General features: G+C 43.5%; 1 protein-coding gene across 1 annotated transcript; it reads right to left on the reverse strand.

Moving 5' to 3' along the window:
- Positions 1–27,481: 27,481 nt before the first annotated feature.
- SLC35B1 (solute carrier family 35 member B1) lies at positions 27,482–52,653 on the reverse strand. The gene is made up of 9 exons (XM_063459266.1): positions 52,391–52,653; positions 49,062–49,165; positions 48,013–48,143; positions 45,947–45,977; positions 43,533–43,693; positions 42,557–42,683; positions 30,116–30,222; positions 28,725–28,878; positions 27,482–27,740 (listed from the first exon to the last, which is right to left on the reverse strand). Exons 1-9 carry the CDS (start codon positions 52,549–52,551, stop codon positions 27,685–27,687), a joined length of 1,032 nt encoding a protein of 343 aa, XP_063315336.1. The 5' UTR covers positions 52,552–52,653; the 3' UTR covers positions 27,482–27,684.
- Between the last annotated feature and the right edge of the window lie 19,436 nt (positions 52,654–72,089).

Genomic DNA, 72,089 nt, shown 5'->3' on the forward strand with positions numbered 1-72,089 from the left:
ACCTCACCTTTATTAAGATGAATGAGGGATGGATCCCAAAGGGACTGACAGTGGGCGATACATTCAACTAAAAAAGGCCTGATGAGATGAGCTGCCTTGGGCTAAAAATGGTTACCCTATGTAGGGGGAACAGTCCCTATTCTGCTCTGTGTCTGTGTGTATCAGGGTCACTGAGGACAGGTGTCAATCCACATCTGCCAAGTGACCCTATGTAGGGGGAACAGTCCCTATTCTGCTCTGTGTCAGTGTGTATCAGGGTTTCTGAGGACAGGTGTCAATCCATATCTGCCAAGTGACCCTATGTAGGGGGAACAGTCCCTATTCTGCTCTGTCAGTGTGTATCAGGGTCTCTGAGGACAGGTGTCAATCCATATCTGCCAAGTGACCCTATGTAGGAGGAACAGTCCCTATTCTGCTCTGTCAGTGTGTATCAGGGTCCCTGAGGACAGGTGTCAATCCATATCTGCCAAGTGACCCTATGTAGGGGGAACAGTCCCTATTCTGCTCTGTGTCAGTGTGTATCAGGGTCTCTGAGGACAGGTGTCAATCCATATGTCAAGGTGTCAATCCATATGTCAAGGTGTCAATCCATATGTCAAGGTGTCAATCCATATGTCAAGGTGTCAATATGTCAGGTGTCAATCCATATCCATTGTGATTTAGGAATGTTAGGTGATTTATGCCCTTTATGGATTAAAACCAGACTCTGCATCAACTGTGTAATTTTCCATGGGAGTTTTGCCATGGATCCCCCTCCGGCATGCCACAGTCCAGGTGTTAGTCCCCTTGAAACAACTTTTCCATCACTATTGTGGCCAGAAAGAGTCCCTGTGGGTTTTAAAATTTGCCTGCCCATTGAAGTCAATGGCGGTTCGCAAACGTTTGCGGAAGTTCGCGTTCGCGAACCGAAAATTTTGTGTTCGCTACATCACTAACAGTAGCTCATTAATTTATAGTATATGCCAGATAAGAATGGCAGTGGCACTCGAGTGATGGACTTAAATGGACTGATGGCAGGTTGGTGAAATTCTCATCGGTGGCCAAAACGTTACCTTGATGGCATGAAAAAATAAATAAAATGCCTGAAAGGACAAAACTCTAGTGCCTGTTAACCTGTTCACATTGCATACATTGACATCGTTGTTTAATAATACGTATATATAATACACATCTATAAAAAGCCATCTTATTGTACATCAGCTTTGTATACGCCTTGAGAATAGTTTTTTAACTGCTGGGATTGGGCCCAACTTTAGGTCCTCGTGTCAGTTTATTATGTCTTTATTGGTTGGAACAGGCTCATTTGTCAGGCCTTAGGCAACTGCCCGCAATTACGGCTTTACTATAGAAACACTGACTTCCCCGGTGCAACGGAGACCGATTTGAAATTTAGATATGTCTAAGATAATTAGTCTTTTTATTTTTATGGTTATAGGGATTTCGCATTATAATGTGGACCCAGTCCTATAGTTTTCTAAAACAGGCAAAAATGGCAAGTAATATGATAAAGATTACAAAGTACTTTCAAAAGAACTCCCGGTTCCTCTTTATTCAGGTTATAGACTCCCATTAGAGCCAAAACACAGCTGCCGTGGGCGTCTTGGGACCACGAATGCCATAGATAACATACGGACTCTTCAAGGGTAATTTATTAAGTTTTTTTTTTTACAAGTAACACAATATCTTATAACAAATAAACCCTATGTTAAAGCTTGGCATATCTTGAATCTAAATCACTATTTAAAAATAACCGTTACAGTTATACAATATTGTCTCTGAAATTATAGTGGGGAAAAGAATGAAGGTTGGGTACAGACGGTCAGAATGATCGAATGATGTCGAAGGTTTCAGACTTCTCTAGAACTTCGGAATCTCCCATTACAAAATAAGTGGTAGTGAACCCTACCATCTCAGAGCATCATGGGGTGTTCTCAAACATCCTGAATGCTAAATTAGTCATTCCTGTTCTGGTGGAAAGATAAAGAGTGAATGCACTTAGATATGGGTGGTATGACTTGAAACCGTCATTGTTAGCCAGCTTCTAGTTATGCTAATATAGGCATCTTTCGAATCTGTTTCCAAAAACTCCTTGTGTTCTATGGGAGACTGAGCATCCTGGGTAAATTGTCACTTACAGGTCCACTGTGTAGTTTAGAGAAGTCCACGACAGGCCCACTGACAGTAAGGTGCCTGACCATCACTAATAAGCAGAGACTTAAACCTACTTTTGGTCAAGTCACAGTAGCATGACATTTAGTGCTCTGTCTAGCATCAAAGAGATTATGGGGAAACACTGAACATTTGAGGAGGGGTATTGGGAAGATAAATGGTACTGGAGAATTAGAATTATGGAGAGTCACTAAATGGTATGAGAGGTATTAGGAAGAGACTCTAAAAAGGAAAGCAGTATAACTAAGGAGAGAATCTAAAAAGTTTGCGTAAAACTTAAAGGATACACTAAGTACCATAACAGCTTTGGAAGTTTACTATCTGCGTTGCCAATTAAGATCCATGTGAGTGCAGTATGTGCACTGGACAAGCACAATGTGGTCAGAACCTATCCCCTCCTCCCCTCAGCTCTGTTGAGAGCCTGATCTGTGGTATTGTGGGTTGTGGCCTCAGAAGATCGCAGCACACAAACCCGTTCACAAAACGTTAAACTGGGCTGTGAACAGGCACGGAATGTTGCTATCAGTTACTTGAGCAGCTCCAATCATCCTACGTGATAAATGGAACTGTAGGTTTAGACTACACTTCCATAAATATATGCTGCTGTTTCCAGTGTAGTAGGAGAACCAGAATGGACTAAAAATTGGCATTTTTATTTTTTGTTTTTAATTTTTTATTATGCATTATGTATTTAATACATTAGAAAAGGAGTATCAGAAAGAAGTCAGAGGGGCAGCAGTGATTATTACTGCTTGTTGAACGTGTTTCACACTGTATGTGTTCTACGTGGTGCATAGTACTCAAACACAGCTTAATAGACTGGACACGGGATGGATCCGGGTTTGGGAGATACAGGGGGAAGGTGTAGAGTCTAGGGCAGGGCTGCCCAACAAGTAGATCCCCAGATGTTGTAGAACTACAACTCCCATGATGCTTTGCATTCCTTTAGAATGCTTTTAGAATGACAAAGTATCATGGCAGTTGTAGTTCTACAACATCTGGGGATCTATCGGTTCGGCAGCCCTGGTCTAGGGAGAGCAGAGAACAGAATTGGTAGAGGAAAAGAACAGTAATGGGGTAAAGAGGGAAAGCACCCTAAAAATGGGGGACAGAGACTAGACTGCTGGAGGGAAAAATAGAAAAAATTGAGTAAATATAGAAACAAACTGGTAATATTGATAAACAAAGGTAAAAAAAAACAAATAGACACAGAAATGAGAATATAGATTATTGGACTGAAAATGTAAATAAGACTGGAGGATAGCAAAAAAAAAGAGAATATTAAAAAGTGGGATAATCAAACCTAGAACACTTGACTGCAGATGGATGGATGACGAGACGGGAGAGATGTCTAATTGCACAGAGGAAGGCATTTGATTAATCTTCTTGATGGCTAACTCTGACAGCGCAGATGCTTGTGAACTACGTGTCCCATTAGGCTCACAGGAACGGATCTAGAACCCAATGAAGGAGAGGGGGCTCTGCTAGTTTAAAATTGCTGTCTGTCATATAGATATACAGTAAAACGAGTCTGCAATGCACATTACCGCACGTTAAGATTTACTAAACGTTTGTTTGTAGCACACAGTCATAGCTTGGAAATGTTAGCCTTCATTTTGCAATTCAGATTTCAGTTTGCTAAAACACAGAGTTTAGTGATCAATTTCGGGGATGTTTTTATTGCTTTGGAGCTCATTAATGTCGTTTTATGTTCCATATGCACATTGCAATGTGTGTGTTTCTTTAAGGTAACCGGATGTTCAGGTATTGTTCTCCTGTATGTGTTCACGTAACTGTCACTTTAGAGGATTTTAATATTGTGTTTATTGTAGATAAATATGTATTCATGAGATGTGAAAAATAAAATTACTGGCAACCCGGTGCCTCCATCTTTGTTTCCTGTCAATCATTGTTATCTATTGACCCCTCCACCTGGCTAGCAGAGAAAGTAAACATAGAAGAGGAGAAATGAAACAATGTTCTTAATTTTTCTCTAATTAGGCACTAAGATCCTTTCATTATTATAATCATTTCAATACCTTGAATTGGTTAGAGTATGCAGTGTCTCATGGCGTTGTTTCTCCGGTCATTGTTAAACCATTTTCGAGCAGTTTAAAGGATCACTATAGGGTCAGGAACACAAACATATATTTCTGACCCTATAGTGTTAACACCACCATCTAGCCCCCCCCTGGGCCCCTCATGCCTCCATAAATAAAGCAAAATCTTACTGTATTCAAGCCTGAAGCTGTAACTCTGCATGCTGTTAGACTCAGCTCAGGAAAAACAAGCAATCTGCTGACATCATCAGAAGTGGTAGCCTGATCCAATCACAATGCTTCCCCATAGGATTGGCTGAGAATGACAAAGATGCAGATCAGGGGCAGAGCCAGCATGATTCAAACACAGCCCTGGCCAATCAGCATCTCCTCATAGAGATGAATTGAATCATTGAATCTCTATGAGGAAAGTTCAGTGTCTGCATGCAGAGGGAGGAGACACTGAATGTTTGGATGCATTTTAGGCAGCCATGACCCAGGAAGGATCTCTAACAGCCATCTGATGAGTGGCCAGTGAACTTATCACTAGGCTGTCATGAAGCCCATGGAACAGCAAGCTAAGTTGAATGGGCCTTGACATAGCTAGGAGGCAGGCCTATGGATGAGTGTGGCTTGATTGGTTAGGTTAGTTAGGGGGAGTGGCCTAGTTCCCATATAATAATTCGCCATTTTAAATTCAGGTTCCATTTTAATTTTAAAATCCCTTACCTGTTGGTAGCTGTTGCTGTCTTCCTGGTGGGGTTTTTTTCTTCTTTGTTTTTCAGATGGATTCCGTGGCTTAGAGTGATATGGCGGCGATCCTGGAAGGTGTAAAGGCAGCAGTTCGGCAGCACGGAGCGGCTTGGATGGAGCAGCAGCTGGGAGCAGCACTGAGCATGGCGGGTCCGTCGGTGGCGCCGGCGCGCAGGACAGCACGTCGGACCAGGCCTCCGCATTGTTTGAGCCCTGATGCCGGTGCTGGCGCGGTTAGGGGCCGCAGCCCGTCAGCAGGCATGACAGGGACCAGCTCAACGAGAAGTGGTGGCTGGGCTCGGATCCGCGGAGGTGGCGGCCCGGGGGCGGCCGCACACCATGGTCGTCAGTCAGTGTCTGAGGGTTCTGCGGTCTGGACAAGATGGCGCCGCGCAAGATGGCGCCGGCAAGGAGCTCAGTTTCACCGGAGGCAGCAGGCCCCTTAACTGCAGCGGGCACTGCTGGGAGCAAGGAGCAGCCAGCTGGGCGGAGCACACACGGTGAGTCGTCCACTGGGGCAGTTAGTGCAAAAAGGAGGAAAAAGCAGGGGTTGGTGAACGAGGCCCTCTTACCCCAGTCAGGTTCCGCTGAGGACTGGGCAGCCAGTATGGGCTTGGACAGCAGGGGACCCTTAGCACCTACAAGCTATTCCAGGGTAGGTAGGGAGGCGCCCAGAGCACTCAGCGGGGTACGGCAGGGTAGGGCCAGGCCGCAAGCATCCCTTTCCAAAGCGCAGCAGCCGCAGGTGACAGGCCAGAGCACAGATCGTAGGGCACTGGTGACAGGTGGCGGGGTCACAGCAGGCAGCAGCATGGCCCCCTCCCGGACTAGCGCAGTGACGGGGCGCTGTAGGCCAACAGACCAGCGGGTGGGCAGGGACTGCCGCACTCAGGATAGGGCAGCCAGCCCCCCAGGGTGGCGTAGAGCCAGTGAGGGGGATACGAGAGCTAGCCATCGCTCCAGGAGTAACCGGCGGAGCAGGCAGCGCAGTAGCAGTGGGGAGTCTGCGGAGGGGCGTTGCCGTGGCTCACCCGTTCGAGGATCAGTCTCGCAGGGGAGTGCCTCCAGGTCAGTGAGCGGGGGCTCCCCCGACAGGCGGGGCAGAAGATTTTCCGGGGATAGTTACGGCCGCAAGGGTCAGGATGCCAGGAGTCGCAGTCCACATAGAGGCTCAACGGGTGAGGTCAGGGAGGACTTGGGCTCTGATGACGGCCTCCCCAGTTTTGCTTCTTTTGTTCACAGGCCATTGGAGGTCGGGTCGGCGGGCTGCAGGAGGCCTCAGGACGGCAGGGATTTTCAAGCAGCCTCGCCAGGACCATCACACGGCGGAGTTCGGGATGCAGCCCCAGGATCGGCGACACCACGGGGTTTGGTCGGTGAGTTCCACAGTACACCACACTCGGGAGATTTGTTAGAGGGCTTAAAATCATTTCTTACATCGTGGAGTTCAGGTTTGGATAGGGGGGCTTCTTTTAGCAAGGCTTGGTTGCCGGGGTCGTCGGGTCTGGGGTCGGGAGAGAAACCAATCTCAGAATGGGCAGGGAGCAGTGCAGGGGAGGTTGTGGCGGCATCAGCGGGGTCGGTAGCCACAGAAGTGGTGGCTGAGAGGGACATGCTAGTGGGGGATATCCCAGATGCAGCACGGCAGAACGTGCATGTGTCGTTTGTGGGTCCGCTAGGGTGTCACCTCAAATTGGAGGTTAAAGAGAAATTGTGGAATGGGGAATTTGTGGAGATCTTCTCCCTTCTCCCATTAGAGGAATACCTAGACTTGAAGGAAGAGGATAAAACGGATTCCAAGAAGGAGGAGGAAGAAAAACGGCGGCGGTATAGAAAAATCCCTAAAACTTTCGGGAATTGGCTGCGAGCCTTTTGCATACTGGCGAGTGTCCTGGGGGAGAAGGCTCCTGAGAAATGCTCGCAGCTATTCTGTTACTTAGACGGTGCGTGGGAGTCTTACCGCACCTATGGGGGACTAGCCTGGTGGCGGTACGATGAACAGTTCCGTCAGAGGCTATCGGCTAATCCGGGAATGCGGTGGGATCAGATGGACCTGCCATTATGGATGAAGCTGATGATGGCGCAAAAGGAGCTCCCTTTCAGGGGGGGGCTGGCGTCGGTCCCTCTTCCACCTCGTCGGCTGCTCAAAGGAAGGGATTTTGCTGGCTCTATAATGAGAGCCAATGTAAGTGGGGCTCCGCATGCAGTTTTAGGCATGAATGCTCCGGATGCGGTGGGGGGCATGGTTACAACCGGTGTTTTAAGCGGGGTAAGCCCGCGGCAACAGGTAATGCCGGAGGTGCTTCAGCACCATCCGCTTCCTCTGGGGCGCTCACCAGTGAGGGTAGACGCGATGCTCCCTTGGCTAAACAGGTACGGTAATCGGGAGGATGCCCGATTATTGTTTGAGGGATTCACAAAGGGTTTTATCATACCTTTCCGGGAACGGGTGGTGGTTCCCCGTTTCCGTAACCTGCGCTCGGTGGGCGAACATCATGATGTAGTATGTGAGAAATTGCTTCATGAGGTTCGCCTGGGGCGGATGGCGGGCCCGTATGGGGAGCCACCGCTGCCGGATCTTAGGGTTTCTCCTTTAGGTGTAGTGCCCAAGAAGGAGGCGGGAAAATTTCGCCTTATCCACCACTTGTCGTACCCGAAAGGGTCATCAGTCAATGATGACATTGACGGGGCTCTTTGTTCTGTTTCCTACGCATCATTTGACCAAGCGGTCGAGCTGGTAAGGGAAGCAGGACGGGGAGCGTTGTTGGCAAAGGCGGATATAGAAGCGGCTTTTTGCCTTCTGCCCATCCACCCAAAGTGTCACCATTTATTAGGCTGTTATCTTGATGGAAAACTATTTTGTAGATCTGTGTTTGCCCATGGGATGCTCCATTTCATGTGCGTACTTTGAAAAATTTAGTACCTTCCTGGAATGGGTAGTGAGGGTGGAAGCGGGCACCAAGTTTGTGGTCCATTACCTGGACGATTTCTTGTGTGTCGGGCCGGCCGGCTCTGACGCTTGCCGCTTCGGGTTACGGTGTCTTGAATGGGTTAGTCATGTTTTTGGGGTACCTCTGGCTCGCGACAAGACCGTAGGGCCTATTACATGCCTTAGCTTTTTGGGTCTTGAAATAGATACGGTCGCTGGGGAATGCAGGTTACCACAGGATAAGTTGGAGTCCCTCCCTGATGCCATTTCGGAGTTGCGTAGGCGACACTACGGACTATACAGTCCTTATTGGGGCGGTTGAATTTTGCATGTCGCATTATTCTGGTGGGAAGGGTATTCAACCAGTTCCTAGCCAAAGCCACGGCGGGAGTGCAGTCACCTCATCACTTTATCAGGGTCACAGCCCTGATGAAGGAGGACTTGGGTGTGTGGGAGGCCTTCTTGAAGGATTTCAACGGGCGGGTCTTTTTTAGGGAAAAAAGTATTGAATCGCCCGAGTTGGAACTTTTTACCGATGCGTCAGGAAGCGTAGGTTTGGAGCTTACTTTGCGGGTCATTGGTGTGCGGAGAAGTGGCCCGAACGTTGGGCAGCCAGCCCACTTATTCGGAACTTGGCTTTTCTCGAGTTATTCCCATTAGTGGTAGCGCTCGCCTTGTGGGGCCAAGTCTTGCGCGATAGGAGAGTGGTCTTCTTTACGGACAATATGGCTGTTGTGGAGGCGGTGAATAATCTTTCGGCTTCATCGATCCCAGTGGTTCGACTCCTTCGTCGGTTTGTTTTGTATTGCATGCAGTTGAATATTGTTTTTCGTGCACGTCATGTTCCTGGATTCTTGAACGTAATTGCTGATTTGCTTTCTCGCTTTCAGTGGGAAAAATTTTGGTTGGAGGCTCCGAACGCACAAAGGGAGGGTCGGCCATGTCCGGATCACATGTGGCGGCTCGGGACCTCTTGCTTGGGAGACGGATCAGGGATTCATTGGCTCCGGGCACGTTGGCGGCGTATAGTAAAGTGTGGAAAAGGTGGGACGAAGCTTTAGGCTGTACGGGGGATCTGGTCTCCGCAGAGGTACGTCTCGATACTCTATTATGGTTGCTTTGCCGGCTATTCGCGGCTGGGGCTTCTCCGGCAATGGTCGGCCGGAACCTTGCAGCGTTGGCGTTCCTCTTCAAGCTCCATGGGTGGGAGGATTCGACAAAGTCCTTTATAGTGCGGCAGGCAGTGAAGGGTTATCGTAAGGGGAAGTTGGAACCTGACACTAGGAGACCGGTGTCTTTTGCCTTGCTTCAACAACTGTTGGGAGTCCTGCCAAGTTTATGTTTCTCCTCGTTCGAGGTCTTGTTATTTAAGGTTGCTTTTGTATGGGCCTTTTTCTGGGCTTTTCGGGTGAGTGAAATTGTAAGTGGCAGCAGAATTAGGCAAGGTGGTCTTCAGTTCGCGGACGTGGAATTGGGGGTAGAGCAGGTAGCTATTCGATTGCGGCGCTCGAAGACAGATGTCTTTGAGAGAGGTCGTACGATAAAACTATTTTCACTACCTCAGGTTGAGGCTTGCCCGGTGAGCAGTGCTCGTCGATATGTGGAGATCCGTCCAAAAGGGCAGGGTTCGTTTTTTCGGCATGCGGACGGTTCGGCGATGTCTAAATTTCAGTTCACTAGGGTCTTTAAGTTGGGCTTGGAACGCTTGGGCCTGGATCCCACGCAATTTGGCACCCACTCATTTAGGATCGGGGCTGCCACGGAGGCGGCGAGGTTGAGATGGGAATCGCTCAGGTTCCGCTCGTATGTCCGATCTGATCTTTTAATGTAAAGCAAGTTTGATGTTATGGGGTACAATTACGATGGCCCTGTGGTTATAAGTTATTTCTTTCATTTTCAGGTGGAGTCGCATGGATAGTAGGCCATTCCTATGTCTACTGGGCGGAACGGAGAGCTGCAGTTCGGAGACAAGGCACGCAGCTTGGCTTTCTGACAGATGTCTTACAATTGTTGTGGTTTGGTTTTCGGGGTTTTGGTTGGAGAGATATGTGTTTGGAATTATTTCGGAAGATCGGTCAGGGGGAGGTTCCCGAATTCATATTGTTCCACGCAGGGGGGAATGATTTTGGTCTGGTGCCACAAAGGGAATTAGTTCTTGGTATAAAGAGGGACGTGGATAAGTTGAGGTCCTTACTTCCCGGGGTGGTTATTGTATGGTCGGAAAAGGTACCGCGTTTCCATTGGCGTCATGCGCGGGATTTCGCAGCTATGGCAAGATGTAGGCGCAAGTTTAATAAGTTGTTGGCGATTTTTATTAAAAGGGCTGGTGGGGTAGTAGTTAGACATAGGGAGCTGGAGGATATGTTGCCAGGATATTTCAGGCGTGATGGCGTGCATCTCTCAGAGGTGGGTTTAGATTTTCTCAACTTGGGCTTCCAGGACGGTTTGAGACAGGCGTTGTTTATTCGGGGTGGGGGCGCCCAGGAGGCTTGAGGTGGTCAATCTCTGTGCTGTGGCGGGGGATGGATTAGGTTAATTGGGGGGTAGGTCGGTTTTTGGTAAGTGGGATAGGTCAGGAGGAATACTTACCTTTGGATTTGGTGGTAGGTTCGAGCTTGTCGGTAGCTCCGAACCTGGGGGTGTAGGGGTGTCTCGGTATGCCCCAACACTGGAAATGGATGCCCTTGGTGGCTGGGATAATGGTGTAGGGGTGTCTTGGTATGCCCATACAGTGGAAAGGGATGCCCTTGGTGGCTGTGATAATGGCGTAGGGGTGTCTTGGTATGCCCCTACAATTGGAAATGGATGCCCTGGGTGGCTATGTTAATGTTTATGTTATTTATACTATGTTACATTGTTATATGGATGTATTCTGTAAAATGTTTGAGGTCATTGTCTGGGTATTTAGTTATGTTAATTGGGGGGAGGTCTTTTGAAGCGTTGTTGACAATGATCTTTTAAATTTATATTTTATTATTTATATATTTAATAAAGCCGTGGAATATTTTGCCAATAATTCATGTGTCTGTGATTCTTGAAGGTTCTAATTGGTTTATAACAGGAATAGGCCAAAAAGACGATAATGCGCATGTCATGAAGCCCATGGAACAGCAAGCTAAGTGGAATGGGCCTTGACATAGCTAGGAGGCAGGCCTATGGATGAGTGTGGCTTGATTGGTTAGGTTAGTTAGGGGGAGTGGCCTAGTTCCCATATAATAATTCGCCATTTTAAATTCAGGTTCCATTTTAATTTTAAAATCCCTTACCTGTTGGTAGCTGTCCCACGCACCCTCCCTAATTTTAGTTTGGTTATGGCTAAGGGGTATGACTCTCCCGTTTTGTCACGGCGGCAGGGGATGGATTAGGTTAATTGGGGGGTAGGTCGGTTTTTGGTAAGTGGGATAGGTCAGGAGGAATACTTACCTTTGGATTTGGTGGTAGGTTCGAGCTCATCAGTAGCCCCGAACCTGGGGGTGTAGTGGTGTCTCGGTATGCCCCTACACTGGAAATGGATGCCCTTGGTGGCTGGGATAATGGTGTAGGGGTGTCTTGGTATGCCCCTACAGTGGAAAGGGATGCCCTTGGTGGCTGTGATAATGGTGTAGGGGTGTCTTGGTATGCCCCTACAATTGGAAATGGATGCCCTGGGTGGCTATGTTAATGTTTATGTTATTTATACTATGTTACATTGTTATATGGATGTATTCTGTAAAATGTTTGAGGTCATTGTCTGGGTATTTAGTTATGTTAATTGGGGGGGAGGTCTTTTGAAGCGTTGTTGACAATGACCTTTTAAATTTATATTTTATTATTTATATATTTAACCCCTTAAGGACAGGACTGTTTTTGCGATGTTGTACATTTGCGACCAGGCATCTTTTTACACTTTTGTGGTGTTTGTGTTTAGCTGTAATTTTCCGCTCTCTCCTTTACTGTTCCCATACAAATTATATATTGTTTTTTTCAGGACAAAAGGGGCTTTCTTTACATACCATTATTTATATAATCTCATGTAATTTAATTTAAAAAAAATGAAAAAATATGATGAAAAATTGAAAAAAATAAGTTTTTTGACTTTTATTTGAAAAATCTTTTACTCATCTACAAAAGCGAATGAAAAAAACTGCTAAATAGATTCAAAATTTTGTCCTGAGTTTAAAAATACCCAGTGTTTACATGCTTTTTGCTATTTTTTTGCATGTTATAGGGCTATAAGTACAAGTAGGATATTGCGGTTTCAAAACATACATTTTTAAAATATATCAATAGTGACATTGTAACACTATTATCTGTCATAAATCGCTGAATAACACCCCACATGTACATATTTTTTTTAAAGTAGACAGCCCAGGGTATTCAATATGGGGTATGTCCAGACTTTTTTAGTAGCCACTTAGTCGCAAACACTGGCCAAAGTTAGCGTTCATATTTGTTTGTGTGTGAAAAAAGTAAAAAACTAAATTGAACGCTAATTTTGGCCAGTGTTTGTGACTAAGTGGTTACTAAAAACAGACTGGACATACCCCATTTGCAATACCTTGGGTTGTCTTCTTTTGCAAATGGTATGCCATCATGGGGGTAATTCTCATTCCTGGGCTACCATACGCTCTCAAAGGCAACTTAACCAACCTGGCCATTTTCAATGTAAAAATATTTGACCCATATATTTGACCCTGTAACTTTCAAAAACGCTATAAAACCTGTACATGGGGGGTACTGTTATACTCAGGAGACTTTACTGAACACAAATATTAGTGTTTCAAAACTGGAAAATGTATCACAACAATTATATCATCAGTAAAAGTGCTGTTTGTGTGTGAAAAATGCAAAAAAAGTCACTTTCACTGACAATATCATCGCTGTGATATGTTTTACTGTTTTGAATCACTAATATTTGTGTTCAGCGAAGTCTCCCGAGTAAAACAGTACCCCCCATGTACAGGTTTTAGGGTGTCGTAGAACGTTAAGGGTAAAATACAGTGAAAGCAAATTAAATTCTCTGGACTTTCGGCCTGGGTTGGCAGGCAGGTCCCTTAAATTGCAATCAATAAAATAACTTACCGTATATACTCGAGTATAAGCCGACCCGAATATAAGCCTAATTTTACCCCAAAAAACTGGGAAAACTTATTGACTCGAGTATAAGACTAAGGTGGGAAATGCAGCAGCTACTGGTAAATTTCTAAATAAAATTAGATCCTAAAAAAATTATATTAATTGAATATTTATTTATAGTGTGTGTATATAATGAATGCAGTGTGTGCGTATGAATGCAGTGTGTGCGTATGAATGCAGTGTGTGCGTATGAGTGCAGTGCGTATGAGTGCAGTGCGTGTATGATTGCAGTGTGTGAGTGCAGTGCGTGTATGAGTGCAGTGTGTGTGTATGAGTGCAGTGTGAGTGCAGTGTGAGTGCAGTGTGTGTGTGTGTATGAGTGCTGTGTGTGTGCGTATATATTAATTGGATATTTATTTCCAGTGTGTGTATATAATGAATGCAGTGTGTGTGTGTATGAGTGCAGTGTGTGTATGAATGCAGTGTGTGTGAGTGCAGTGTGTGTATGAATGCAGTGTGTGTATGAATGCAGTGTGTGTGAGTGATGTGTGTATGAGTGCAGTCTGTGTGAGTGCAGTGTGTGTGAGTGCAGTGTGTGTATATGTGATGCAGTGTGTATGAGTGCAGTGTGTGTATGAGTGCAGTGTGTGTATGAGTGCAGTGTGTGTATGAGTGCAGTGTGTGTATGAGTGCAGTGTGTGTATGAGTGCAGTGTGTGTATGAGTGCAGTGTGTGTATGAGTGCAGTGTGTGTATGAGTGCAGTGTGTGTATGAATGCAGTGTGTATATGAATGAAGTGTGAGTGTGTGTGTGATGCAGTGTGTGTGATGCAGTGTGTGTTTGTGTATGTGTTGGTGGGGGTGGGCATTTAATATATTATTATTTTTTTATATTATTATTTTATTTTTTTGTATTATTATTTAATTATTATTATTATTATTTTTTTAATTATATATTTTTTTCGTCCCCCCTCCCTGCTTGATACATAGCAGGGAGGGGGGCTCCTTCCCTGGTGGTCCAGCATTGGTAGTTCAGTGGGGGGGAGAGGGGGGCTGGCAGAGCTGTACTTACCTTTCCTGCAGCTCCTGTCAGCACCCTCCTCCTCCGCGCGGTCTGTGCAGCTCCCTCTGTCAGCTCCCAGTGTAAGTCTCGCGAGAGCCGTGGCTCTCGCGAGACTTACACTGGGAGCTGACCGAGGTGCTGAACGGACGGCGCGGAGGAGGAGAGAGCTGACAGGAGCTGCAGGAAAGGTAAGTACAGCTCTGCCAGCACCCCTCTCCCCCCAGTCTGTATTATGGCAATGCAAATTGCCATAATACAGACTATGACTCGAGTATAAGCCGAGTTGCGGTTTTTCAGCACAAAAAATGTGCTGAAAAACTCGGCTTATACTCGAGTATATACGGTAATTATGTAAAAATATTACATAAATACGCACGTAGAATTTAAATATATATGCATATTTATATATTTGAAGTCTACGTGTATATTTATATAATTATTTATGTAATTTTGTATATGGACATATGAATAGTTCTTATTCTTTTTATTTATTTATATATACATAGATATATATACAATTTCATTCTAAGTGTATTTTGATATAAATATATATATTAATATCAAAATACAGTTAGAATAACATTTCGTATAGATATACAATTTTTTTTTACATTTTTATTATTATTTTTACATGTTTAATTTAAATTACTTATTTGTATTTTAATAATAGTTATATATATACGTGTGTAATTAAATTATAAGTGTATTTTTATATTAATATATGTACATATTAATATAAAAATACACTTAGCATGACATTATATATATGATATATAGACATATATTATATAGGTATAATATATGTCTATATATCATATATATATACACGGGGCGGGGCCTGGCTGCAGAACCAACTGGTCGACAACCTCATGGGCTCCTGCACAGAGCTGCTAATTAACCTGCTTTTTCTGACCCAAACGGAGACTAATCAGGCCGCCAGAGCCAGCAATCGACTGGGCACACTGGGCAGAACAAAATGATACCCCTCACGTTGAGGAAAAAGCAATTTGTGCCAAGTAAGTGTCGGAGGCCTATTCGACAGGTGGGAGCAGGAGAGACGGCCGCTCTCCCCCCACTACGCCTGTGGGACTCGCTGCGGACAGATCCCAGTCCCCCCCCCCCTGGACCGGTGGGGGTCATCCCGGTCCACCAGCGAAGGACAAGCATCCACATAGGGGACGTAGTCCCGAACCAGGCCGCCCGGGCGGTACCACGAGGCCTACCTAAGATGGCCGACAGCAGGGCCGCAAATCCTCGACAGCAAAATACCGAGGACTGGGCAAGGGCTTTCAAGGCGAAATTTGACGCGGTTTGCCAACGCTTTTGGGACCGCATTGAAACTGGAGGCTCGCACCCCGTACCGGTACGGGTAACACCGGCAACGAGCCACTGCACACTCCTCAACACAAAGCCGGGTCATCCAAGCTCAGCGCTGCCACCGCGAGAACGGGCACAAGCCAAGAAAGAGACCCGGCGGCAGAAGCGAAGCCGTGGCACTACTAGCTTGAAACAGCCTCACAGACGCCGAGCAAAGGCGCCGGAAGGAGGTTCCAGCAAACCGCCCACCACCTCGTGGGGTCCCAATGGCCCACAAAAACTAACTAAGCACCACCGCCAGACAAAGCACCCGCCGACGCCACCCGCCCGCCGCACAGCCAGCTCCGCTGAAAGAATTCCGAAGGGGAGAGGCGCTCAGCCGCCAGACAAGCACCCAGCCAGCAACAACCTCTTACCACTGCCAGGACCGGAGGAGCCACAGCGGTCCAGCACCTCGCTAGCCTCTTGCTCCAGATCAGCAACCACGGCCTCCAGAATGGGTATCGGCTAGGCACATAGGGACTACCTCACCTTCTGGCATCCAGCCGTTGCCCATACTCACACCATGTGGACTGTGCTTCTGCCCGGACGCTATCCTGTATGGAAGCTGAACTTTGGAAGTACCCTTCAAATTTGGACTCCTATTTTATCACACATTTAAGCGTGACTAAAACTGACGTTTTCACTACTAGCCTAGCATGCTTAATGTCATGTTGTTAATAGCCTGACTTCATAGCCTGACTTCATAGCCTGACTTCATAGCCTGACTTCATAGCCTGACTTCATAGCCTGACTTCATAGCCTGACTTCATAGCCTGATTTCATAGCCTGTATTAGAATCCTGCTTTCTATGACTGATTTATGAACCTGTTTTCTCAACCTGATTTATTAAAAAAAACGAAGCATCGCTATCCCAGAAATGTAATAGTTTAAAGCTGACAATGTTTAAACCCTCTACTGTAATCAAACTATGTGTTTCCCTCCTTCTCTTCTGTACCCATATATACACATATATAATAATATTTTTTTTTATAACTTTAACTTAATTTTTTTTAGGATTTTACAGCAGCAGGGAGACTGCCTGTCAGCACAGACAGTCCCCCTGCAGGCAGACACATGGACACCTATTGTGACCATGTGGTCGCCCTGTTGAGCGATCACATGGCCACAGGGGTCCTAATTCGCCATGGGGAGACTGTGTGGGCTGCAGGCAGTCTCCCCACAATGGGAGCACCGCCGATCGCCGCCGGGGGAACGACGGCGATCGGGTAAGTACATTGGACCGTTAGGACGGTTCAGGACCGTCACCGGTCGGCAACGCAAAAATGCCGATGACGGTCCTGAACCGTCCTCCGTCTTTAAGGGGTTAATAAAGCCGTGGAATATTTTGCCAATAATTCATGTGTCTGTGATTCTTGAAGGTTCTAATTGGTTTATAACAGGAATAGGCCAAAAAGACGATAATGCGCATGTCATGTAAACACTACATTTTCTCTGAAAAGACAGTGCTTACAGCAAAAAGCCTGAAGGTAATGGTTCTACTCACCAGAACAAATTCAATAAGCTGTAGTTGTTCTGGTGACTATAGTGTCCCTTTAACACTGAATGAGAGTCTTTGGCCACCAACAGCCTGGCCCCCCACTAAAGGTGTAGCAAACGCAGAGATTATATTATACGCTCCCTTGTAGCCATACGGATTCATTCCAGCAATGGGTGCTATGATAGGCTGAATGCAGTCAGCTGACACTTAACCAATCACAGCAATGCATTGCTGCTCAAGCTAATACTTCATCATTAGCAGAAGCAGGAGATGGACAACTGGGGACTCTCACTTAAAATAAAAAATGCTTTAACACTGAATGCTAGGACAGCGCCAGAGGACTCCAGACACTATAACCACTTCAATGAGAGGACGCACCTACAGCGTCTCTTTAATTTGCCATGTTTGCCCTAGCTTTGCCTTGTTTGAACTGGAATTGCTAAATGTTTAAAGGAACACTATAGTATTAGAAATACAAACCTTTCCCCGGTACTTTATAGGTTCCTATTTCCCCCATTTGCACTACAAATTAAGAAAATAAAGGATTTGCTAACTTTTTTCCAGCACCTAGGCACCTGTGGTGGAATCTCGGTAAAAATAAATTTAGTAGGCCGAGATTACCACGTGGTATGTGTACGTGCATATACTAGTGTATCGGTCGGTTGGTTGCACGTGGCAAAGATACAATCAGTAGTGTACGGAGCATGTGCGAGAATACCGGATGTAGTATTCCCCTCCTCCATTGTGCTGGGCAAGCCATGCGGTCAAACAGGAAGTTAGTTCTTGTTCGATTGATTGGGTAAGAGTATGTGTGGGTGGAGCTTATTATGGGAGGAGTTACATGCCTATATAAGGAGCCTACACTATTGTCCGGGGCTCAGATCTTGTTGTATTTTGGTGACATTAGTCCGTCTGAGTCCCGTTCGGTGAATCGAATAAAGAATCTCTTCCTTCCTGAAGAAACCTGTGTCCATCTCTCTGTGCTTGGCTTCCGTCAGTTTCTCCGGTATCACACCCTCGGCACTGCTCACCTCTCACACAACATCATGGAGGAGGCATGGACTTCTCCGTGATGTTCCAATCCGATGTTTCTCAAAACGGAGCATTGGGGATCTGACACGCATGAGTGGTGAGTGCCACTCTCGAATCCAAACTTCTCTGTAGCAAAGCATTTTCGGCATTGCATTGCTATGGAATTATGCGCCACGTGACAAAGTTTTACTCGGTCTGGGCCGCAGAAACACCCAGCTTTTTACATTGCAGATGAAGTGGTCTGGGTGAATATAGTGTCCCCCTAGTGTCTAATGTTAACTCAAGTCATAGTCAATTTTTAATGCTTTATTTAATGGTGCAAATTCTAGAGAAGTTGACAATTCCCCTTTATCAATTTTACGAGTTTGATGTTAGTTCCAGTGCTTATTTGCCTTTTTATCTAATTTAATTTATGTAATTGATTAACAAGGAATCATTAGTTAACATGTCGATATAGATCAGCTACGAGCTTTTAACTTCCCTGTTTTTGCCTAAATACTGCAGTCTAATAAGTTCTTTTTTAATAAAACCCTTGGTGTTAATTTGTGTAAAGTATATGTAAAATGTTTTCAGACACTTCAAGCACCCAAACCACTTCAGCCTGCACACTTGTTAAGGTGCGAGGATTTGCCTGGCTCTGTCCCAGTGTAATCTGCCAAACCATTTCAGCATGGTTTGACAACTTATCTGGGTCCACCAGTTGCCGGCGTCACATTCGGTCTTCGTCTACAGCAGATGTCACATGTGTCTGTTCAGCTAAGCATAGCTGATTCCCTGCTTCTAGAGAAGACCTGAAAAAGGGACACGACCATGGGGAACAGCTCTTCTTTAAGACCTTATAGATTCCGAATGGTCTCCCAAGAATGTTTTACCTTGTTAACCCCTTAACCCCTTAAGGACAGAGCTTCAGAAGCTTGACTTACGCTTAATGACACAAGCAATTTTTGCATTTTCTTGCTGTTTGCGTTCAACTGCAATTTGCATCTCTCTCATTTATTGCACCGACACATATTATATACTGTTTTTTAAAGGACAGAAAGGGCTTTAATTTGATATAACATATATATATATATATATATATATATATATATAAATGCTTACTTATTATAAAAAAATACAGAAAAATGCAAAAAAAAGAAAAATATTGTTTTTTTTTACAGTTTTTGCAATCATAATGTGTGCATAATTAGTGCAGGTTAAGGAAAGTAATTAAAAATAAATTCATTTATTTGTTCTGATTTACAGAATATATAATGTGTCTGGGATTTTAAGTTTTTTTTGGTAGTTACAGGTCACAAAGCACAAGGAGTAAAATAAAATTTTAATGTGGAGCGATTTTAGAATTTGGTATGTTTGTCTTGTAAGCCTAATAGCCATAAAATAAAACAAAATTGCCACACAAAAGTATATATTTATATAAAGTAGACACCACAGGCTATTTACCTAAGGTTGTTTTGACACTTTCTAAGTAGCCATTTTACCGCCAACCTCTGCTAAATATTGGAGTAAAATTGTGTTTTTTGGGGGTTTTCGCACACAAACGTATAACAAAGAACTTCTCATGTGTATTTTGTAAAGTTGGTGTGTGCTATTCCTGTACAAAGTTTTATTATGTGTTCAGTTACTTCTGCTGAGTACAACGGTACCCCCATTGTATGTCTTTAGCACTATTTCGTGAAGCTACAGTGCCATATAGGAGACCTGTCCTTTTCAGTATTCACATTAGAATTTTGAGAGACGGATTTAATGAGCCTATGCTTCCATTTGGGGTATTATAACAGTTTGACTGTTCAAAAACCCCCACAAAGGCCTACCATTTGTAAAAGTAGACACTCCAGGGTATCTCATAAGGTGCATATTGTGCCTTAACATGCCCCCATTTTTTTACCATTACATGCCAAAGTATGTGGTAAAAAATAATTTTGTGCATTTTTTACATACGGATTGCATTTTTGCTGGGCATTTTGTATATTTCATATGTGCCACTAAGTTCAAACCCCCCAAATTATGCTCAGCTAAGTCTTCTGAGTAAAAGGACACCCCCATTGTATGTCTATGGCACTATTTCGTGAAGCTACAGTGCCATACAGGAGACCTGTCCTTTTCAGTATTCACAGTAGAATTTTGAGAGACGGATTTAATGAGCCTATGCTTCCATTTGGGGTATTATAACAGTTTGACTGTTCAAAAAAACCCCACAAAGGCCTACCATTTGTAAAAGTAGACACTCCAGGGTATATCATAAGGTGCATATTGTGCCTTAGCATGCCCCCATTTTTTCACCAATATATGCCAAAGTATGTGGTAAAAAAATAATTTTGTGCATTTTTTGACATACGGATTGCATTTTTGCTGGGCATTTTGTATATTTCATATGTGCCACTAAGTTCAAAACCTCCAAATTATGCTCAGCTAAGTCTTCTGAGTAAAAAGACATCCCCAATGAATGTCTTTGGCACTATTTTGTGAAGCTACAGTGGCATATTGGAGACCAAGCCATATCAGTTTTTACAGAACTTTGAATTTTGACGCTGGGCCTATGTGCAATTTCCAAGCATCTTCGTAAGTTTTAAATTCAAACTACCCCACAAAGGCCTACCATTTCTTAAAGTAGACACCCCAGGGTATTTCAAAAGGCATATTTTGAACCTTAGCGTGGGATAATTTTTCCGCTAGCTTGTACCAGGTGTAGTGGTAATAAGCGTTTTTTTCTGCTTTTTTGACACACAAAGTGAGTTTGCACAGTATATTTTGCAAACCTTATGTGTGCTACGACTGTATAATACTTCATATGTTGCTCAGCTATGTCAGCTGAGTACAAAAATACCCCCGTATGTACCTTTGCCAGGTATATGTGGACATCAGAGGGGCACATTTGGGACATAGTCATTCCAGTTTTTTTCAAACTTTAAATTTTTACGCTGTGCCCATGTCCCATTTTAGAGTATTTTACCAGGCTATATAATTCAAACTACCCCACAAAGGCATACCATTTCTTAAAGAAGACATCCCAGGGTATTTCAAAAGGCATATTTTGAACCTTAGTGTGGGATCATTTTTCCGCTAGCTTGTACCAGGTGTAGTGGTAATAAGCGTTTTTTCTGCCTTTTTGACACACAAAGTGAGTTTGCACAGTATATTTTGCAAACCTTATGTGTACCACCACTCTATAATACTTTATATGTTGCTCAGCTATGTCGGCTGAGTACAAAAATACCCCCGTATGTACCTTTGCCAGGTATATGTGGACATCGGAGGGGCACATTTGGGACACAGCCGTTCCATTTTTTTTTTTCAAACTTTAAATTTTTACGCTGTGCCCATGTCCCATTTTAGAGTATTTTACCAGGCTATATAATCCAAATACCCCATAAAGCCATACCATTTCTTAAAGAAGACATCCCAGGGTATTTCAAAAGGCATATTTTGAACCTTAGCGTGGGATCATTTTTCCGCTGGCTTGTACCAGGTGTAGTGGTAATGAGCGTTATTAAAATAATTTTTTAACTTTTTAAAACTTTTTTACTTTTTAAAACTATTTTTTAAACTTTTATTTTGCTTATTAATTTTTTTAAAGTTTCCTAAACTTTCGTAAAACTTTTTTTTACAGATTTAACATTTTTCTAAGCTTTTTCTTTTACCGTTAACCCCTAACTAGCAGGAAGCAGCACTAACAGTAAATTCCCGATTTTCCCATAACTCCCACCCACCCCAGCTAGCAAAATATTTAATTATACAATATTTAAATTAGTTAATTAAATTAATTTAACCCCTGAGGGTTAAAAAATAAATAAAAGTTAATCGTCAGGGGTTAAAAAAAAAATTAGATCACAGTATAATACTGTGATCTGTATTTTGATCACTGTAGGCAGTGATAGACTGGCAGAGAAGGGGTTAATTTTTATTTGGACTGGGTAAAGGGTTTATTTTTTTTTATTTTTTACTTAAAGGTTATTAAAACTTTTTTTAACTTAATTTTTTAACTTTTTAAAGCTTATTTTAAAACTTTTTTTAACGTTAACCCCTAGTTAGCCTAACACTAAATCCCCCAATTCCCCACTAACTTCCACCCTCCCCAGCTAGCTAAATTTATAATTTAAAAATATTTAAATTAATTAAGAAAATAAATTTAACCCCTGAGGGTTAAAAAAAAAAAGAATTAACCCTCAGGGGTTAAAAAAAAAATCAGATCACATTAAAATGTAATCCCTGCCAATTGATCACTGTAGTCAGTGATCAATTGGCAGGGAAGGGGTTAATTTTTTATTAAAATGGTAAAGGGGGGGTAAAGGGGGGTGGGATTTTAAATAAACTTTATTTTTTTTTCCACCAGGGGGCAGGATCAGCACTGATCCGTCTCCCTGCACTTCACACTGAACCCGGAAGTGCAGGGAGGCGGAAGGTAAGTATACAGAGCACATGTGCCCGCTCTGGCATGCTGTCAGAGCGGGCACATGTACTGGGACAGCCCGATCCGGTGCTCCCGGTCTGCCTCTAATACAGAGGCAGACCAGAGCACCATTAACCCCACGATCGCCGCGATTGCGGCGATCTGGTGTTAATTTTACCGCGTGACGGACGAGGTCCGTCATCCGTCGTTAAGGGTATCCCCTGGATGACAGACCTCGTCCGTCACCCGTCGTGAAGGGGTTAAGGACCAAAATTCGGGAATAAAAGGGAATCATGACATGTCACACATGCCATGTGTCCTTAAGGGGTTAAATGCATTCTGCATTAACACACATTGTGATCTGGACATATTTCAAAGAGCTTAAAGACAAATACTTTGTTTAGCGAGTGAAACACAAAGAAAGAAATCAAGCGTTGTCTACATTACACCATGTGATGTTTGCTTTTTACACAGACACACAATAACTGTGATATATACTGGCTGGTAGATTCGGTTTTTAATGAAGTTTGGGCATTTTCTTACATCTTGAAAATTCAAAGCAAATTTCAGGCCAAAACAGCAATGCTGATTTGTGCGAATTTTTCTAATTTGACTATTTTGTCTTGAACTTTGAAATTCACTAAAGAATGCACGATCTACTCCATAACTCTGCTTTTCACGAAAGTGAGAATTGCTGTGAATTTAAAGGGACACTAGAGGCACCCAGACCACTTCAGCTAACTGAAGTGGTCTGAATGTAGTGTTCCTGCCCCCCTTAGTCCTGCAATGTGAATCATTGCCGTTTTTGAGAAACTGCAATAATTACGTTGCAGGACTAAGACTGCCTCTAGTGGCTGTCAATCAGGCACTTTCTGGTGGGTAGGCGACTTTTGGGACTGAGGAATCCCCATAGGATGGCCCAATGCGCTCTCATCCCTTGCTGAGCATGTGCATTAGGTCCCCCTGTTGAATGAGGTGGAGCGATGGCCCAGTGCCGAGGGAGATCAGCTGTGGAATCCAGTACGTTTTTTTAACCCTTGCAGGAACTATAGTGTAAGGAATGATACTGTGTATTCCTTACTCTAATATGGCAAAATTACACACAGAATTGACTAGGAGAATGTTTCTAAATTCAGTTTAAGTTTCTCAGTAGTTCTGACTACGTTCCAAAAAATGTAGGGATTGAGTTATGTACATAGACATTCATCATAAACCCACAAGTGAGAATTCAAAGTGGATTTTAAATTGAAGGTAAAATTAGCCGTACTGGAAAAACCCTCTGCGTCAGCATTATTTCGGTTAAACTACTCTGGCTTTAAATTTGAACTTCTCGTTAGTAAATAACTCAGACATATTCACATGTATACAGAATTTTTTTCCCTTAAATTAAACACATCGATCTCTAATTTTTGTTTATAGTCAAATAGGAGAAAAAAAAAAAAGGCTTGTTTTTAAATATACATATTTTGGGCAATTACCCTGCCCAAACATGCAATAGAAAAGTAATTAGAATTTAAAGAGGTATAGAACAGCTGTGGCTTCTTAACACTTTTCAAGTTATGATTAAGATCCCAAACAAATCCAATCAGATTTATGCATTAAAATTCTGGTGCAGAGACATTTCTTTCCTGTCAGGCCCTGGGGAGATAGCGCAGCTAAGCGGACAAGGGCACATGTAGGAGTGTGGGGATAGATGCATGGGATTGGTTGGGAAGAGTCTGTGGGTGTGATTATGTTCTGTGTAAGACAGTGTGGGGGAGGTCTTACCTCAGTGCCACTTGGGATTCGGGCCAGCAAACAGCTTCCCTCCCGCCCACCCTATACTATATTTTGTCGCAGCTAGCCGGGGGTATGTCCTTGCCAATTGAGTTTGAGGTTACGTTTAAGTAGATGGAATGAGATGAACAAGTTTTTTAAGGTCTCAAACCTCCCCTGCTCTAAAGGTTTAACTTTAGGTTGCCTGAGGTCTCGTGCCCATCGAGCGTGGATAAGGTCGGCTGATGGCAGGCATTGGAAGGATTTTTATGACGAGGGGGGAGGTGAGAGGGAGTGGTGATTAGGAACCACTCCATGTTTTTATTGGCAAGGACGGTTGGGTCACTGTATAACACTATGGGTGGAGTTATATATGTATATATGTTAATTTATGCTTATTTATGTCTAATGTTTTGGTTACAGAAAAGAAGAGATTTAATAAATAAAGTTATGGATGTGTTATGCAGTAATTTAGTTGTGATAATAAATGCTGTGGCCTGTTTCATCCATACTAAGTGGTCTGTCGTTATTGGGGGGTTTAATGGGGTAGATTTTGTTCTAGGCTGCATCGCGATTCCCCACTACGTACATACAAGTCAGAGACATTTTTATTTCATGAGCTTGGTAAAGCAGAATTCATCTTGAGGGTCGTAGAGTCCCAGCCGTAAGTGCTTTTTTGTGTGCATTTCTCATCCTTTCTAAGCTGTTAGTGCACAAGATTCATGACTGCCTATGCATCATGCGTCCCCAGGCACAGCAGAGAGTGTGTATCGAGATGATTCCACTCTCCTTACAGAATCCTATTTTAGTCCTGGGTCGCTGGACTCCTGTGCTGATGTCACAGGCTGACAATGTGGAAACTCTTGCAGACCTAAAATGTAATTTGAGGGCTTTGCATTACTCCTGAAAGACATCAACCAAGATGGAAGACACTTGTTGAAATTAATGGACAACAATGGCCAGTTCAGGACAAGAGGTCATGGAACTAGTCAGATAAATATGAAGCAGCAGGCATTCGATCTACAACTGAGCAGATGACAACTTCTGCTTCAGGCGGGAAATTAAACGCAGCCTAGAGCGAAGATGTCTAACCTTGCCCCCCCCCCTCCTGATGTTTGTAAACTTCATGTCCCATTATGCTCAGCTACAGAGCAAAAAAATAGCTCAAACATCTCCAAGGTTCAAAGGCTAGCCATGTTTAACAGATACACTCTTCTAACAAATTTGCTATGCTACACTTTCCTCTACTTCATCCACAGCAGATAGAATGCACGCATCCACAGTCCACACCAATTGTTATCCCATAATACACTTCATTCTGGGATCACACATGGTGCATTGTGGGGGATGTGTACAAGACACATAGTAAATAATGATACCTGCGCATTTACCAAACTATTAATATAAATTGGTCCTTGCTCCCAGCTAATAGAGCCGTGAGGGTGAGACAGGGAGAAAGAAGAAATGGCAGAGAAGAGGGAGCGTGATGAAAACAAACAAAATAAATCTATATATTATATATATATATATATATATATATATATATATAAACATAAAAGTTTGCGTATTACATATTAAAAATATCATTACAATATATTTCTATAGATATTTCTATATATATTTGTATCTCACAAAAGACTAGAAATTTCAACCCTGTATAATGGAATACATTTATTTATATGCATGGAGTTGCAACTTGGAAATAAATATCCACATATGTATTTACTACAGGGAAATTTGCTGGGATTTCAAGCAGCTCGGCTTGTATAAATATTCCTCCTACCCTTATCTTCACTAAATCTTCCTTTTCTTGGTCCATTTCCACATTTAGCAGCCAGACTGGCCCCTGGCCGAGGTGTGCCATGCCTGGGTATTAATGAGATCCATGGACGGGAGAAGGGGGGGCTGGCAGCAGATGGGATGAACCACACAGATGCTTCTTCGCTGCTTTCATGTTAGTTGGGTCAAGTCAGCGGAAAAGGCAATTCTTCCAACTTTGAAGACTTTAATTATGCAAATAGTACATCTCAGAGCCTGGCACTGGGCGTGACTGATGGAGCTGTGTTTACAATATTCAGACAATCTTTTATCAATCAAAACATGAAATAAATAAAATAATGCTAAAATATATCAAACTAAAAATAAAAGAGGGGTGGGGCCTTACTACCGACTGAGCTAGACACATGCTACAAGTGGTAATGGACGATATCCGTGGATTACACAAAAAATGTGCACATATCCCTATTTACAAAGGTCTCCTCATCTTTATTGCCCTTGGGAATTTTTTACTTGCTTTGACAGCAATTTCAAGTTATTTCTACGGGTGTCCCTTTGACTTGAGATGGCGGCCTGCTCATTCACTCGATGCGACGCTGTAGGAATAAGACAACGCAGCCAATTCCCCGCTCTCTTTCAATCATTTAGCAGAGCCTTGCTTTCTCCACCTCTGTACTGGTTGGGGTTATATCCGTCCCAACCAGTGCAGTTATCTACTGTCCCTTCTACTCTGGGCACACAACAGGTTGCAGATCCACAACAATCTTAGCTACCCAAAATGGCAGCTATTCATGCTTCATTACAGCCACTGGCAGTGGAGGCATGATGAGGTTTTTTTTATTTTTTTTTGGCATATGGCAAGAACTGTGCTCATTTTTGGAGTAAACTTGAGGAGAGGGTGGTACAGCTCACCTTACCTGGTACCAAGCCAGCTTTTAATGCTGCTTCGGTCCTACACCACCTGCACGGGCAGACAGTTAAAGGGGCACATACCCCTGAACAGGTCCACAACCTGTAGAGAATCTGTCCAAGGGACGGTCTTTGACCTTTGCCCTGCTTGTTGGATCCTCACTATGCTTTGGGCTGGGGATGTGGGAACTGAGGGTGCAAATGTGCCCATTTTACAAGACCCCAAGTTATCTGCTGCAACAATACAACTTCCCTTGCCTGGGTAGAGGTTGAAATTCCGCTATCTCCAGTCCAATAATTAGACAATATATTCAGACAGCATCCTTCCAGTTGTCATAACCTTTTAAGAAGTTTTTTAATCTTTTGTTTAGCTTCAATTAGTTTGCTTTTGCCAGCCCAGTAATTGTCATCACCGATATCTACGTTAGGTCTACCTTGTGGATCTCTATGAATGCAGCATAGCTAGATTATCTAGAATCTTCATGTGTCATGTTATCGAATGCAGAGTTTACAACATTCTGAAGAATTTGCATTTCCGTTTACATGTACGAGATATGCAGATAGATACTGTTGTTTTTCTTGTTTTGGAAATCATTTCATTTTACGCTCTTCTGATTTCCTGCAAATGTCCAAATAGCTATAAAATGTGTCATTGTGTCATTTTTTAACAAAATCAGAATCAAGTAGGACGACAGACATTTTGTTTTCAGGTCCAAAAACTTTTTAAAGTTCTACAGTAGAAACCACAGATAACATTTAACGCTTCTCAGGTCTTTAATGTTCCCTTAACTTTGCTTAAAACATCCTCCATTTCAACAATAAAATAAGTCAGAATGATGCATTTCTGGTAAAAAAAAAAAAAAAAGAAAAGAAAAGAAAAAAATATATATATATATATATTATTAAACAGTGAATGAGGTCTGATTATGTCTTTTAAAAAGTCTCCTGGAATGAGGTGTCAGTGGGCCGACTTTTTGGATCCTCCTTTACCAAATTTGGCATCAAGTCCTAAACCTGTGGAAAACAGGAGACAGAGTGGTGAGTGTGGCAGGAAGAGAGTGGGCACAGCGCGTGAGCTGCGCTGTCATATACTATGAGTGTGCGCCTGTGGCTCATTGTGTTAGTGGCTCTGCCAAGCTCAGCTGGCAACACATCCCCATGTCACTAAGCAACAAGACAGCATTGTGGATACATGGACACGTTCTCCAGAGAGTAAAGTGACTTAGTTATATTAAGGATTATTATTTTATACTCTGATTATATTCATCTTTTTCACAACCTGCAACTGAATACTGTAAACGGGAAAAATAGCTCACATATGGTTTCAAATACCAATTTATTTTAGACGCTCTGTTTCCAGCTACTGACAGGTCATATAACATTCGGTACAATGATGACGTCACGCATTGTGACAGCAACACCCCCTACATCAGGTCTGTCCAACCTGCGGCCCCCCAGATGTTGCCAAACTACAACTACCATGATTCAGTCAATGAAACAGATAGCCAGGGAATCATGGGAGTTGTAGTTCAGCAACATCTGGGGGGCCGCAGGTTGGACAGCCCTGCCCTACGTTATTTGTGGGAGGAGGGAAAATAGCTTATTGCACGCACGTGCATTATATAAATCTTAATACCTCTAACTAGCCGCTTTGTATCTGTGGTATACTTATAAAGTAACACTACTACTTATGTACAGGTCTTTGCAAGAGGATGTCTACACATGTATTGCATTGATGGCTAACCTTGCTATGTGGATGTTTTTGAACGACTTTTCCTCGTTGCTCAGTCAGTCTACACAGAGGGGTATATTTTAGAGTAAAAGCAGGTGTTCATTTAAACTGCACCACTTTTTACATGAAATATGTTTCTATGACAACCATTGTAGGATGTCAATTCGCTTAGCTTGTGACCCATTACCTTGTTTTCATACACTGATAAAACAGATAGGTTGCACATGAAATGTTATATACGCCTCCATTAAGCCCGTGGCACTTACCCATAAACACTAGTACGGTTCCAATCCACTGCAAGACACTGATCGGGTTGGAGAAAAGGAGCACAGACGCCAGGATGGTAAAGAACTTCCGAGTAGTTGTAATAATTGAACATGTTAATGGACCAAAGTGGACTACGGTCATAAAGATAAAGGCCTGGTATGGACAGAGAAAAAAGCAAAAACAAATCATTTTTAAACCTATTGAACAATGGCACCTGGGGAACCATATATAATCATTTCCCCGATGAAACCAGCTTGTATCTTGCTTGTGATATACTGGTTACGGTATATGTTCCCTTTGTAAATGGGCTGAGAAATCTATTGGGCGTTTGCTAAATCCCTCTTGAAGATGGACACTGCACTGGATGCATGTACTATCACTGTTGCGCAAAATTTGTTTATATACCTCTACACCAGCAGCAGAGAGTTAAAAAGTTCAGTTCCATGTAGCTCAATTTACATACTGCAATTGCAAACACGGACATTAGCCGTACAGATAAAAAAAAAACAACACTGTCACCTCATCCTGCCAAACGAGGATATCCTAAAGATATCATTTTATCAAATACTCATATTGACTCTTGTGGAATTTCAACGAAATCCCAACCCAGTCAAAAGATATACTGAGACTATGTATGGACTCATTTGTTCCTTTAAATTTTGCAATCTGTTTTTTTTACACCACAATGTAAAATTAATTTAAAAGGGTCGTTATAATGAAAACATACACGAACAGTAGGAGATTTCACAATCAGTGTTTTCCCCAACACCAAAGTATGCAATGGCAACAGTACAAGTTTCACAACAGTCACGATATTTATCTTCGATGTACAATGACAATCTAAAAACACAATTTTGGCACGTGACATCAATGACATTCAAATCTTATAGGTTTGCATTAGATTTCCACGTGTCAAATATAGGTAGGAATATAAATATAATCTACACAACTGTGGCCGCTGAATAGCCAGCATATGTATAGAATAAAATAAATTTACTAGAAGCTTGCTTCTGTCGCCTCCAATATTTTCTTAGCAGGCGATACGCACAGGTGTGTGCATGCTTTGAATGTCAAATTATTTTAGAATACCTTAATATTAACGGAGGATTATTTCCATGCAGAATGAATGCACACATCTCAAGCCAACACAACTGCTTTATCAAAGTCAACTTTGTCCACGTTAGCTTAGTTAGTCCAGCATGCTTAGCAAATCATTGTAGTTAAGGCTGGACAAAATCGACATTAATAACGCAAAGGGGTTAATTCTGCATTATCACTGCAGTGAGAGGGGTTAGGTTGATTAAGAGGGTGACTTTAAACAATTCAGGCCATGTACAACACAATACGCTTAGTTTGCAGCATCGGAATGCCAGCCGATGACTTTACTCACCTGTCCCAATGCACTTGTGAGACTGAAGAGTAGGATGTTGTAGATAATATTCGGATAACGCTCTGTAAAGCTCAGGAAATCCCACAGCTCACCCGTAAACACAACACCTAAATGTAAATAGATGTCAAAGATCAGGAAAAGGCTAAATCTGAACAATATTAAATCCAAGACATTTTACTCAATTTGTCTCACATTCGCGAACCCTAGTGTGTTCTTCTTTAAGGGGGGAAACATAGGATGAAAAATTTGCTTTATCTTCAGCTGGAAAAATCGTTTTTCCTACAGGATTTGTTTTCATTACTTTTCTTTCTTCCCCATGTTTAATAATCTGTCACAGCATGTTGGTGAGCAATGTGGTTGGTTTTATTTTTTAACCTCACCCCAGCAAACATTATTCAAATATTTACTGTGGTGAGCTGGCAGGGGAAGATGCACACTTTTTTCCAATGGGACTTCCAAATGACCATAGCCACCTTCCTTCCCACGATGTGCGAAACGCTTAACTGATAATTAATTCGCATTAAATGATAGGAAAGTCTTACATTCAGCATAAATGAAAATAAAAGAATATATATATATTCATTTTTCATATATTCATTTTTTTTTAAGCAAAACAAGTCGCCAACTAAAAATGCAGATATCCGTTGCCAACTAGAAATAATTTATGATAATTCATATTTAATGGGACACTAAGCTTTTAAAATAATTTTAGCTAAGTTAAGTGGTTTTGATGTAAAAAGCATGCCAATGGAGTCTGACTGCTCAATTCTCTGCAAATTTAAATCGCTTTATTTGTGCAGCCCTAGCCACACCTCCCCTGCCTATGACTCACACAGCCTCCCTAAACGCTTCTTGTAAAGAGAGCTCTTATGTTAGAACTTCCGTTGCTGCACACTGTGTTTTATTGATAATTTCTTGTCTCCTACTCTGTAAGCCTGAACCTTGTGCTTGATTAAAGTTCAATTAACAAGGCAGGAGAAAATAACTTCTAAAAGAAACATGCTGTGCAGCAAGCTCTATTAGAAAATTAAACCGTTTTCTCATGTAGGTTGTGTGAGTCACAGCCAGGGGAGGTGTAACTAGGGCTGCATAAACAGATACAAAAGTGATTTAACTCCTAAATGGTAGAGAGTTTCCAGGGGTATGATCGATACACCAGACCTGCTTTATCAACTTAAAGTTGTTTTGGTGCTTACAGCATTCATTTAAGTTACTACTCTGCAATTAAAAAACACAACAGATGAGACCATGACTTCTGATCCTAACATTGTCATGGGTCTTTGGCTCCACTGTCACTGACCACTTGAATTTATCAACTTCTATATTTAATCTGGAAGATCCCTTGCCATTACCAATCTCTACTGTTTATCCAAGCATATGTTCAAGTCTGATAGACCTAACAAAGCGAGTGTAGTATTGAATTATGATCAGAGTAGCATTTGCCAATACAGTGTTGCAACCAAGTCAACTTGCTAGCTTTCACAAACTACAGGCAGTGCAATGTTGCAAATGTCTTCCAATGTTCAATATGACATCCACTTCACACAGACAAAGGCTGAATTGAAATGTATAAAAGGCAGTTTAGGTCAAGCATGGCACTGCGGATGTTTGTGAAGTACATGATTCATAGGAGACACTTCTGAGGGTTTATTCATTAAAAAGGTCAATTGTGGTGAACTTAACACTAAAAATCGCAAAGTATGTGCTAAAACAGCCAAGCTGAGACTATAAAAGGAGCTTGGGTTATGAAAAAAATAAAAAAATCATTGCCTTTTTAGCTAGTTTTGCAATCAGGTTTTCAACTGGCTATTTCTCTGTTACAAAAAAAATAACCATCGATGGACAATGTAGCTAAGAGACCAGATATCAACTTGAAGCCAAGATTGCTTTCATGAAACACTGGTAGTTAAACATTCCTCTCCCCGAAGACCGCCAGTGGCAGCTTGCAGAGATGGTCTTATGGGACCAATGCTTCGACGAAAGGTTTAACAATCTCTGGTGTAGAAACATGTAAATTGAATATTTAACACACGCTTCATATAGATTTAGCAATTTGTCCATAAACAGTACTTTCCCACCTTAAACAATGCATACACCCCTTCTAACACTGCAAGGAACCTTAAAAAAGAAAATAAACCCTTTGGTCTACTAGAATGTAATTTTGGGATCTTCAAAGCACCATCAATTCCCTCTCTGTTAATACCTACTGGTTGCTTACGCAAAACACTTCGGCTGTTATTGACCAACAGTGACCAAAAACTAAATGCAAACAGAGGATCATGGGAAATATAGAACAGGAAAAAATGATGGACAACAGGTGTTGGCTTCCCATGTTTAATAAAGTATTCTAACCAGAGCTTCTGGGTTGGGCAAATTAAGATGTCAGGTAGTGGGTCAGGAATTCTACATTGTTCAATCACCATTTCTAATGACAGTTGATAAAATAAAATAAAAAGGGACACTATAGTCACCAAAACAAACTTTAGCTTAATGAAGCAGTTTTGGTGGATAGATCATGCCCCGGAAGTCTTACTGCTAAATGTTTCTGCCATTTAGGAGATAAGTCATTTTTGTTTCTTTTTATGCAGTCCTAGTCACACTTCACCTGGCTGTGACTGACAGCGTGCATGAAAACAAAATGGTTTCATTTTCTATCATATGTAACTTGTTTTAAATGTGTTTATCTCCTGCTATGTAAATTAAGCTTTAATTACATGCATGAGGCCCCTGCAAGGTCTAGCAAGCTACTAACAGAGCAGGAGATAAGACATTTTAAATTAAACAGAATTTACAATAAAGTAGATGTAAACATTAGATGACTCTTTACAGGAAGTGTTTAAGAAGACTTTGTAAGTCACATGCAGGGAGGTGTGACTAGGGCTGCATAAACAAATTGATTTAACTCCTAAATGGCAGAGTCAAGCAGTGATACTGTAGGGGCACGATCTGTACACCAAAACGGCTTCATTTACCTAAAGTTGTTTTGGTGACTGTAGTATCCCTTTAATTATTCAGGAAATGCTAGTTATTATATACAAAATACATAGGCTGTCCTTCGCTGCTGCCAATGTATTTGTGAGATGAGGTGGTCTCATCTGATGCTTTTATTTCTTCTTCACAATGGGCTTTTATTCTGCCCTACCCACCATCTTGCCTCAGGGACGTAGCAAATTCCATACATGGAGCAAATCTGGCAAGGGTCAAGGTGTCAGAAAAATACACCATTGTTTTATTAATAACCTAATCTGTATTTTCACCCTAAAGTCATTGGCCTTCATCAGAGGTGAATCTCATAAAGTACAAGAGCTGCTCTGTGCTTCTTCACACGAGAATTATTTTAATGAATGTTTTTTTCATTTCGCATGGTTTCAATTGTCAAAACAGTAGGCTGCATTCTGCGGGTTTGTTTTCTTGTCATAAAAATAGTAGCGTGCCCTAGTGTTAAAGGTCTGTTGTAGTTATTTTTATCTGAATCATTTATTCATTGCAATGTAATATTCGGACAGTTTGTAAAGTGCTGTATATCTTAAAGACGTAGGGTTTCCAGTGTCTATATCAAGCAGCGCCACCTGCTGGATGTTGGTATTGTACGTGCATGGATTTGCTAAGAATTGTGAAAGCTAGAACCTCAAACAAAAATACTTGATAAGATCAAATAGGAGTAAGCCATTTAGGGAGACTACCCAGCGCTCTACTTAAAAGAACAATTGCAGACTATTGTAATGGGTATAGTACCAGAGAGTCTTGGCACCCTCCCACAGTAAGTAATGAAAATGTTTAAAGGGATACTCCAACCAGAACAAAACACAATTTACATTAAATAAGCCCTAACTATTCCCCTGCCCCCCAGTAAAAAAGATTTTAACTTACCTTAACCCCTTAAGGACCAAACTTCTGGAATAAAAAGGGAATTATGACATGTCACACATGTCATGTGTCCTTAAGGGGTTAAACTAGTGCCGGGCAAAGCTCCTGGCACTGATCTTCCACACCCCGTAATGATGTCACCCGGCACATGCGCGGTTCAATCACAAGCTTCTCATAAGGAATCCTGTGACTAGACTGATTTGCGGTCTCAGAGTATGGGTCAGCAAGGGGAGGGAGAGGGTGTGTGGGAAGGAGGGGGAATGGAGGATTTCTGCCAGTTATTGACCTCGGGGAGGCAGGAGGAAAGAGCTATCTTTCCCTTGCAAGCACTCTGCCTGCAAGGGGAAAGTCTTTGCCTGTTTGACAGCATACTTTGTGCACTGACAATAGATGGAAAATACGCACAGATTTGATGTTAGGTAACCCGGTACAGAGTTCTGGGCTTCCCAAGTCATGTGTTCAGCGTGGGGGGAGCAACAATAGCTCAGCATTTACAGTGTTTCAAGACTAAATACTGCACATACAGATTGCGATCACCATGACCATTTCAAATCAGTGAAATGGTCTTGGTGGTTTGAGTAAGAACAATCAGACAACTTACTCCTGCAGGAGAATCTGGATGTCTCCTTCTAAGTTAAGTGCGGCCCGATACAAGGACACACTCATTGGTTGAGAGCACTCAACTCACACGCTCAATCAATGAGTGAGGCACTGCCCTGGTTGGCTCTGCTGAGCTAAACCGATTCAAGTTGAAAGAGAAACCAGAAGCACGGCTGCAGCGACTGGGTCCAAGGTAAGTTGTCAAACCATTCATGATCAGTTTGACTACTTACTCTGGAAGGACACCAGGTCACTCTTGGCGCCATAACTACTATAGAGGATTTTAATGGTTATGGTTCAATGCAAACAAACTTTCCATTCAGGAGAAATATGCCACCACTGATGTTATATTCATTCAAATAAGCTAGAGCCTGATCACTCACCTGCTGGACAAATTATATAGATCCACTTCTGTCTACTACTCAGGGGAGGGAGAACAAGTGATTAATGCTTTTCAAAAGACTATGGACAAAGGCACACGTAAGAAGTCACCGTCCCATCAAGCAATATGCCAAGTGCAAATTAGAGAGGTATATAGTACATAAAGTACAAAAATCTCACTATTTTAGGGGTGTAGCACTAACTACACTTACGCTGCAGTGTAGCTATAATTAGAAATAGTGTTTACCTTTATCTCACACTGGCCATTCCAAGTACCAGCACTATGGAACAGCAGACTCCTCTACTTCAAGTTAGAGCTGAACATCACATAGCAGTGAGAAAAAAAAAACTATAATAAAATGTAAAGAGCTGCTAAGGAATAGCCAGAGTTTGTAGCTTGCTAAATAGCTCACAGCTTCCCACTGTGCTGGAAACAGAAACGTCATCTTTAAAAAAACAAAACAAACAAAAAAAAACGCTCATCAAATGATCATCTGCATTGAAGTTGGAAATCTTTTATTAGATTTATTTTTTTTTTATAAAGAAACTGATGAAAAGATTTTAAAAAAAAAAATCAAAAGAAGACATAGTCAGCTTTTCAGAACGCAGTATAATACCGACATGTAAACCTTACTTATTGGTGCAAATAAAGGGCCCTGTGCTGAGTTTCCTGGGCAACTTGTGTCAGATCCCAGTGTTTCTAGTTTATTATAAAGAAGTTGATAAACACCTCACTCTGTTACACTGTTGCAGTGTGCCTCCATGATCTTACCATTTCGCTATTAGGAATAAGAATGTCATTGCTCTTGAGAAGTTTCTACCTTACCACGTCCCTCCTCCAATGAACATTAAATATACACAAACCTAATGCCACCAATTTAATTTGTTTAACGACTGTATTTTAGAACAGAATGTGATACTTCGAGACTGCAAGAAAGGCCAGTGCGGCATCAAGGGAAAGTACGCTTTTGCCTAAAATGTGTCAAGGAGATGCATTGTAGGCCCCAATGCCATGTGGACTAGAGGCTACTGGTGGAGTAAGAGGGAGTAGCTCGCACCTCCAATGAGTAAAGGTCGCTTTCAGTGCTCCCACTTAATTCACCACTTCCTCCTCAGTCCAAGAGCTGCATAAGGTATAAAGGAGCAATTCAAAATTAGAAAAACAAACATGATTTTTGATTCATGACCTCTGCTCCCATAATAGTTAGATGAACCGTTTTTATGTACCTTTAGTTACACGTCTGTCTGCAACCATAGAGCAGCCGCTCTTATCCCGGGTGATATCATCAGTTATGATGATCTCAGCCAATCCAATGGTTCTCCATATGGAAGCATGGGGGGATAATGTGCATGACGCCATCGGCATCTCCTCATGGAAATGCTTTAGCTTAATGCATCTCAAAGAAGAGAGACTTCATACAGAGCACGAAGACCTTGAAAGTAAGCACATCTAGTAGTTGTTCGAGTGACAGTCACGAGAGGTGACCAAGGGACAAATGTAAACACTGCCTTTTCTCAATGTTTACAATCAGAACCCTATAAGGTCAGTCTTTTTCACCAGAACCACTCCACTAAGTTGTAATTGCTTTTAGAGAGAGTGTCCCTTTAAGAGAAACTAGAAAGAAATCAAAGTCATGAAAAACAGTAGGGTGAGACTGGACACAGGACGGGGGTCAAACTAATTTTACCTAAACTTTGTTGCAATGACCCCGATTTAAAGTCTGAACAACTTTAGCTTAATGAAGCAGTTTTGGTGTATAGAACATGCTCCTGCAGCCTCACTGCTCAATCCTCTGCCATTAAGGAGTTAAATCCCTTTGTTTATGAACCCTAGTCACACCTCCCTGCATGTGACTTGCACAGCCTTCCATAAACACTTCCTGTAGAGAGAGCCCTATTTAGGCTTTCTTTATTGCAAGTTCTGTTTAATTAAGATTTTCTTATCCCCTGTTTTGTTAATAGCTTGCTAGACCCTGCAAGAGCCTCCTGTATGTGATTAAAGTTCAATTTAGAGATTGAGAAACAATTATTTAAGGTAAACTACATCTGTTTGAAAGTGAAACCAGTTTTTTTTTATGCAGGCTGTGTCAATCATAGCCAGGGGAGGTGTGGCTAGGGCTGCATAAACAGAAACAAAGTGATTTAAAGGGACACTATAGTCACCTGAACAACTTCAGCTTAATGAGGTTGTTCAGGTGAGTGCTACAGCTACCCGGAGCCTTTTTCTTGTAAGCACTGTATTTTCTGAGAAAATGCAGTGTTTACATTGGAAGCTTGGAACACCTCTTGTTGCAGTCAATCAGACGGCCACCAGAGGGACTTCCGAGTTCAGAGGCCCTAAAAAGGCCTCTCGTCCGATGCATTCTGGGTGAATGCATCAGACGGGCTATCAGCACACAAAGCACTGTGAACGCGCTTTGTGTGCTGATAGCCTGTCAGCACTGCTGTGGGCGTGGCTTCAGCTGACAGCTTCAGCTGACAGCTGAAGCCCGAACCCACAAGGACGCTTACTGTCCACAATAGTGGTTGAAGGGGGGGGGGGGGTAGACCTACTCTCCTTCCCCCCCCCCCCGGCCCCCACCGCCGCACAGGGGTGGGGGCCCTAAAATTATCAATAAGGGTGGGACCTATTGTCCCCCCCGGCCCCCACCCCTGAGCGGTGGGTGGGGGCCCTAAAATTATCGATAAGGGGGGGGACCTACTGTCCCCCCCCCCCGGCCCCCACCCCTGTGCGGCGGGTGGGGGCCCTAAAATGATCAATAAGGGGGGGACCTATTGTCCCCCCCGGCCCCCACCCCTGAGCGGTGGGTGGGGGCCCTAAAATGATCAATAGGGGGGGGGACCTACTGTCCCCCCCGGCCCCCACCCCTGTGCGGCGGGTGGGGGCCCTAAAATTATCAATAAGGGGGGACCTACTGTCCCCCCCGGCCCCCACCCCTGAGCGGTGGGTGGGGGCCCTAAATACAAAGGGGGGGGACCCTAGTTAACCCTCCCCCCCCCCAAAAAAAATATCTCCCTACCTACCCCCCTCACCCTAAAAATAATGAGGGGGGACCATTAACTAAAAACCTGTAAAAAAGAAAAAAAGAGATAAAATCAACTTACCATTCGATGTTTTCTTTCTTCTAAAATCTTCTTTCTTCAGCCCCAAAAAAGGCCAAATAAAAATCCATAATAACCGACGCAATTAAAAAAAAAAAAAAAACGAGCGCAAAAAAAATAATCCATCTTCACCCATGGAGGGCTCCGCGCAGACTGAGCTCCGCAGGGTGGGGAAGGCTTATAAAGCCTTGCCCCGCCCTGCAATTAGGCTAAGAACACTCTGATTGGTGGGTTTAAACCAATCAGAGTGCTCTTTGTCATTTTACAAGCGTGGGAAAGTTCTTTGGAATTTTCCCACGCTTGTAAAATGACACAGAGCACTGTGATTGGATGGCTTGAAACCCATCCAATCACAGTGCTCTGTGTCATTTTACAAGCGTGGGAAAATTCCAAAGAACTTTCCCACGCTTGTAAAATGACAAAGAACACTCTGATTGGCTTAAACCCACCAATCAGAGTGTTCTTAGCCTAATTGCAGGGCGGGGCAAGGCTTTATAATCCTTCCCCCGCCCTGCGGAGCTCAGTCTGCGCGGAGCCCTCCATGGGTGAAGATGGATTATTTTTTTTTTTTTTTAATTGCGTCGGTTATTATGGATTTTTATTTGGCCTTTTTTGGGGCTGAAGAAAGAAGATTTTAGAAGAAAGAAAACATCGAATGGTAAGTTGATTTTATCTCTTTTTTTCTTTTTTACAGGTTTTTAGTTAATGGTCCCCCCTCATTATTTTTAGGGTGAGGGGGGTAGGTAGGGAGATATTTTTTTTGGGGGGGGGGGGAGGGTTAACTAGGGTCCCCCCCCTTTGTATTTAGGGCCCCCACCCACCGCTCAGGGGTGGGGGCCGGGGGGGACAATAGGTCCCCCCCTTATTGATAATTTTAGGGCCCCCACCCGCCGCTCAGGGGTGGGGGCCGGGGTGGGGGACAGTAGGTCCCCCCCCTTATTGATAATTTTAGGGCCCCCACCCGCCGCACAGGGGTGGGGGCCGGGGGGGGGACAGTAGGTCCCCCCCCTTATTGATCATTTTAGGGCCCCACCCACCGCTCAGGGGTGGGGGCCGGGGGGAGACTGTAGGTCCCCCCCCTCATTGATAATTTTAGGGCCCCCACCCGCCGCACAGGGGTGGGGGCCGGGGGGGGGACAGTAGGTCCCCCCCCTTATTGATCATTTTAGGGCCCCCACCCGCCGCTCAGGGGTGGGGGCCGGGGGGGGGGGGCAGTAGGTCCCCCCCCTCATTGATAATTGTAGGGCCCCCACCCGCCGCTCAGTGGTGGGGGCCGGGGGGGGACAGTAGGTCCCCCCCCCTTATTGATAATTTTAGAAAGCGAGCTGAGCTGTCAGTCAGACAGCTCAGCTCGCGAACGCGCATTCCGCGCACATGCGCGGTAAAGCGCTCAGGTTCTTCATAGGGCGGCATTCAATGCCGCTCTATGAAGAACGCGATTGGTGCAGCACGAAGCCGTCCCATTGGGCCCCGCGATTTCATCATTTTGACGAAAAAGGGGGGGCGGCCTAGCGGGGAGCTCGGCGCTGGAACGGAGGTAAGTTTTTAATATAAAAACACCTAAAAAAATTTTTTAAATGAATGAAAGTTCATATAAAAGCAAGAAGGAAGGCTGGGGGACCTGTCTTTCTTGCTTTTATATGGTGACTATAGAGTCCCTTTAACTCCTAAATGACAGTGCATTGAGCAGTGAAATTGCAGGGGAATGATCTATACACTAAAACTGCTTTATTTAGCGAAAGTAATTTAGGTGACTATAGTGTTCCTTTAATGAATCTTCACACAATCACAGATTCAATAGGGCCTCGAACCAATTGTAACCAATTTAAAAAGGGTTCAAAATCCTTGCCTGGAAATTATAGACCTGTGAGCTTAACTTCTGTGACAATATTTGAAGGGCTATTAAGGGATAATATTCAGAAATTCATTGGGCAGAACTTTGTTATTATCAATAATCAGCATGGTTTTATGAAGCACAGGTCATGTCAAACTAACCTAATTGCATTCTACAAAATAAGTAAGTAGAAGTATAGATCAGGGTGTTGCAGTGGATGTGATCTATTTGGATTTTGCCATGGCATTTGATACGGTTCCTTCAAACTAAAAGAAATTGGTCTAGATGAATATTCTTGTTCTTGGGTAGAACATTGGCTTGAAGGATAGACAAGTTGTCATTAATGGTACATTTTCAGGCTGGACAAAAGTGGTAAGTGGTGTCCCTTGGGGTTCTGTTCTGGGACCTCTTCTATTTAACGTATTTATAAATGATCTTGCAATAGGCATTTAAAGCCATGTTTCAGTGTTTGCAGATGACACAAAACTTTGTAAAGTAATACAATGTGAGCAGGATATTGCTTTGCTGCAGAGGGATTTGGATAGATTTGGAGGACTAAGCACTAAAATGGCAGATAAAATTTAATGTAGAGAAATGCAAAGTTATGCACTTCTGGGTGAAGAATACACAAGCAACTTACACCCCAAATGGTAGTGAATTAGGGATAACCACACACACAAGAAGGATTTGGGAATTGTTATAGACAACAAATTAGACAGCAATATGCAATGTCAATCTGCAGTTGCTAAGGCCAGTAAGGTTTTGTCATGTATAAATAGGGGCATCAATTCTCGGGATGAAAATACAATTTTGCCTCTTTAAATATCGCTGGTAAGACCACACCTTGAATATGCTGTGCAATTTTGGGCACCTGTTCTAAAGAAAGATATCATGGCACTAGAAAAAGTGCAGAGATGAGCTACAAAATTGATAAAAGGAATGGAGCATTTTAGTTACGAAGAAAAGTAAAAAAAATGTAAAATCTCTTTAGTTTGGAAAAACGGTGCCTCAGACATGATAACATCACACAAATTTATACTACAGGGCCGTTGAATGCTTCAATCTGATTGGTTGACGAACATTCTAAGGTGTGCATTATTTTCAGGGAGACACATGGCTAAAGTAGTTCCAGACAGGTCTTGACCGCATTACAGTTGCGTAAGAAATTAGTCCTACATACAAGAGCGTTTTAATGACAAAACTTGACAAACGTCTTGAAATACATCATCTGAACAATGTTTCGAGGTGTGGCAACTGTAGTATAAGCGGAATAATTGACTCCAGGCCATTGAACGATTAGAAAAAAATAATGCTTCGCGTCATGACCGCATTACCACCTTGGGTGTGCATTATTTTCCTAATAATTCAACGCCCTGTCGTCAATTATTCCTTACATATTCGGGGCCAGTACAGACCATTATCTGGAAATCTATTCATAAACAGGGCTACACATAGGACACAAGGTCACGCATTTAGGCTGGAAGAAAGGAGATTTAATCAAAGGCAAAGAAAAGGTTATTTTACAGTAAGAGTAATAAGGATATGGAATTCTCTGCCTGAAAAGGTGGTTTTGTCAGAGTCCATACAGAATGATGTTTAAACTGCAATTGGATAAGTACTTGCAAAAACATAACATACAGGGATATAATTTCTAATTAGTGGGGTAATAGCTGCTTGATCCACGGAGAAATCTGACTGCTATTTTGGGGTCAAGAAGGATTTTTTTCCCAGTTTGTTGCCAAATTGGAAGCGCTTCAGACTGGGTTTTTTGCCTTCTTTTGGATCAACAGCAAAAACATATGTGAGGAAGGCTGAACTTTATGGACGCAAGTGTCTTTTCAGTAACTGTGCAACTTTTTTCCCCTTCTGGTGTCAAGCTTCTGTGAATTCCAAAGGTATGTCAGGTCCTTTCTGCCCACGAGCAGTGTATTAACAGTGCTGTGCACACGGTCAGTCCTGGTTGACTGGCTGATGGCTACTGGTCATCCTGCTGTTCTTTGTAATATAAACCAAATAGATTCTGCAACTCGCTGACCAATGAAAACACACCGAAAATAACACTGATCTATTTAGTGGCTCGTGATATGCAAGTTTTAAACAGGGAAGGCTACTTAAAGGGACACTGTAGGCACCCACTGAAGTGGTCTAGGTGCCAACTCCCATCACCCTTAACCCTAGAGTGGTAATTATTGCAGTTTTTATAAACTGCAATAATTACCTGCTAGGGTTAACTCCTCCTCTAGTGGCTGTCTACCACTTTGGTCATCTAAACAACACTGAACGTCCTCACGCTATGCATGATGACTTCCAGTGTCACCCGAATCCCCATAGGAAAGCATTGAATAAAGCTTTCCTTTGGGGAAATTCTAATGCGAGCAGGGCCATTGCCGTGCATGTGCATAACGTCTCCCCTGCCGACGGACGTCGGCGAGGGAGGAGCTGACCCAGGTTAGTGACAGAAGGGGTTAGTAACCCCTTCAGCGCCACAGGAGGGGGCCTTGACAGAGAAGGAAGCTATAGTGCCAGGAAAACAAGTCCGTTTTTCTGGCACTATAGTTTCCCTTTAAAATATCGATTTCCATTACTTACAGGGGAGACTAATGTAGACAAAGTACATTAAAAAAGGTATTAGAGAGAAATTTTAGCAAATAGTTTACCTGCTCCCAGTATTAGGCTGGACCACAGATTGACATGAAGCATCATTTGGTAGGAACCAGTCTGGAAATGCGCCCGCATGTGGTCCTGAGACACCCCTGTCAGCCCATCAAGGGTCAGAGAGAGAAGCTGAGGGAAGAACGAAGAGAGGTTTGTGCAAATAACTGATTATGTGCTTTCAGTAGCCAGCCTGGAATGAGAGATTGGGGATTGCCAATGTTCATTCTGTGCATTGCGCATACACAAGCTCTTATTCATTGGCTAATAGCGCTCAAGAGACTCTCAGTCAATGAATGAATGCCAGTTATGTCTTCTGCAACTCTGCAGAAGTCGCATGTGGCCTAGCCTCTATCCTTGGAAGATGGTGCTCAGAGAGACAAAGGCAAGCCTTTGCAAAATGGCTCGTTAGAGGAGATTGCTGACTAGAAGCGCCTGGCACTATCACCACTACAGCAGGCTGCTCTGGTTATGATGCTTTAAAAAAAAAAAAAAAAAAAAAAGTATATCATTAAAACTTTACTTTTTGTTTGAAATGTATCCTTTCATTTTCGTAATTAAGAAGGTCAAAAGGTCAAGCAGGGCTCATTCATGGTAAGAGTAACGATACCATAACCACTACTGCTTATTTGTTTCTATTTATCTGTATAGATGCATTTGCTCTATACAGCCCCCCCCCCCCCCCCCCCCCCAAAAAAAATCCCCAAACAAACACACAGGATCAGGTGTAATTTTCCATAAAGTGTCTGGGGTATTACTAAAGATCAAACAAAGTGAAAGATATTGCATAAGGACATTAGTAGAAAAGACAAACTCTGAAATCAGTGATCGCCGTGAGATTGGGCCCAGAGAGCTACTTGCAGAGATGTGTTTATTTTGGTAAAGAGCAGGGAATAATATTGACCTAATGATTTTTAAACAGTCAAGGTATTAACCTGCTGAGCAGCGTAATGACCTACTTGCATCCAGAACTTTACTCACCAGCAGCAGTTCTCCGTAGCCAAAGACATGGTCATCACCGGAAGAACCGCCGTTCTTGGGCTTGTACATAAAAAGCGCTACCCCCAGGACAATGAGGAGCACACATAGGTACTTGGTTAGGGGGTATTTCTTTCGAAGGACGGTTGCTCCCAGAATCATCACTGCAAAAAAAAAAAAAAAAAAAGTAAAAAACACTCTATAACGAAATAGATCCTTGCTAGACAGCTACATAAATATATATAGTAATTAGACTGGGTTTTAACTATAATGCTTTCTCTACTACTATATTACAGGAATACCCCAAGCACCATAACCACTACAGTTTGGTTATTCCCTCCCTTGTAAGTAATCAAACCACTAACAGATTAACTTCTTAGCTGGGGTCCACTGGGCGCTGGCACTGCCTCTTTACTTGTGGTCTGCGAGCTAGCATCTTCCAGCTCTCCTCAGCTAATCCACGTAGTACAGGGCCAGCTCATTGGCTGAAGGCATCAGTTGATTGCGCTCAGCCAAAGAGCTAACTTCTGCAACACCAAACACTTGGCCAGTTTTCATTTTAGCTAGAGTGGCGTTTATAGCAGTCTTTGAAGTAACTTTGATTTCTCACTTTAGTGCATAACCCAGATAATAGTCAATAATTCATCTTTAATGCAATAAAACCTGGTACTGTATAAGTATGGGGGAGAAAAAAAAAAACAAAGACTTAATAAACCCAAAGGTTTACAGGATAAGTAGTTAATCTACTATAAAGTATATATACACACACAAGACAGCAATTCTGACACAATTAGCCTCTTCCCATGTTTGCAAGCTCAATGAAGTGGTCTGGGTGCCAGGTCCCTCTAGTTTTAAACCTGCAGCTGAAAACATAGCAGTTTTAGAGAAACTGCTTTGTTTCACTGAGGGTTAATCCAGCCTCTAGTGGCTGTCTCATTGACAGCCGCTAGAGGCCCTTCTGCGATTCTTACTGTGAAAATCACAGTGAGAAGACGCTAGACGTCCATAGGAAACCATTGAGTAATGCTTTCCTATGGGTGGTTTGAATGCGCGCGTGGCTCTTGCCGCGCATGCGGTGCTGACGTCAGCAGGAGGAGGAAAGGTCACCAGCGCCGAAGGAGCCCAGCGCTGGAGAAAGGTAAGTTGCTGAAGTGGTTTTAACCTCTTCAGCCCAGCGGGAGGGGGGACCTAATGACCCTATAGTGCCAGGAAAACAAGTTTATTTTCCTGGCACTATAGTGGTCCTTTAATATAAGTTCTGATTTCTACCATCTTGCACTGTAACTTTGCCACCTTCTTATTTGTGAATAAAGTTATTGGGCCTGCCTTGAAAGGTATAGCATAGGACGTCATGAGAGGCGCCACACAACATCTCAGGGTAGTGAAGGAAATTCAAAGTGAATTGCAAATTTTAAGTCAAAAATAGTTGAACTGGAATAATTATCCCAGTCAACACGGCTTTCAGTTCATGTACTTTGGCCTTAAATTTGAAACTCACTTTGAATTCAAGACCTTTCTCACTTTAGTGATTCATCCCAATAGGTGATGAGGTCACATACCTGTAATTTTGCACACAAAAAAAAAGAAAAAAAAAGGAAATGTTGGAGAAAGGAAAAGAGAGAGAAAGAAAGAAATTGATCTAGTGTTCGGAAAAGGGAAAGAAGCAAAAAAACTAAAACAAACCCCACACAAAACAAAAACATTCACTTTGTAAGCACAAACCTATATACCGCCTATGTATTCTATGGGTACCTAATGATCATGCTGTTTTATTTAAACACAATGAAGCAGACTTGAAAAATCTATTCAAAATATGTAAATATGGACCAATATAGTTCCCACTTCATTTTAAATTTCATTAGATTTTCTTCATTTTAAAGCAGGAGTAGGCAACCTTTGGCACTCCCGATGTTGTGAACTACATATCCCCTGATGCTTTGCCAGCATTATGGCTGTAAGGGCATTATGGCAGATAGAGTCTGCAACATCTGGAGTGCCGAAGAATGTCTACCCCAGGCTTAAAGGAACACTCAAAGATTTGTGTTGGGATTCTGACTATTGCTTCTCACCACACTATGATTCTCCACTGTAGCAGTTAATTTCCATAAAGAGGGTGCTGTCAGTCACTTGGTACCAGCAAACAAGACACCTATTTTTTTTCTATTGTTCCATACGCTAGGATAAAGTTTTGCTGACACTGTATAGATTGTTTAATTCTCCAGGCGGACAATGCTCTGACAGTCTAGGAGACACATGGCCTTTCACAGAATTCTCGGGCAGCAACTGACACCCACAGTCTACACAGTGGGAACAAAGAGGGGATTGTGGACAAAGAGGTGGAGGGAAAGAGATCAGTCAAAAAGAACATAGAAAGTATTATAGTCCAGAGGAATGTGAATTTTGCATTATCTACTCACCTGGTATAGGTTTACAGGACTTCCCCAACACCTAGAAGACAGCAGAACAAGTTATATATAAGTAAGAAATACAAGAAGTGTGGTTAACTCTCCAAGTCGTCCTTACACCCCTATCACCGTATGTGATGTCTTAAAACACTTCTCATTTACTGCACACTTCATATATACAGGCTTGATATTTTTTTTTTTTTTTTAACACCATTGATAAGTGTACATCTCCTTGTTAAACATAAAACAAAATAGAAAAAAAACTTTGAAAATATAATAAATATATTTTTTCACACCTCTGCACTCCTAACCCTCTCTCGATCACTCATCAGCACCGTCATTGATGAATACACTTATACTGTATGGTACCGGCTTTAAATAAACTAAAGAAACACTATAGGGTCATGAATACAAATGTGTATTCCTGACCGTATAGTGTTTAAAACCTACCCCCCCAAAAGGGTCCGCCATGGCTGGCTCTGCTCACTCTCCACGTCCTTGGCTGAGATCATCAGAATTGACGATATCTGACAATACTTTACCATAGGAGAGCATTGGGAGGCTATTGTGCATTTGTGGCGCCAATCAGCATCTCCTCATCATCTATAGAAGCATTCAACTCCTCCATGCAGAGTGTGGGGTTGCTTAATGTCAGTGATGCACACTGTACAGTACTGACCCAGGAAGTACTTCTAGTGGCCGTCTGAGTGACTGTCACTAGAGGCATCCCTAGGCCTGAAAAGGCAGTGTTTAAACTGAAAAGCCTGCAGGGACATACGATACACACCAGAACAACTGCATGAAGCTGTAGTTGTTCCGGTGACTATAGTGTCTCCAACTCTTTTACACCTTTTTGTTATATAGTAACCAAGGAGTTTTATTGGTTTCATGGGAATAGAGGATTAGAACAGATTATAAACTACAAAGTCTCTCACAATTAGTGTGAATGACCAGGGAAGCTGTAGACACACATTTCTTGATATAAGTTGCACTTCCCTGTGTGTTGGTTAATGCCGTGTACGACTCAATCTACAAACAATGACATGGCACAACAGTCACTCGTCCTCTAGGGACAGTTTTATGTGACTGTCCCAGCACATCACTTGTCGCAAAAGTTTTCTGTTACTAAAGGAATTCTCCGGGCCCCAAAACCAATACAGCTCCCTGTTGTGGTGCCAGGAGTGCCCTGATGCCCCTTCAATTGTAAGGAGTCAAACCATTAACGATGCCTGGAATGTTCCAATAAAAAGTATTGTAGATCAGATAAGTATCAGGTAGCCTACATCTGTACAGGTGTAGCAGTGTACTGATTTTACAGAGATAAATTGTATGTGGACAGCTCCCTACCAGATACTAATGAAGGATTGAAAGATAGTTCTGTGACTACTGCTAATTGTTATTATCCTGTACTGAACTGCAGAAACAGACATTGAAAAAAGTGGACTTTTGAATGCGTTTTTTCTACATTTCAATAAATTTATTATGTGTATACTTATGTCTCAAAGTTTTTACTGTTCTACCATAGAAGATATAAGCCGCTCGGTGCCAATATTTCAGATAGGAAGAATGAGTGATAAAGTTTAAATATGCATTTCTATATTTAGAAGGATAATACATCTCGAACATTGTTTTCTGTAAGGGACAGCAAATTCTACAAACTATCCATATACAGAAAGTAGCATATACTGTGCTAAAATATCAATCACAAAATGTGAACACAAAGCATCATTAGTAGAGACGTACTCGATACCGCACTCACCAGATAACTCAGGTGCTCTGAAGCCAGGGCTGGCCGGGTCTCCCTTCCAAGATATGCAGAATAAATAACGGTTCAGACACTCCGGGATAACAAAAATAGCAGCTTTATTGGGGCGAAAGCAGCAACGTTTCAACCCTATCGGGTCTTTATCAAACTCGATCCCGGAGTGCCAGAACCATTATATATTCAACACAAAGCATCATGGCAGAAATATGAACGCAATGTGAGTATTCCTTCCATAACCATATCCTCCCTCCCCAGTTTATGTATAACTGTGTAATATTGTTCTACAAAAGCAAGGAATATTGCTTGTTCTCACCTGCGTTGGGTAGTTGACATACAGGAGTGCAGAATTGCTGGACACCATAGCACCAACATAAGAAAGGGAGCAAGCCGCATAGAGCCAGCTATGTGTGCGGTCAGCCTTCCCAGACTCAAAGAAGTGGGTTACTGTAGAGACAGTATCAAACAGAAAATTACACCAATGGCATTTGGAAAATTAAGTCTCAGAGAAATTACAAATCAGACACACATAGGTACTTTGGCGCAGGGCTCCACAAATCCAGGAAGTCGGGTTGCCATGGGAACAAAAAAGTGACACCTTGTGCCTAGACGCAAATAAGATAGCTTCCCTAGCATGCTCTAGCAGCTGGTAGCTCACACTCACTTTTTGACATTGTGTAGCTGACTTCACTGTAGCTGCCCCATGCCTCCTCGGCAAGAACACCCTTAGGCACTCATACCCCCAGCCAGCTGCCAGACAGCTCTCATGGTCTGCAAAGGACCAGGCTCCCTCTGCATACCATGCTAACGTGGAAAGCTTCTGAGATCCCCTTGTTTTCATGTGTACCATTTTAACTCTTTGAGATTAAAGTAAGTTACATAATGTCATTGCATCCCACCTGTGTGTGACGGGCAGGATCATATGTGGCATGTAATTAGATACTTTTTTTTTTAGCGTGCAGAGAACTGCATATGACTGTACCATATAGGGATACACTTACAATCCTTCAGCATGTGGCTACAGAGACAGAAGACAAGATGGAAAAAATAATGAAAAAGTCAGATTGTGAGGGGCAACACATGTCACGAAGACGGGGAACGAGAGGAGAATTGGAAATTTTATGAAAACCGGGATTAAAAGCTGTGGAAAGTGGGAAAATGTCAAAAAGCAGAATAAGACATTCCAGAGTACAGCTGAAACATGGGAGAATTGTGGGGATGGGAATGGGTGGAAACAAAGTCATTACAGGAGAGATCCTGGTATGTCACACTGTAGAACAAATATTGAACAGAAAGTAATTTTAATAAAATCACATTGACAGCATACTTTAGCACTCTCCCCCCTCCCAATTACGCTTTACTTACAAAACTTAGCAAATAAAGAATTAATGATGCACTGGACAAAAACAAGTGACAGAGCAAAATGAAATCTCTCCTGTTTCTCTCCTTCTCCATACTTCCCACGGGTTCTGCAAAACAAAACCAGTGTTTCAGGTTACTGGATTGGGATAATAATATGAACTATACATAGAAAGGCACTTTCAGTCAAAGGTCATGCACAAGTCAGACTTCACATTCAGTAGCTTAAAACATTCATAAAATGTCACGGCACTGGTTATAATGCTGAGTGAGTGGCCTGCATCCATCCTTCTATCCCAGAGTAGTTTATAACCACAGTGATTGGACGGATCTAAGATCAGTCCAAGTTTTGAATGTAGAGCATACACATTGCAAGCACTACGTAGATAGCTCCTTCTCCCTAAAGCTCTGATGAGAACCCAAGCCACAGACATGTGCAGTCAGCTCACTGGGAGATGTGAAAGTTGTCTCACTGTTCGCTGCAAATGGGCAAGTTTAGCATGTATAAATAGGTATCTAGCTAGAGTTGCCAGATCAACTATGTTTTCATCTACAAATTGAGTAAGGAGCACAACCATAAAGGTTTATGTAAAACAGAAAAATCTTTATTCAATAGGTACACACTAATAATATATCTCATTACATGAAAAACCAAGATATAAAGTCATATCATGTTGTAAAACAACAGCCAGAACAATTCTGGATTTATATAGTAACGCCAAATGCGCAATGTGTGAAAAGAAAAAAAAAATGGCAGTATCATAGGTAGTAAAAATGAGATACCAATACAATTAAACCCTACAAATACATATAGAAAAAAATTAAGCATACCAGACCTAGAGAGAATCAGGGACAGAGTCAATCACCAAAAACACCCCCAAAGTTTCGGCAAAAATGCCTTTATCAAGGGAGCCTATGTTTTCAACTAATGTTTTCATAACATATGTCAAGCATCAATGCTAATGGGCAGGCCATAAAAAAAATGGCATGCAGTATGCTAAATTCAGATATGCAATAATGAAACTAATTCAATAAAGGAATATCCTAAGCACCATAACCACTGCAGCTCCTTGTCTTAAACAGTTTTTAGTCAGTACCTAAAGTCTAACCTACCTGCTTTTACTCAAATAATGCCACCTGTACAAACCAGTCTAATACTAATTGGTTAATGCTTAAATGGACTTCCACTCTATGCCGTCTAGTCTACACATCGCAGGCGGTAAATACTGCACTCTCAACCAAACCAGGGTGAGTGGAGGCTGAGTGTGGGAGCAGCCCAGGCAGGGTGAGTGGAGGCTGAGTGTGGGAGCAGCCCAGGCAGGGTGAGTGGAGGCTGAGTGTGGGAGCAGCCCAGGCAGGGTGAGTGGAGGCTGAGTGTGGGAGCAGCCCAGGCAGGGTGAGTGGAGGCTGAGTGTGGGAGCAGCCCAGGCAGGGTGAGTGGAGGCTGAGTGTGGGAGCAGCCCAGGCAGGGTGAGTGGAGGCTGAGTGTGGGAGCAGCCCAGGCAGGGTGAGTGGAGGCTGAGTGTGGGAGCAGCCCAGGCAGGGTGAGTGGAGGCTGAGTGTGGGAGCAGCCCAGGCAGGGTGAGTGGAGGCTGAGTGTGGGAGCAGCCCAGGCAGGGTGAGTGGAGGCTGAGTGTGGGAGCAGCCCAGGCAGGGTGAGTGGAGGCTGAGTGTGGGAGCAGCCCAGGCAGGGTGAGTGGAGGCTGAGTGTGGGAGCAGCCCAGGCAGGGTGAGTGGAGGCTGAGTGTGGGAGCAGCCCAGGCAGGGTGAGTGGAGGCTGAGTGTGGGAGCAGCCCAGGCAGGGTGAGTGGAGGCTGAGTGTGGGAGCAGCCCAGGCAGGGTGAGTGGAGGCTGAGTGTGGGAGCAGCCCAGGCAGGGTGAGTGGAGGCTGAGTGTGGGAGCAGCCCAGGCAGGGTGAGTGGAGGCTGATTGTGGGAGCAGCCCAGGCAGGGTGAGTGGAGACTGAGTGTGGCAGCCCAGGCAGGGTGAGTGGAGGCCGAGTATGGCAGCCCTGGCAGGGTGAGTGGAGGCTGAGTATGGCAGGCCAGGCAGGGTGAGTGAAGGCTGAGTATGGCAGGCTGAGTGTGGCAGCCCTGGCAGGGTGAGTGGAGGCTGAGTATGGCAGCCCAGGCAGGGTGAGTGGAGGCTGAGTATGGCAGCCCAGGCAGGGTGAGTGGAGGCTGAGTATGGCAGCCCAGGCAGGGTGAGTGGAGGCTGAGTATGGCAGCCCAGGCAGGGTGAGTGGAGGCTGAGTATGGCAGCCCAGGCAGGGTGAGTGGAGGCTGAGTATGGCAGCCCAGGCAGGGTAACTGGAGGCCGAGTATGGCAGCCCAGGCAGGGTGAGTGGAGGCTGAGTATGGCAGCCCTGGCAGGGTGAGTGGAGGCTGAGTATGGCAGGCTGAGTGTGGCAGCCCTGGCAGGGTGAGTGGAGGCTGAGTATGGCAGCCCAGGCAGGGTGAGTGGAGGCTGAGTATGGCAGCCCAGGCAGGGTGAGTGGAGGCTGAGTATGGCAGCCCAGGCAGGGTGAGTGGAGGCTGAGTATGGCAGCCCAGGCAGGGTGAGTGGAGGCTGAGTATGGCAGCCCAGGCAGGGTGAGTGGAGGCTGAGTATGGCAGCCCAGGCAGGGTGAGTGGAGGCTGAGTATGGCAGCCCAGGCAGGGTAACTGGAGGCTGAGTATGGCAGCCCAGGCAGGGTGAGTGGAGGCTGAGTATGGCAGCCCTGGCAGGGTGAGTGGAGGCTGAGTATGGCAGGCTGAGTGTGGCAGCCCTGGCAGGGTGAGTGGAGGCCGAGTGTGGCAGCCCTGGCAGGGTGAGTGGAGGCCGAGTGTGGCAGCCCTGGCAGGGTGAGTGGAGGCCGAGTGTGGCAGCCCTGGCAGGGTGAGTGGAGGCCGAGTGTGGCAGCCCTGGCAGGGTGAGTGGAGGCCGAGTGTGGCAGCCCTGGCAGGGTGAGTGGAGGCCGAGTGTGGCAGCCCTGGCAGGGTGAGTGGAGGCCGAGTGTGGCAGCCCTGGCAGGGTGAGTGGAGGCCGAGTATGACAGCCCTGGCAGGGTGAGTGGAGGCCGAGTATGGCAGCCCTGGCAGGGTGAGTGGAGGCTCAGTGTGGCAGCCCTGGCAGGGTGAGTGGAGGCTCAGTGTGGCAGCCCTGGCAGGGTGAGTGGAGGCTGAGTATGGCAGCCCTGGCAGGGTGAGTGGAGGCTGAGTATGGCAGCCCTGGCAGGGTGAGTGGAGGCTGAGTATGGCAGCCCTGGCAGGGTGAGTGGAGGCTCAGTGTGGCAGCCCTGGCAGGGTGAGTGGAGGCTCAGTGTGGCAGCCCTGGCAGGCTGAGTGGGCACTCACATGGTCTCCTGTAAGATGCCATAGTAGAAGTAACAGACGAAGACCCCCAGGAAGCAGACCAGCAGCCGCAGCCTCCCGGAGCCGAGCAGCCCCCCGAGCTCCATCTCTTCTCCTGTCACCGGTACTTCCAGCCGCACATCTCGCTCCGCCGGGGACCTCATACACAGCAGCCGCGACGAACCACCGCAAGGACCCCGGGCGGGGCTGTCCAACGCACTGCCGGCAGAAATAAGCAGGACATTAATTATTAACCCGCCTGCACTCCGCCAGCAAGCAACCTTTGTCCCCACTAACTGCTCCCTCGCTGTATTTACTGAATCCGGTAATAGTACGTGTCGCTATCCCTAGCTCTGACTGCCGCCATCTTGCTCCTCTCACGGCAGCCATAGCACAGCACAGGTACAGCGGCCGCTGGCAGCCATATTGGTACACCCCAGGATGGAAACAAAACTAACAAACAAGTAAAAACCTGGAAACTTTCACGCCTTAGACATTCAGAATTAGAGCTATGTTATTATTGTCAATAAAGTGCCGCCTTCTAGGGAGCAAAACAGTAAAATACTAATTTATAAAGACATCATAGGCAAGGCAGTGCTCTATTCTGTAAATCCATTTTAGAATTTAATATTACCAGGCTCTCTGGTATAGTATATGCATGAATCATTGTAAAACAGGACTCTCTTATAATGCATGCAGTTATCATAGCATTGCTATGGGTTTAGATATAAATTAGCTGCATGCTTCTATTGCACATTATATATAAATATATTATATCAGTGGCTAACAGTGCTCATGGTGTCATTTATAAAACTGCTTTATTTGCTAATGTGAATTCCATCAGGCAGTTATTTGGCCACCTATATTTTGGGTGGAGGGGGTCCTAGCTCACAGCAGGTCCCTCACTAAAGTGATGTAGTCTCATGTGGAGAGTGCTGATTGGTTCTTGGATGACACACATCCACGTGTAATTACCCATGGCAATGAATTGGGAGACAGCTGCTTGCTAACATCAGCCTCAGAAAGTCACCAGAGGCCGGCAAAGCTTCATGGGAGTTGTGGTTCTGAAACAGATGGGGATCTACTTGCTGGACACACTTGGTCTCACTGAGCAAAACTTTGTATAAATACAGCAGACTTTAACCCCTTAAGGACCAAACTTCTGGAATAAAAGGGAATCATGACATGTCACACATGTCATGTGTCCTTAAAGGACCACTCTAGTGCCAGGAAAGCATACTCGTTTTCCTGGCACTAGAGTGCCCTGAGGGTGCCCCCACCCTCAGGGACCCCCTCCCGCCCGGCTTTGGAAAGGGTAAAAGGGGTTAAACTTACCTTTTTCCAGCGCTGGGCGGAGAGCTCTCCTCCTCCTCTCCGCCTCCGATCCTCCCCGTCGGCTGAATGCGCACGCGCGGCAAGAGCTGCGCGCGCATTCAGCCGGTCACATAGGAAAGCTTTCATAATGCTTTCCTATGGACGCTTGCGTGCTCTCACTGTGATTTTCACAGTGAGAATCACGCAAGCGCCTCTAGCGGCTGTCAGTGAGACAGCCACTAGAGGATTAGGGGGAAGGCTTAACTAATTGATAAACATAGCAGTTTCTCTGAAACTGCTATGTTTATAAAACAATTAGTTAACCCTAGCTGGACCTGGCACCCAGACCACTTCATTAAGCTGAAGTGGTCTGGGTGCCTAGAGTGGTCCTTTAAGGGGTTAATGCAGAAAAAGTGCACCAAATGTTTTAATAAAACTAATCAGAATAAGCAGTGGAAATCCTGTTTTATGTAGAAGAAACAATACATGGTGTGCATAGGTGTTTAATTTTATACATTAATAGTTGTGGAAGTGGTGTAGTCTCCATGGAAACCAATGGAATGTTTCTGTTGATGTGTTAAACATTTAGAACTCGGTCACATTAGTTATCTTTTTACACATACATGTATCCGGATTTAGTTATCTTTTTACACATACATGTATCCGGATTTAGTTATCTTTTTACACATACATGTATCCGGATTTAGTTATCTTTTTACACATACATGTATCCGGATGTGACTGCAAATTATTATTAAGTGTCTTCACTGATAATCATTGCATAGGATCTTTACATTGTTATCCCCCCTCTCTCCTAATTCCGAGGCTTGCTCTCTATCTACCAATTGTAGTATGAAAGGGGAACTATTAATGATCTGTTAGGAATATTTCAATCTGCGGAAAATGTTGTAGATAAGCATGCATAAATTGGGAGAAATATGTGAGATAGTTTTTACTTTTTGTGTATGCCAGAGTGGACATACATGAGAAAAGCATAAATTTAAAATATTGATCTGTGGGAAATGTGCAAAAGCGGTATCCTGTGTCATACCTTCCAAGTGTTCCGATTTAGGAGAGACAGTCCCTATTTTAAGCCCAAATCTTTTCTAGCAGCTCCATACTGATGGTGTATCTGAGTGTATAGCAGAGCTCCACATCAATACAACTCACAGTAATGTGTCTTTGAACTATAATAAATGTAGTTTCTGTAGCTTCTATCCTGCTATCACATGTTATGCCTCTGGAAACAACAGAGAAGAGTCTCTAAAATGTGAATTGAGAATGTGAAGCAATTGCAGGGCAATTGTAGTAATGCAAAGATCTGTTCTTGCCTGTTGCGCATGTGGCAGAGGCATGCTACCTTTTCAAAAATGTCTGCCACCTTGTGTTAGCAGTGACCTACATTCCAAGCTCGTCTCAGCCTTTGACACTCAAACTTCTGTCCCTTTGGTACATATAAATAAAGGGAGGTATGTTGATGGTGACATTTCCTCTTTTGTAGCCCAAATGTCAATGAAGCATTTCTTGGAGTATAGTGCTCAAGGAGGTGATAAACACACATTTGTGACATGCAGAAATAATTGTTGCTGCCATATTCCTGATACGCTTTGCACATTCCCATGATTCCCGGTGGTACGCATTGGGATTTTACTTATTTGAATCGGATACCAGTCTTTTTTTTTTTTTCTCAGAACTGCTTTTGTTGCAAATTGCAATAAAATAAATAATTATTGAGGGAAAAAAAGCAAACTAATAGCTAGCTTGAATTTTAAGGAGCAATATGGGGTCAGGAATACAAACGTCTAATGGCTGACCCTCCCTTACCCCTGTTAAGTATAAAATGTACCTTTTTTCCAGCACTGCACTGGTCCGCTGGTGCTGGCTCTGCCCCCACTCCACCTCCTTGGCTGAGATGATTATTAATTGATGATTTCAACCAATCCAAAGCTTTCCCATGGGAAAGCATTGGGAGCCTATCGCGCATGCACTGCAAGACACTGCCCTGTGCTATTGCGCATCTACTTACAGAGATGCATTGACTCAATGCATCTCTACAGAAAAAGTTCAGTGCACATTGCAGCACTGACCCAGGAAGCCCCTTTAGTAGCCATCTGAGTGACCACCATTGGCGTTGTCCCTAGGCAATAATGCAAACACTGCCATTTCTGGCAAAAGGCAGTGTTTACATTAAAGGACCACTATAGTGCCAGGAAAACAAACACGTTTTCCTGGCACTTTATAGTCCTTAAGTCCCCCCCTTAGGGGACAAACCCCTTCAGCCACTTACCTTAATCCAGCGCCGTGTGATCTCTCCTCCCCCTCCGACGTCAGCCAGAGCCGCGCATGCATTCAAACCGCCCATAGGAAAGCATTACTCAATGCTTTCCTATGGACGTTCTGCGTGCTCAATGCGATTTTCGCATTGAGCGTTGGGGAAGTGCCTCTAGCAGCTGTCAGGAAGACGACCACTAGAGGCTGGATTAACCCTGCTATGTTTACATCTGAAGGCTTAAAACCTGGGGGACCTGGCACCCAGACCACTTCATTGAGCTGAAGTGGTCTGGGTGACTATAGTGGTCCTTTAAAACATCTGCAGGGACATACTATAGACTCCATAACAACTACATTAAGCTGTAGTTGTTTTGGTGACTATAGTGTTTCTTTAAGTCCAGAGTAGCTGAAATGAAAACATAGTTCACTGTAAGATTTTTTTCCAGTTTGGCTATATTCATCTTACAAAATTCAAATGTCTTTGAATTCAGCCTGAATACTCACTTAAGTGAATAATCCTTTGTCTGTCAGCTTCTAATGCTTATCGCTGGCCTTAGTTTCCACTGAGCTTATAAATAAGTTTTAGATCACTATGGACGATACAGAATGATGCTAGACTACTATATCTCACTGTCTGCAACATACAGGCATCCTAGAGCCAAAATGGCAGACAGGCAAGACTAATTTGTACAGGGGATACAGCAAAATAGTTAGAATTCCAACAGTAGAATCCTGCATTCAAGAAGCGGTTTTATGCCCAAGATATATTTAAAGCACAGATGTCATTTCCAGAGAAGTTGCAGTACCTTGTTAGTTCAGAGTTTATTGGTGTGAATAGAGCAGAGGGGGTAAGTACACTAACTTACGTCTGCCGCACTTCTACGTTGTGGACGAACAGTCGTCACAAGTATGCTCAGCGATATACGCACGACACTGCAGGTGTTAAATAATTTGCCTTAAAATTTAAATAAACAGTAAATCGGTAAATTCAGCAAAGCGGTTGCCAACATTTATTTAGCTATTTGGTTGTACAACATTTTTATATATTACAGTTTCCAAGCTTCATGTCAAAATATTCTTTTTTTTAGTGTGTTAGTTAAAGGAACTCTATAGAGTTAGTGATACAAATGTATATTCCTGATGTCACAGTTTAGGTGAGGACTACAAAAATAAGTTAACTTATCCTTTCTCCTACGTTGCGCTGTTCTTCCCGCGGATGGAGTGTTAGTGCACATGTGCGGCAAAACGACACACTTTGCCAATCAGTTTTACTCCATTTCATCACAAGAGCCTTTAGTAGCTGTCAGTTTGATTGCCAAATCCCATATTTCCCATAAGAAATATTAGAATCAATGCATTCCTATATGTGGGTTTCTGCGTCATGTAGCCAAGTGTTTACTTGGTCAGTGCTGAGGAAACGCCCCTAGTGGCTGTCAGAGTAACAGCTCATTGAAGTGGTATGGATGCAGTGTCCCAGCACCCTTAACCCTGAACAGGTATTCATTGAAATTTTTAATAAACTGCAATAATTACCTGCTAGGGTTAACTAATTCTCTGGTAGACAGCCACTAGAGGGATTTCCAGGTGGTCAGGTGACTTTTGGTCACCTGAATCCTCACAAGAAAATATTCAATAATGCTTTCCAATGGGGAAATCCTAATACGAGTGCGGCCATTGCCGCACATGCACATTAGGTCTCCCATGTCGGCGGAGGAGGAGTGAAGGCAGACCCGAGCCAGAGCTGAGGGACATCAGCGTTGGGCCCAGGTTAGTGAAAGTAGGGGGTTATTAACCCCTTCTGCACCACACATGAGGGGGGTGGGGGCATTAACGGAAGGTTTGTTTTCCTAGCACTATAGTTTATCTTTAAGCCTTCAAAGTAAACATTGCCATTTCTGTAAAATAGTAATGTTATACTTTGAAGGGTTAAATTAACATTAAAACGGGACATACTAAAAGGAATGACAGATTGGAATGCCCATAGACTTTAACAAGGCAGTGGAATGCCCATAGAGAATAATGGAAGTGAAAGGAATGCCCATAGAGAATAATGGAAACAAAAGATTTCAATTAGAGATAAAACTATTACACATATGAAATAAATATTTTGCTACAATACTCTCCAGATTTTTAAAATTGAGATTAGGTGCTATTATTAATGTTTTCTTTGGAATGACAAGGGTGAATGACTAAAGAGAATGCCCATAGAGTATAATGGGAGGCAACACAAACTCATTTGCAGGCAAATCTGTGTTATGTAGCAAATTCATCTTTACCACAGGTCTTCCCCAAGTACAGCAGTAGATTATAAAATTAAAAGTAACTGGGATTATAGCTCTTTTCTATGGAATGACAGTTAAATGATACAATGGAATGCCCATAGACTATAATGGGAAGCAATATGTGACTTGGAATCTGAACCGTGTAACATATCAAGTAAATCTATTGCAAGCTTACTCTATGAGTTCAGTGGCAATTTTTGAAATTGAGTTTAAATGGGATTATCATTGTTTTCTATAGAATGACAATGGTGAATGACTAAAGAGAATGCCCATAGACTATAATGGAAGGCAACACATAAACTCATTCACAGGCGGGTTGGGGCCCTAAGTTACAATGGGGGGGGACCTACTGTCCTCCCCCCTGGCCCCCACCCTTGCGCGGTGGGTGGGGGCCCTAAATAAGATTGAGGGGGGATATCTACTGTCCTCCACCCTCGGCCCCCACCCCTGAGCGGTGGGTGGGGGCCCTAAATAAGAATAAGGGGGGACCTACTGTCCTCCCCCCTGGCCCCCTCCCCTGTGTGGTGGGTGGGGGCTCTAAATAAGATTGAGGGGCGGACCTACTGTCCTCCGGCCCCCACCCTTGAGCGGTGGGTGGGGGCCCTAAATAAGAATGAGGGGGGGGACCTACTGTCCTCCGGCCCCCACCCCTGCGCGGCGGGTGGGGGCCCTAAATAACAATGAGAGGGGGGGAACTACTGTTCTCCCGCCCCCCGGCCCCCACCCCTGAGCGGCGGGTGGGGGCCCTAAATTTAGAATAAGGGGTGGGGACATATTGACCTCCCCCCCTGGCCCACACCCCTGCACGGTGGGTGGGGGCCCTAGATAAAAATGTAACCCCCCATCACTCCCCTACCCCCAAACAATAACCTCTACCTACACCCCTCATCCTAAAAATAATGAGGGGGGACCATAAGCTAGATACCTGTAAAAAAAAAAAAAATAAACTTACCCATTGATGTCTTCTTTCTTCTAAAATCTTCTTTTTTCAGCCCCAAAAAAGGGCAATTAAAAATCCATAATAACCGACGCACTTTAAAAAAAAATAATAATAAAACAAGCGGAAAAATAAAATCCATCTTCACCTGGAGAGCTCTGCGCAGACTGAGCTCTGCAGGGCAAGGGAAAGGGTTATAAAGCCTTGCCCCGCCCTGCAATTAGGCTCAGAGCACTCTGATTGGTGGGTTTAAGCCATCCAATCAGAGTGCTCTGACATGTAAGTCTCTACATTTACCTGTCACGGCACTCTGATTGGTTAGCTTGAAATCCACCATTCAGAGTGCTTTGTGTCATTTTACACAGCGTGGGAAAGTTCTTTGGAATTTTTCCACGCTGTGTAATTAAACTCATAGCAACACTCTGATTGGTGGATTTAAAGTAACCAATCAGAGAGTTATGAGTCAAATTACACAGCGTGGGAAAATTCCAAAGAACTTTCCCACGTTGTGCAAAATGACACAGAGCACTCTGGCTGGATTTCAAGCTAACCAATCAGAGTGGTCTGTGTCATGTAACACAGCGTGGGAAAATTTCAAAGAACTTTCCCACGCTGTGCAAAATGACACAGAGCACTCTGATTGGTGGATTTCAAGCTAACCAATCAGAGTGTCGTGACAGGTAAATGTAGAGACTTACCTGTCAGTCTCTTCATTTACCTATCAAAGCACTCTGATTGGATGGCTTAAACCCACCAATCAGAGTGCTCTGAGCCTAATTGCAGGGCGGGGCAAGGCTTTATAAGCCTTGCCCCTCCCTGCAGAGCTCTGTCTGCGCGGAGCCCTCCAGGTGAAGATGGATTTAGTTTTTTTGCGCTCGTTTTTTTGTTTTGTTTTGTTTTTGAAGTGCGTCGGTTATTATAGAATTTTATTTGGCCTTTTTTGGGGGCTGAAAAAAGAAGATTTTAGAAGAAAGAAGACATCAAATGGTAAGTTTATTATTTTTTTTACAGGTTTCAAGCTTATGCCCCCCCCTCATTATTTTTAGGATGAGGGGGGTAGGTAGGGGTTATTTTTTAGGGGGAGAGGGGTGATAGGGGGTAAATTTTTATTTAGGGCCCCACACACCACGCAGGGGTTAGGGCCGGGGGGAAGGACAATAGGTCCCCACCCCTTATTCTAAATTTAGGGCCCCCACCCGCCGCTCAGGGGTGGGGGCCGGAGGACAGTAGGTCCCCACCCTCAATCTTATTTAGAGCTCCCACCCACCGCACAGGGGAGGGGGCCGAGGGTGGAGGACAGTAGATCCCCCCCCCTCAATCTTATTTAGGGCCCCCACCAACCACGCAGGAGTGGGGGCCAGGGGAGAGGACAGTAGGTCACCCCATTGTAATTTAGGGCCTCCACCCGCCGCTCATGGGTGGGGGCCGGGGGGAGGACAATAGGTCCCAACCCCCTTATTTTACTTTGGGGCCCCCACCCGCCTTCAAAAGATTTACTTGATATGTTACACGGTTCAGATTCCATGTCACATATTGCTTCCCATTATAGTCTATGGGCATTCCATTGTATCATTTACCTGTCATTCCATAGACAAGAGCTATAATCCCAGTTACTTTTAATTTTATAATCTACTGCTGTACTTGGGGAATTTGCTACATACCACAGTGTGACGAAACCAACCTCGCCACTGAGAACTGGAGAAGCCTGGTTGCTAGCCTCCTGCCCTGCGACTATGGCCCCTGGACATATTGCACTGTAAAAACTATATTTGGGCATGTAATAGTTTATATTACTGCTACTGGGCCTTTAAGGGCCATCCGTGGACCTATTGGGACTTGTGGGATACTGTACCTTTAAGACTGTGGAGCATATTACAGTAATCCTGCCTTTAGTCCTTTAATATCATGTATGCATTTATGTGTTCAGTTAACCTGGGTTATATGTATGCAGCATTCACCTGATTGTTCGGTAGAATCACTCCATTCAGTATATTGAGTGAAACTACCGAACAACCAGACCACCCAGGAATAAGTGTGCCTCCAATTACCGTTTGCAACAATGTTGCAAACGGGTAATTGGCAATCAGTGTAATGTATTCTTTGTCCTCTGGGTGGCCGCCATTCGGGAAATGAACACGTGGCGGCGGCCATCTTAAACTACCGAACAGCGGTGTTTTGCCGTCGAGTGTCTGGAACTAAAATCGGACACTTGACTAGGCAAACACCGCTGAGACCTCCATACTTCCAGAAATTCGTATAGAAACTACCGAATGACCCGCCGTTCGGTAGAAAGAAGCCCACAAACAAGGGAATTCATTCAAACCCTCTCCAGGCTCTATAACACAGGCAATTCGTCTGTTTTCATTCCCTTGTTTGTGACCGACCGCAGGGCCAAAATGCATGGAACTGTTTTCGGATACTTTACCCATGCGGTCGGTCAAATCTTTGGAACCCCATATCTCCCGAACCGTTCATCCGAATGACTTGAATTTTGAATATGTTGTCCCCCTGAATAAGGGCTATCCAGCGATGCTGGATTTAAAGGTGTACCCCCTGTTTTTGGGGTACATCCAGAACTTGGCTGAAAAGGTGTACCGGATAATTGGGTTTAATGTTATTTGAGGGGAGGGGATGTGTGGGCTGAACCATGTATGTGATTGGTTATTTTAGGCCTCCCCTGGGTGTGGTCTGTATGTGTACTCATGTAATAAAAACCAGGCTGGGTGCCCCAGCACCTCAGACCACTGCTTGACCTTCAACACGGAGCCTTGTCTCGTTCTTGGGGGGATTCACTGTATGCTGCTGGTGATTGACTGCTAGGAGTGTAAGCTGATGTCTGCTTTTCCTATTCATCTGCTAGCAGCTATTCGTGAGGTTCCAGCTTGGAGTGCTATCTTATTCCCTGGTATGCAGTTCGGGAGTTTGATGCATTCACCTATATCCAATTCGTGAGTTTTGATGTTCTGCAGTAGCTGTGCCTTTCTGAGAAAAGGGGATTATCGCCTAAACGGATTTTTCCCCTTTTATGCTGAAACGGTCCGTTACACACAGATTTACCTGTGAATGAGTTTGTGCTGCCTCCCATTATAGTCTATGGGCATTCTCTTTAGTCATTCACCATTGTCATTCTATAGAAAATAATGATAATCCCATTTAAACTCAATTTCAAAAATTGCCACTGAACTCGTAGAGTAAGCTTGCAATAGATTTACTTGATATGTTACACGGTTCAGATTCCAAGTCACATATTGCTTCCCATTATAGTCTATGGGCATTCCATTGTATCATTTACCTGTCATTCCATAGACAAGAGATATAATCCCAGTTACTTTTAATTTAATAATCTACTGCTGTACTTGGGGAACACCTGTGGTAAAGCGTAATTTGCTACATAACACAGATTTGCCTGTAATGGAGTTTATATTTTACTTCCCATTTTAGTCTATGGGCATTCTCTTAAGTCATTCACCCTTGTCATTCCATAGAAAACATTAACAATCCCACCTAATCTCAATTTAAAAAAACGACACTGAATCTGGAGAGTATTGTAGCAAAAGATTTATTTCATATGTCTAATAGTTACATCTCTAATTGAAATATTTTGTTTCCATTATTCTCTATGGGCATTCCTTTTACTTCCAATATTCTCTATGGGCATTCCACTGCCTTGTTAAAGTCTATGGGCATTCCAATCTGTCATTCCTTTTAGTATGTCCCCATTAAAACTGCACCCAGCCACATCATTGAGATAAAGGTAACGTTGGTGGTTCTTTAAAGCCTTTTTTTTTTTTTTTTTTAAGATATTTATGGAATGTTATTAAAATTTAGATTCCCTTTTAATTTCCTGCAGATGTTAAAAATAATCTAACAAAACCGTATATTTCTTGGCAAATATATGTTTTGATCCAAATGCTTACCACAAACTGCTATGGAATAAATGTGGCGTGTAGGATAGGACAGAAGTGATGTGTAAGAGAGGAAAAAGGAAATGTTTTAGATAAGCATGCATGAATTGGGAGAAATATGTGAGATAGAGTTAACTTTTTGTGCATGCCAGAGTGGATATGTATGGAAAAATATATATTGATTTGTGTGAAATTGGAAAATGTGCTAAAGCTGTAGCATGTTGCATTCCTCCCAAGTGTCTCTATTTAGGAGGGACAGTCCCTATTTTAAGCTCAAATCCTTCTGTCTCTCTTTTCTACGAGCTCCATATTGTTGTTGTTGTGTCTGAGTGTATAACAGAGCTCTACAGCAAGCATGTCAAACTCAAAGTCTAGCATGGGCCACATAAACAGGTTTACGTTTATGTGGGCCGCAAAGAAAAAATACCTTAAATTTTCAGGGAAACCTAGATTTATTTTAAAAAGTACAATATAAAAAAAAACAAAAAACAGCACCACCCTCTACTAAATCCCAGTCTTACCCCTCTACTAAATCCCAGCACCCCCCTCTAGCCAACAAGCAGACTCCACTCACATTGCCGCTGCCAGTATGCGAGTCCGGCCTCTGGTATACCCCAAATGGCGTCATCTGCACCCTGTGCCAAATCTGATCCTCCCGCTACTTCTTGAAACCCTGTGAAGGTGGAGCACGTCGATGTCACGACGGAATGTGATGTGGCATTGCGTGACTCCATGCACCTCCAGGTACTTCACTGTCCAGTCGCAGCTAATGCAACACTGACCAACACACACACACACTCTCACTGACAGACACACACACACTTACTGACATACACTGACTGACTCGCTGACAGACACACACACACACACACACACATATTCACTGACACACAAACACCATTTTTTTTTGCTCCATACCTTTTAGAGCCGATGTGGGGCCTCTGCCTGGGGTCCAGTGGGGATCTTCTATCTGCTACTCACTGCTCCCTCACGTGGTTTAGTGGTGCTGGAATATGACGTCATATTCCGATGCCCGGCTTCACTACAGACAGCGCACGCGGGGAGCAGTGAGGAGCAGGAACACTGAGCTCCCTCGCTGGCCCTCCTCCCCAGCTGGGTAAGTTTTATCAGAGTAGGCACCTGCCATGTGGGGAAACTAGGTGCCTACTCTGCATTAACAGCAAGCATGTACTCGCGGCTCGCCGGGCCGCAAAGATGCCCATTGTGGGCTGCGAGTTTGACATGCTTGCTCTACAGCAATATTACTCCCAGTAATGTGTCTTTAAAATACAATAGAGGTGTTTAGAATGTAGTCGGTAGATTGTTCTTGTTCAAAATGTCATTTAAGTTGTAGAAAGTGTTGTTAGTAATTCACCTAAAATTAATTCTTTGGTTTTTTAGGTTTTTCTTTTTTATATTTCCAGCAGTTTTTTTTTTCTTTCGTTCTAAAATTGGTGCTTTTTTTTTGTTTAACAGTTCATTGCGTTACTATGGCTTTTTTAGTATTAAAAAAAAGTTTTAATGTTTTGTTTTTGAATTTATTATTATTGTGAGCGAGGTAGCTTGGGAAATCCGTATATAGGGGGTTTTAATTAACACGTGATATTCAGAGTTAAAGGACCACTAAAGTTAGCCAGACAACTTCATCTCAATGAGTGCAGTGATCGTGAGGTTTTAACCCTTCAATAAAACACTGACATTTTTACAAAATGGCAATGTTTACTTTAAATGGTTAAGCATGCCTCTAGTGTCTGCCTTCATGACAGCCACTAAGTGCGCTTCCACCTCCAACTAGGTAAAACTCGCAATTCTATTGGAGGAGTTCTGTTTTTTTGCTGTGCATGCATTCTTGTCCCCAATGCTTGTCTATGAGTAGCATTGGATAGGATGAGATTGCTGGTGATGTCAACAGGGATGCTGACATCACATTCAGTCCACCCTTTGCTCTGCACTCTGACTATATTGCCAGCATGCCGGTGTCTAATCAGAGTGTCCTTCTCTTCCTATACTCCCCAGCCAACACTAACGAGGTCAGCTAGGGAGTTACTTGGCAACCACAGCGCATACTGGACCAGCTATTGGAGGTCTTTTCTGTTCTTAAAATGACACTATAGTCACCAGAACAACTACAGCTTATTGTATTTGTTTTGGTAAGTAGAATCATTCCTTTCAGGCTTTATGCAGTAAACACTGTATTTACAGAGAAAATGCAGTGTTTACATTATAGCCTAGGGATATTTCCACTGGCCACTCCTCAGATGGCGCTAAAGCTGCTTCTTAGGGCAGTGCTGCACACTGTGCATTCAGTGTATCCACCCTCTGCATGGATATACTGAACTTTCCTCATATAGATGCATTTATTAAATTCATCTCTTTGAGGAGATGCTGATTGGCCAGGGCTGTGTTTGGCTTGTGCTGGCTCTGCCCCTGATCTGCCTCCTTGACAGTCTCAGCCAATCCAATGCTTTCCTATAGGAAAGCCTTGTGAGTCGCTCAGAGAATATTTTCTTATGATGTCAGCCAAGCAGGCAGATCAGGGGCAAAGCCAGCAGCTGCAGACTTAAATAAAAGTAAAATTTTACTATATTTAGTAATATACATTTATTAGCAAATCTGCAAGCACAATTTATAGCTGGAATATTATGCTTCTTTAAAAGATATTAGGCTGTAGGGAAGATGACAGGTACTGCTTAACCCTTTCGAAGACCAATGGTTTCTTTTTACTATTTGCCTACTGCCTGCTAGCGCAAACAGAAAGCTTCTGACTCTCCATCATTAGTAGTTGAGGCAGGGAGTGGCACCCAGGTAAGGAGTTAAACTGTTCTAAAATAGTTTGACTCCTTTACAATAAATAGGAGCCGAGGAACCCCTGTTGTTCAAAGAGTGTTCCTTTAAGAAGGTAAAAACTGTAGCTATGCCAGTTTGCTCGGTAGGAAGTACAGATATGCCAGTAAGGAAGGACAGGTTTGCTTGAAAGGAGATTTGAAGGAAGTATATTATAGACAGGAAGGGGTAAAACTTGTGGCTATTCCGGTTTTACTGCAAGAGTTGAAAGCCCACAAAATGTTTCCTAAATACGAAGTATCATTACTGCTGGAAAAAGCAAAGCAGCAATTGAAACAGGGAAAAAGGCAGCGAAGACAATTAAGTATTTATTTTAGTGGGACACTGAAGTACCTGTTTTGTGGGACCACCTACCTGGCAGCCAAAGGGACACCACGAACAGTAGGGTCTGGCTGTACTGACATCACATTGTCCACCCCCTCCATGATATGCCTGCGTTCCTAATCCGAAACTCCAAAACGGCAGTCTGCGAACAGATCGTGGTCTGTGAAACTTCTTAATTACAGGGATTTCGTCTGGGTTTACTTTAACCACCCAACATCCGTATCAAAAATGGGTCATAGAAGGTTATATTATATAATCCCATGATGTATACATGTTTCTCTCCAACTGCACTTTCTAAAGTTCTATACACAGATGAGAGGCTTCTATATTAGAACACTGTATTAACTCAAGGAAATTTGCCTGTTAATGTCCTTTAAGTCACACACTATTCATTCAGTCTATTATATCTACCTATATATATATTGTACAACTCATTCACACCTATTTTTGGTGTAATGGCATATTTAATAAATTGAACGGATATTTCAAGCACTCCATAACCACTGCAGCCCGCTGTAGTGGCTATAGTGCCAGATGTACACTATCACCGTCCCACACTGAGATGACAATCCGTTTTTAGCATCTTGCTGCATCCGGTCTTTTCCCACAAGCAAAACAGGACTGCAATCATAGGCTGAGAGCGCTCAACTGACACTCTCAGCCAATGATTCAGTTCCTACTTTACTGTAAAGTCTCCTAATGGAGAAGACCAGATTTGACACCCATTGGATCACAGACAAGTGAGCTGTAGTGCTTATGCTACATGGCAGCTATGGAACCACAGCTGGTGCTGCCACACTGGGGCCCACAGGTTTGGTGGCCCAGTACTGCAGAGTTAGGGGTGGTAAAACTATTAATCTGTTAAAGGTTTTACAAAGGGCCCGGTAATGCTGTGTATTCCAGATGCAGACCAGACCAAATTATGGATCTGCCACAGTATGGGCCTGTTAAAAGATAGTACCGCCTCCTCCGCACTGGAAGCACTCAAAGTAAGCCACTTGGGAAGAAGGAACAGCCCAGCAAAGCCACCTGAACACAGCCGGTGCCTACCACAAGGAAGCCACGCTCCTGGTAAAAGCTAGGCAATTAAGAGGTGGCAAAAATCACTTAAATTTCAATATCTAAGTTTGTGTGTGCTTCTGTCAGTATTAATGCATTTGTGTGAGCTAGGGTGTGTGTGTGTCAGCCTGTGTATGTCTGTCTTCATGCATGGTGCCTGTCAGTATGTTTGTCAGTGTGTGTGCCTGTGGAGCAGTGTGTATGTCTGAATGGTATTTTGGTGTGTGCATATCCGTGAGTGTGTCTGCAATGTATATGTGTGTGATTTTGTATCAGTGTATGTCTGTGGCAGTGTATGTGTATATCACATACAAACACACAACTACGTTGAAATTCCAACACTACACACAAAGATATCCCTACATTAATACCCACATACTCCATGCAAAATAAGCTTACATTCAAATACACAAACACTGCTCAGTGCTTACAAAAATAACCCTGCAAGGATGGACAAATGACTCCAACGGACTGTGGAGGAGATCATTGTTCTCGTTTTCTTGAGATGGTGAGAAGATGTAACATTATACTATGCATCTATTACTAATATGTTCGTATTGTATGTTGTATCTCTGGCTGTCTACTCTTAAATAAAGAATGAAATAAAAGGGTGGGCAAATGGTAGGTCCCCAGCTGGCAAAGCAATGTGGGACAGATGGGTATCTGTCTTTTGATCATCATTGCACAACAGGGATGCCCAGAATTCCTTGCACCATAGTCCTCTCCTCATTCGTGTCTCCACTGATACTTGGAGTGTTGTTTAAATTATGCTTGTTTGCCTAACCTTTTATCTTGAAACACTGCAGTCCTCGTCTCTTTTAGAAGAAAGGTATAAGGAACCATTTTCGTACGATTCAGTGTGAACAAAAGAACCGTGTGACCTTACCTCACCTCTACGGAGCATACAAAACAGTGCAGCATGCTTAATCAAAATCAAAATTGAAGCACAACCTTATCTCCATTGAACATAAGCAATTACTCTGGCCGCCAACTTCCCATCATGGCCACAAAGCTCTCCACCATGGCAGACCACAAAATCTTCTGGTTACATATGTATTCACTGTCCTCTCTAGCCAGCTTGTGTTCATAACATCAGCATGCGTCTTGGTCAACAAAGGAAAAATGGGACTTTGATCTCGACAATGATGCGCTCAAAACTACTCTTTTTGGGGAGAGTTCCCTGGTGTCCCCAAAAGCAGGAAACCAGGGGAACAAGTTGGGATGTCAAAACAGGTCCCTAAACTGACATTCATAACACATGCCAGTTGACAATAGGGGAAATGAAGTAATGGGAAGAAAGATTGTGTCTCTTGGACTTTTTAGAAATCTCTGTGAATGATCCCTCATGCTGTGCAGGTCATACTGACAGAGGGTACAGGGATACACCTTGCAGATCCAGCAGCTTCCGCTCTCAGACCCATGTACTACTTGCTCTGCATCCACACATCCATCTATCTATCTCTCCCTTTCTCTGTTCCCAAGCCTACTTTATGTAAACATGACTCCTTGCCCCCTGTTTCCTCCTTCCGAGTTTTCCCAGTCTGTGCCTTACCTGTACAATGTGCTGCAGGGCGGTTTTGGATGTCACTTGCTTTCAATGTGTATTCTCAGGATTTGATAGTGACGTTGACCTGTTCCAGATCACTGCATTTACAAACTCAATGTTCCACGAGTCATCCTGTGCTCCGAATATGGAACAGTTCACTGCAGGCTGGGGCCACGGTGACATTACAGATAAGGGACTTGTCAAAATCAACTCATGTTGTTACCCAGACAGATTCAATTTATTAGTTTAGAAACTGTTACACCAAAAGCAATACATTCAGATTTTTGTTTTATTTACAGGTATATCTTCGAAAGCTCTATATAGTTTATATTGTATTGAGTTGTCCATTGATTTGATTAGTGTATTAGTACTTGGATATACTATTCACATGTATCATTTTTATACTACTTGCCAACATAACAAAAAATCCACAAACACTCTGCCACTTTGGCACATATCCCTCTGGTTATTTTGTTATTCATTAAACCCCTTGAATTTTGTAAATTGACAAAAGAAGCAAATAATGCACGAATTCAAAGTGAATTTCATATTTAAAGGAGCACTCCGGGCACCATAACAACATTATCAGAATTAAGTTGTTATAGTGCCAGATATCTAGTGTTAGGTTATCTTTAGAGGTTAAATCATTAATGAGTGGTTTAACCCCAAAAGGTTGAATCTAGCACCGGTTAACTCTGCCCCTCTTCTTCCACTTTTGTCTGAAGCTTGAATCGGAAAGGCTTGGACTGGCGCTGAGTTCTGAGTCGACCAGTAGCTCCCTATTCACAAACTGGCATTAAAAAAAACTGTATGTTTCTCATACACCACAACGATGAAGTTGTTTTGGTGGCTAGAGGGTCAATTTAAGGCCAATATAACTGAAATGGAAAAATTCTCCAAGTTAGCTATGCTTTCAGTTTGGCTTTTTTAGTCTAACATTTTAAATTTACTTTGAGTTCCGAATAATTCTTACTTTATTATGTTATTATTTATATAGCACCAACAAATTCTGCAGCGCTTTACAATGGGTGGACGAACAGACATGTAGTTGTAACCAGACAAGTTGGACACACAGGAACAGAGGGGTTGAGGGCCCTGCTCAATGAGCTTACATGCTAGAGGGAGTGGGGTAAAATGACACATAAAGGTAAGGATAGTATTAGACTAATGACAGTTGCAAGAGAGGAATCAGTTGGGAGCTATTAAAAGTTTAATTCAGGCTTCCCCAAACTCCGGCCCTCCAGATGTTGCTGAACTACAACTCCCATGATTCTTAGCCTATTTCATTAATAGAATCATGGGAGGGGTAGTTCAGCAACATCTAGAGGGCCGGAGTTTGGGGAAGCCCGGTTTAATTGATAAGCTTTTATAAAGAAGTGGGTTTTTAATGATTTTTTGGAAGGAATGCAGACTGGGTGAGCATCTAACGGAAGAGGGAAGTGAGTTCCACAGGAACGGTGCAGCCCTCAAAAAGTCTTGAAGTCGAGCATCAGAGGTGGGAGTACGGACCAAAGATAGATGTAAGTATTCAGCAGAGCATAAGGGCCTAGACAGGACATACTTGTGTATTAGTGAGGATAGATTGTCAGGGTGGTAGTCCGGTGCCTGGAACCCAGACACAGTGTCCAGGCGGCGCGTGGACCGGGACCCAATATGCCTGATGTTAAGTGGGAGTCTTCAGCGTGGAGGTGGATTAGCAGGGTCTGGTGCAGGGTAACCCCTGGTGCACCCCCTGGTGTTGAACACCAGCATTTGTGCAGCCACATACCAAGACCCTGATTCAGCTTATGCAGATAACAGAAACTAGGAACTTGGAAATTAAGCAGACCTCCCAGGAGCTTAATAGGGAGGCTCTGCAGCAAGATTGTATCCAGTACTAGAAACAAGGCAATACTAAAAATAGACACCAAACATGAAAACAAGACAGAACTAATAGAACCCAGAACCAGAGAAGGATAGTAAGCTAAACCCAGAACATATACACAAGACATGAGGAAAACAAACATAACATGGGCATGACTAGACAGGACTGTACATGGACTGGGATACAAACTAAAACAAGACAAGATAACCTAGGCAAAACAAGAGGAGAAATAACTAAGTACTACATATGAAAATCATGGGGATTTAGTCACACTATATGATCATACATTGCATAAGCCTGCCAACAACGCCAATGTACCCCATATCTGGCAGGTCCTACACTGCCTAAAGTATGCTAAAACATCCTAAGTAGACATATATAGCAGAAGCTTTGAGCAGCTGCCTGCAGGGCTCTGAAACAGAAAAGAATGATGGAAAACAAACGGGTGTGGCAACATAAAACAAACATTTAAAGGAACCCTGGAGACTGGGAAATCCAGGGACGGACTATAGGAATGAACCCAGAAATCCCAGCATAAAGAAAACCAGACATAGAATAAAAAACAAAAACCCAAGGAAAACTAAGCAAGAATAGCAAAAAGAGTACTGGATACCAGAAGCCAAGTCCAGATATCAGAACAGAGCAGAGCAGATCATGACATAGATAGGTGGGAGCAGCATTATGTAGAGATTCGAAAGCAAGAACCAGAATTTTAAATTGAGCCCTATATCTTACAGGATGCCAATGTAGGGACTGACAGAAATGTGAGGTGTGGGTGGTGCAGGTGGACAGGAAGATGAGCCTAGCTGCCGCATTAATCGTGGACTGTAACGGCGCAAGTTGGGAGCACGTAAGACCACTGAGCAGCGGATTACAGTGGTCAAGGCGAGAAAGGACAATGGAATGGACCAGCACCTTAGTCGCATCTGGCGTTACGTAGGGTCGGATGCGCGCAATGTTTTTGAGATGGAAGCAGCAGGATTTGGTGATAGATTGAATATGAGGCTTGAAGGAGAGGTTGGAGTCAAAGAGAACACCTAGGCAGCGAGCCTGCGTGGTGGAGCTGATGTTAGCACCGCTGACTTGGAGGGAGACAGACACAGGAGAAGCAACACTTGAGGGAGGAAAGACCAGAATTTCAGTTTTGGTCAAGTTGAGTTTAAGGAAGTGGGCAACCATCCAGTTAGAAATAGCAGAGAGGCAGTCAGAGACACTAGTCAAGTGGGACGGGGAATGATCAGGAGAGGACAGATAGATTTGCATGTCATCCGAAATAGAAATGATATTGGAAGCCAGGGAGCTAATGAGTTTACCTAGGTAGGCAGTATAGGTGGAGAACAGTAGGGGACCAAGGAC

This window comes from Pelobates fuscus, chromosome 6 (genome assembly GCF_036172605.1).
Source record: "Pelobates fuscus isolate aPelFus1 chromosome 6, aPelFus1.pri, whole genome shotgun sequence".
NCBI lineage: Eukaryota > Metazoa > Chordata > Amphibia > Anura > Pelobatidae > Pelobates > Pelobates fuscus.

What these genes read in the sequence shown, in the direction of transcription:
- SLC35B1 (XM_063459266.1), bottom strand. Translation starts at nt 52,551, where the DNA reads ATGAGGTCCCCGGCGGAGCGAGATGTGCGGCTGGAAGTACCGGTGACA. An exon ending in GTCCTGTAAACCTATACCAG is followed by an intron (nt 43,694 to 45,946) that starts GTGAGTAGATAA and finishes TTTTTTTTGCAG; the next exon opens with TGATGATTCTGGGAGCAACC. An exon ending in GCTACGGAGAACTGCTGCTG is followed by an intron (nt 42,684 to 43,532) that starts GTGAGTAAAGTT and finishes TTCTTCCCTCAG; the next exon opens with CTTCTCTCTCTGACCCTTGA.